Source organism: Cydia amplana, chromosome 11 (assembly GCF_948474715.1).
Source record: "Cydia amplana chromosome 11, ilCydAmpl1.1, whole genome shotgun sequence".
Classification (NCBI taxonomy): domain Eukaryota; kingdom Metazoa; phylum Arthropoda; class Insecta; order Lepidoptera; family Tortricidae; genus Cydia; species Cydia amplana.
The window spans coordinates 9,683,562-9,755,650 of record NC_086079.1 but is presented as its reverse complement, the minus strand read 5'-3'; the positions used below and the strand labels follow the sequence as shown (position 1 = coordinate 9,755,650).

Sequence of the window (72,089 nt, the reverse complement as noted above, 5' to 3'; positions counted from 1 at the left end):
TTATTAATCTAAATAGCGAAAATTTTATAGTGGGTTATATATTAAATGAAACCACAAGTGGTAAAATATGGAAATGTGTGCTTCAAGTTGTAATTGTTACATTATTCATTGGAATCATGTATGAAATACGCGACTGAAGGGGATTTTAGTATTCAAGATATTTCTTTCTAGTTTCTGAGTTTTGTAATGACAATTTAAGGTTAATATTATGCAATAAGCATACGACCAGTCACAGACCGAAAGAACTGGTCACACTACAATCTAAATAGTAGTAAAGATGCGGCTAAACGTAGGCCGCCTTATTGAAGAACGTATCGCAATGACAATCCGGCTAATCGTCGAACCGCCGCATTTCAAATGCCCATGTTTTGGAAAACGGCTAGCCGTAATGTTATACGGCGGATTATACGATCTGAATACGACATACATACCTAGATATAAATTATAAACAAAATAGTCGTCAGAACAATTAATTTCTTTTAGTAATACCAATTACTAAAAGAAATTAAAACATTATATTTATTTTTAAATGCATTATTGCATAATGTATAGGACTTATTATCTAGATACTGCAATTTTTTACTCAATTACCTAAATGTTAGCCAGAAGAAGTTTAAAGGATAAGTTTCCCTCCTCAACTCGATTGCTCTATTGTTTTGTATGCTGCTTCCTACAATAAAATGTCTAAGTACTACTACTGTCTAGAGGAGTACTACTTCGTTCGGCATCATTACGACGAACAATAATAATAACGAAGATTACGTTGCTTAAATAATATTTATAACAACTTAACGGTGATGTTATGGTAATTTTTTGTAAATTTTAACTACTCTATTTTTGACAAATATATTTAAAAAGTGTTACAGACACATTTAATAAGGTAGGTAACATTACGTATGAAATTGTAGATTTCGTAGTTTTAATAAAACTATTTCTTGGTTCACTATGGCACGAAACTACCCAAGATGTGTATCTTTAATTCGGAGCACCACCGATGCGCAAGCAGCCCCTCGTACTCGTACTGTCTCGAAATCTCATTCAGTGTGTAATCAGGTATTTAAACCAGCCACATTCTACCCCAGACATCATTCACTCTTCAGTCTCTTCACTCACCAAATCCAAAACACAAATCAATCAACATGTTCAAGCTGGTAAATACAAAACATAAACGATACACCTTTATAATAATATATTACTGAAAAGTAATGCCGATACATACAATATACATACATAATACATATTATGCCGATCACGTTTTATAAACGAACTTTGAGAAATATTAGAGTGATTTTACGTTGATGACGTCTTCGGATTGCTTGTTAGAGCAGAGCAAATGTTTAACGTTTCTTACGTCATTACTGTCACGTGTTGAACTTCTATTAGTATTAAAATTACAGTCAAGGTCTAAGCGACCAATTTGTCAAAAATATGTACACACCATTTTAACTTACCTATTCTAAATTCTGCTGTATTGTTTCTAATAGAAAAGCCTTCTTTTTTTGTTCCGGGCAACCAGTCTGGTCCAGTCGGTAGTGACCCTGCTTAACCCTAACCCTGCTGCTTCCTGGGTTTGAATCCCGTTAAGGACATTTATTTATATGATGAGCACAGATATTTGTTCGTGAGTCATGGGTGTTTTCTATGTAGTTAACATTGGTATATTATATAATATCGTTGTCTGAGTGCCCACAACACAAGCGTTCTAGAGATTACTGTATTTATTTATTTTTATTAAAGCGCGTACTCGTATGTTTACAGGTGGCCTTCGTAGCTCTTCTCTCCGTTGCCGCGGCTAAGCCAGGCATCCACTCCGTGGCGTACCCCGCGGTCCCTGCAGTGGCACCAGTCGCTGCGTACACCGCTGCGTACACTGCCCCCATTGCCGCCGCTTACACTGCTCCCGTAGCAGCCGCTTATACTGCTCCCGTTGCCGCCGCTTACACTGCTGCTGCGTATACTGCCCCTTTCCCAGCTGCGTACACTGCGTACTCCCCGTACCCAGCAGCGTACACGGCTCCAGCGTACGCTTACCTCCGAAAATGAAGAAACTTAGATGACTGAAAAATGATGAAATATATACTCTTTAAGCAAAATAGTTGTTATGATTTAATTTTCCTATACTTTTTCGTATTGTCACATTTTAATGAAACATCTCATAAGTCAAAAATAGTTGAGGAACACCAAAAGAAAGTGATTACTGATTAAGTATGTATGTCCATTTTTTAATTTTTTTGAAAAAAAAAAACTTAAATTAAATGACTGTTTAATGTAGGTAATATTGTAAGTTGTAACATATAATTTTGATTCGCCATACAGAAAGTTCATCCACCGTCAAATTAAAATGCATATTTTCACATAATTATGTCATCCGCAACACGCATCGTCAAATTATAAAGGAAATTGGTCATTACAAAATACATAATAATAAGATTAATAAGCCACAAACCTATATCCTAATCCGAAGTACCCGGCACAAATATCCCCAAGATACCAGCGGCGTTCCCGCGCTGAATAGCCAACGATATACCTACGCTGGACCAGGTACGAACCAGACCTAGGATCGCAACCCCTATCCCGCAAGCGTTTTCCCAGGTCCCTCACAAAAACCTTCGCCTCGGAACACCAAGGACCAGCCGACTCAACAGCGAGAGGGACAAAACCGTAATCGTAGAGTTTTTTTATTGATTTTTGATTTCTGTTATCTAAAAACACTTCCAGCCACAATATAACATAAGATAAAAAAAGAAATATTTATTAGCACGAAAAAAAACATACATTTAAACGAACAGAGAATTGCGCTAAAAGGTCCTCACTCAGATTGATGTCCCAAAGTGAATCCTAGGACACAGACACACTACGTGACGCTTACGTATAGATCCTAGTTAATATGTTTAAAAGCTTTAAACAGTATTACACTTACAGAGGTACTTACAAAGGTGCAAGTTGCATGTCAGACAGCCCGGACTTTAAAAAACCACACTTGAATCTCGATTAATAAAATCCTCAAATCAAAACCACTGAGGACCACAAATAGAGATACAAGTAGAAATAGTGCCTAAAGAAAACGGAATGAGTCGTATGCATTTCAGATTGATTTTATAGTACCTACTTGCGTAAAAATGTAAGCTAAATGCTTTACGGTACCTACTAAAACATTCATCCTTGTATCTATTTGTTACTTTTTTTTAAATCATTTAATATAATCTTATAACTGTTGTACCTTAAGTATTTCAAACTAACTCTACTAAAGCCTATATTTATGTAGAAATGTGAAGCGTTCAATCTTGTCAAATGTATTTTAACACTGGTACGGTACCTAATCAATGTAATCATAATTGGTACCTATGTGTAACTTAAGCAAAGCCTAAATGTTACCCAGCGCCTATATGAGAAATCACTATCTTGTATAGCTACTTTAAGATATACAGAAAGAGCTTCTGATCATTTAAGCATTTAAGTAGTAAAATTATAATAATTTATAATATGTAACTCTGAGGCTGATATTTAAATTAAATTATATGATTAACTTGAAGTTGTTTTTTTTTTAACTTATCTGTAATCTGTTTGAAAACTTGTAATTTTAGAATAATTTCAAAACATGATTTTACACAAAATCATCATCATCTTCCTCGCGTTGTCCCGGCATTTTGCCGCGGCTCATGGAAGCCTGGGGTCCGCCTGGCAACTAATCCCAGTCATTGGCGTGGGCACTAGTTTTTTTAGTTTTTTACACAAAATAATAATAGTATTTTATGCAACCGTTGTTTAAGAGAGGTCAAGTCAGAGGCGACTCAGTTAAACAACGTTGCATACAATAGGTACTTTTTCTACGACCAAGCACTATTACTTACTTTGAAATAAAATTGTAAATTTAACAAATATTTTTCATGACATCTAGTGACCTACGGTATCTATCTACAAGAATGAAATTAAAAAAAAAACCTTGTTTATGGTTTACTTATTTGTCAGAGATGACATTTAAAATAAGGTTGGCAACAATGTATTTCATACAATATTTTTTAAGTGGTCATTACACGAAGTATCGAAAAAGATACTGCGTGTATGCTTTTTTGGGGAATAGACTAAAGACTTGTCTTGACAACTATAAGGTAGGGTTTTAAAGATGTGTGCATGGCCCTTTAAATGACAAATAAAAATACGGGAGTAGAAAAAGTATATTATTATTATCTAACTCGCTCACATAAATTCACAACAAAAGGTTGACAAATGCGACCCGTAGAAGAGAAAGCGTATTTACCCAAGCCGAAACGAAGACTCTTTGCTCGCGTTTCACGCTCGCTCGGTCGACTAAATAATATATACAGTTACGATAAGTGAAGTTACGGCTATATCTCCCACCAACAACAAAACGTTTTTTAACTATTTGTACCAAGAAAAATACGAGTTAAGCAATGGCGTACCTACTTTTATGAATTAGTAATGATGGATTGGATATTATGTTTTGTATATAAAATTAATTTTGACGTGTAAAAGCGCCCGTTTGACCTATTATCTAAATAAAATTTTGAGTTTTGAATCCAGAAATAACCAAATATAAAATATCATCATCATCTTCCTAGCGTTATCCCGGCATTTTGCCACGGCTCATGGGAGCTTGTGGGGTCCGCTTGGCAACTAATCCCAGTAATTGGCGTGGGCACTAGTTTTTACGAAAGCGACTGCCATCTGACCTTCCAACCCAGAGGGTAAACTAGGCCCGTATTGGGATTAGTCTGGTTTCCTCACGATGTTTCCCTTCACCGAAAAGCGACTGGTAAATATCAAATGATATTTCGTACATAAGTTCCGAAAAACTTATTGATACGAGCCGGGGTTCGAACCCGCGACCTCCGGATTGCAAGTCGTACGCTCTTACCGCTAGGCCACCAGCGCTTCACTCCAAATACGAAATATAATTTCCATAAATTGTTTTAATAATTCTTCTCAGGTTGGTAGGTACAAGTTAAAGCGGGGTTATTTTAACTACTTGCAAATACGCAGGTACTTTATACGGACAACGATAATAACATTATAAGTTCAAGGTCACTGTTAATGGTAACCTTGATCGTCCCTATCTACGAAGTCAGAGCTGTGAAGGAGTTGTCATTGCGTACTAACTGGTCAATATTTAGCTCTATTACAATGAGATAAGGTTCACTAATAGTCAATGTTGTCAGTTTTACTGCTTAATATTCCGTCATAGAAAAAGGATGTGAGTAATTAAAGTTACGGTCACATACGATGGTAGAATGTTCTACACTCTGGACTGTCCATGCGACCTTGAGGGAACGGCGAATTGTGACTTGTGACTCTGCCAATGAATGAGCCTACAGGGTGTTTTATATTATTAAATTGACTTATAATTTATTGAGCACTTGATGTTGATGCTTTAGTCCAAGAAAAAGTTTCTAAATTTATATAAGTAGGTACTTGAATTAAATGTCAGACGTGCGACGAAATTCAGTCGTGATAATAGACAGCAAAACGTCACGCGTCATGGTGCGGACACTGCAGTACTGGGATGAGATCTAGTGAGTATTATATTCTTTGGAAGAGATAGTAAAATGCACTGGCAATGGATTTATTTATTTGTTTAAACTTTATTGTACAAAATACAAAAAAAAATTACAAATGGCGGACTTAATGCCTAAGGGCATTTTCAATATTTTTGACAGAATAAATTGACATCCGAATTGAAAGTTGTACACCATTCCATTAGATATAGGATAATTAAATTGAATTAAATTAATAGAATAGTACGTATTGAGAGTTCATTTATACCTTCATTACTTAATAGTAATATCGATATTATAAATTATAACCTACTGATACATTAAGTAGGTACTTACTGTATTATTTCAAAAAGTAATTAAAAAACAAACAGGGGAATCACCGCAAAAATCGAAGTTTGCAAATTGCGGCCATCTTTCTCGGTCAATCTAATTACGCCTTCATTGGAGTAAGAAAGAAAGATCCCCGCAATTTGCGAATCTCGGTTTTCGCGGTAGGTCCCCAGGGTTACAGTTATTTAATACTTATTTACAGTTCAATTACTGCGACATAAAAAAACGTAACACCTCATAGAATTTGAGACTAAACGTTTTAATCATCCTGTAGGTAAATCACAAATCTATAGTGCAATCAAAGTTATTCAAGTCGCGTAGCGTAGAGGTCCCGATCGCGAAGCGCGGGCGCCGGCTCGCTGCCAACAGAATGCTACCAAACTACTCGATAACGTCGTATGTGTGTATTCAACTCTACCGTACATGTGTCTTTTTGTAGTGGAACGAGAAAAGAATGGGGGGTCAACATTAAATCGTATAAAATAGCCAGGACGGGACATAAGCATCAGTGTTAGATACGCATTGTCTTAACAAACAATCAACATGTTCAAGATTGTAAGTTTCAGATTGGTTTAAAAAAGTTTTACTTAAAGCAATGAGCACAGTTAACAATAATCATTGTGATTCAGTTCAAATTCGATATTAGATTGATTTAGCTACTCATGTTTACTCACGAGTCATGTTTGACATACAAATTACCTTTATCTTTATCTGATTATTGATGTGTTTATTGTATAGGTAGAAAACGTTCGAAATCAATAATATCAAGTTTTGCAATTTTTTTTTAATCGGTACTAATTTGTTAGGCTATTTAAAAATTTTAAGTGTAGTGTTTTATATATATTTTCGCTTTAGAGTTAGGTACTTACTATAGCCTAAATTACTCATTACTTATAAATTTAACTGAATTGGTTTAAAAAAATTCAATCTGTGTCACCAAACAATGATTTATTCATCGACACAGAAAGACTGTCCGAATTGTCCTTAGTCCTCATTTTATACAATTTAGCTTGTTTATTCACTGGTACACACTACTCAATTATTATAATCACTTGAATTTCTACAGCTGATCTTCGCCTGCCTTCTGGCCTTCGCCGCTGCCAAGCCGCTGGTGGTGAGCTACGCGACGCCGGTGGCGGCGGCGTACACGGCGCCCGTGGCGGCAGCGTACACCGCCCCCGTCGCCTACTCAGCCTACTCCGCCTACTCGCCACTCGCCTACTCTGCGTACAGCTACGCTCCTTACTCTGCCTACTACGTCTAAGGAATCAAAGCAATGATTGGTCTCGAATTTATTAAGTTATTTATTTATTCAATTTTGAGACCAAATTATTGTTTAACACGGGACCTACGCTACACTAACTATAACGATTATGCCGAATAAATACGGATATTAAGTTATTAATCTGTTTTTTTTTTTAAGTAGGGCCGTAGAAATACGAGTAGGTAAATCATTTTTAGCTACCCGCCCATCCCATAATACCTGAGTGAGAGAGATTATTGCAATTGTATATGTCCAAATCACCAGTGATATAAAGCCCTAAACAAAAGGGATATGTACAGTTTAATGACGTATATATGATTACTTTATTAGTGTCTGTAGCAAATGTATAAGTATCTAAACTCGTACTGAGCACTAATCGAAACATAAACAGACCAAGATGTACTTAAATACATAAGTACATACCTACTTGAATGCAGCATTTCCATAACTTGTTACAATTTTAAAATTTAAAATATAGCAATTGAACCCGGAAACTTGCCTAACCTCAAAGTAATATCTGAGACAGATGACACAACATAAAATAATACGCTTTTGAATTTTATGTTAATTACATTAGACATGATCGTTATATTAGGATAATTATTAACTTTGCTTACACATTTGTGTATTGGTGCTAGCATCATTCATCTCAGTCGGCATTGATTTCGTTGTCAACACCTTAGAAGTTTAATTACGTTACATCCTTTCCTATGCCATTTGAAGATTTTTGAAGTAAAAACTTCTTTAGCGGCGCTGTGAACTTTTTGTGATGGGGAAAAAATGTAAAACTCGTAACAGGTGTCACGTGACCGTAAGACGTAAGACGGACACGTGACCTGATCGAAAAACTGTTACTTCAATGTCATTGAGATGTTTATTGATTTAAATACCATCTAGTGAGTTTCGCTCTAACTGGTATTAATATAACTCGAGTACTAACAGTGATGTGCTTATGGGACAGGGGTTTCAAGTAATGCGACTAAATAACGCTAGATGGCGTTAACTTCAATTATACATAGTGCTGCAGACATTTTGCAATAGTGATTGAGTTTTCACTTCTGCCGGCACTCCCTGAGTGCAACCCGTTTTTTTTTTTCAAGGTCTTACTTTCAACTGTTTTGATTGTACGCTGTCTGTCAGTACTTACATAAAATATAAACATAATTTAAAGTAACGGAACTGTTTTATCTACAGAATAATAACCATAAAACTGAAATATTGTTGAAATTTGATAAGTTCCGGGTTATCGTTAGTGTCATTAAATTGTAATAATTAACGGAACCACTTTCGGTATTTGAAAGGGAAGATTGAGCTCGGCGGTCCGCTATATTTTGAAATTATTAAATTCACTGGTAAACTAAACAGGTATTTTATGTAATAAACGTAAATGACAATGTAATTAGTCCATGATTACCTAGAAAATAAAGAAATTTTTTTAACACCTGTGTTCAGTTACAATGTTTTATTTTAGAATAGTTTGTATTTAGTTTAATTGTAATTTTAACTTGTTTTTGTCATGTTTTTGTAACTTATATCTTTAATTATACATACAGCGCGGCAACGCTGCAAGTGTGATGGGGACTTTTGGATCGGGCATGACACAGAACGGGTTTTAGGTTAGGTTTAGGTAGTTTTAAGTAATATATGTAGGATTTTTGTTAGTTTTGATTGTGACATGTGATTTTATGTATGAATTTTGTGTCTTCATTAAATTAAAAATAATGTTCTTCATTCATTTAAAATATCATTATCATATGTGATTATACATATATTAAAACATGTATGTTGAAGGTAAGTAAGTGACAACGTATATTATGTATCAAACAGAATGTAAAAGACAAGGACCATGCTAGGCCTCCACGCGCAGCATCACTTCCTCAATACATCTTTTTTTGCGGCAATTCGCAAGCATCGGCGACGAGTACATAATTGATACAGTTTTGCCGAAACGACCTTGGATTTATTTTATGTCATACATTTGTATGACGTATGTAAAATAAATCACCTTTATCATTAACTAATTCAAATTCGATCTTTGAGATGTAGCAAAAGGTTTATTTTACGATTTATTTTGAAACGGATACGGGTTTTGGTATCGCGTATAAAACAGTCGTTGAAGCTGATAGTGGCATCATTCGTTTTTGTCATTTTCGAGTGAATTCACAATCTCTACCTGTAATCCAACATGTTCAAGCTGGTAAGTTATCTTTAAATTTAATATTTTCGTCCTTTTAAAGTCTGATACAAATTTCATAACTTACGAATTAGTTTTAGGTCCCATCTGTTGTTGTTATGTCATTAATTGTTAGGTATTACCTTAAAGTTTTGGCAAACAATAATCTACTCGTCCATTACAATTTAGTAACTAAATATATAATGACTTCTTTAACTAGATAGATATTTTTATAGCTAGATATTCTTAGTTTCGACATGTCCGTCCGTCTGTCTGGCCCCGGACACTCCGGACAGGGCTTTGTCCTATATATTATACTACTCTTTGCTTTGTGCTAATTTCAACATTTAATAAAGAGGTTGCAATGTCATCTCTTTTGCGACTTAATTATCTGTCATTCACCTATTATTGTGTAATTCGTTTGCGGGTGTGGGTATACCGTATCCTTTATTTTTACATTTACGAAGTACCAACTGGATTATTTTGAAAAAAATGTATGTTACAGGCCTTTATATAAGCAATCACTTAACAAGGCCATTGTGTATGAGCAAGCCAAGAGTTGTGTATGAGCAATTAAGCACCCCAAGGGTGACAAACGGATCCTTATCCTCTGCTGTAGTTCTGACTGACAGCGCTGCAGACGGTCCAAATAATAATAATAACCTCTTAATAGGTACATAAATACGAAACGTATAAATACGAAACGTAAAAATACAAACCTTAAACTAAGTAAAATCTGTATAACAATACGACGACATACGGTCTAGGTTAAATAATTTTCACCACACCAGCTCGGAAAGGCTTACTTTGCACTTCAAAAACCGATAGCAAAGTTGCATTTTATTCACATGTGAGGCAAAGTAATCAAATGCAAATTTTGAGTTGTTTTCTTAGGTTGGCTGGTAGAATTGACTTTTAAATTATGATTTTGGATGATAAATATTTAATAACATTCATTTGGATTTGATTAGGTTTGATTTTGTTTGATATTTTACATTTAATATTTGCTTCGGGTTGGTGTGGTGAAAATTTTTGTGTTTCACTCGGGGGCAAATTTTTTTTAACCCTCATGCTTTGAAACCCTCGCAACGCTCAAGATTCCATTATTCGAACTCGCTACGCTCGTGGTTCAATTCTGGAATCTTTCGCTTGCTCGGGTATCAATATTAGCACGAGCGGTTAAACAACAACTTTGCCCCCTTGTAAAACAAATACCTATCTATTGTCATTTTTCTTCGCGTTATTTCCGCCACTTAGATAAACATGAAAACAAGTCGTGCGTCCTACCACGTCGTAGGATTTATTGTTTGTCGTCCTTAAATGTAGGTACATCAAGAGACACCCAAATTATTCTCCCACATACTTATTTGAGTAATTAAATAAAATGTTTCTGGGTCAAATAGTAGATAGGTACATAGGAAGATATTATAGGTATGGTGTTCACGTTATATGCTAACATAAAAATGTTACATAAATGCTAGTAGATCATAAAAAATGCGTGGTTTCAGTTAAGACTATCTTTTACAGAAATATTTAGATGTTAATTTTTTTTATATTGACATATACCTAACTTAGACTTTAAATATTTTCTGATTTTACTTATGTTACGTACAGTGACTTATTTAAGAATATATTAAAAATGTAGGTGTATAAGTAATATAGGAACCTTTGTAAACGTTTTCATGTCTTCCTAAATGTCACCTTTTCAATGTATGTACCAATGATTAGACTAATATGAATTAAGGTGCCTAGTTTTTACTCCCGGAATGCACTGGGACATACGTACCTGCTTTTTATCCAATTATATTTTATTGGAAACGTGGGTGAAAGCTAATTTTACATAAGAAAGGATATCGCTCATGTTATATATATATAGCACCCAATGGTGATAATACCGACTTAATACAAAATGTGTTTAATTTCCAGTTGTTAACCATCCTCGCCGCCCTCGTGGCGTTCGCCGCCGCCAAGCCCTGGGGAGTGTCGTACGGGGCTCCCCTGGCGTACGCCTACGGCTCACCTCTGGCGTACTCTGCACCCGTGGCGTACGGCGCCTATAGCTACGGTTCGCCCGTTGTCTCTGCCTATAGTGGCTACACTCCGTACGCCGCTGCTCCTGTCACCTACGCCGCTAGCCCTTATTCTTATTACCTAAAACGCTAAATAGGACCCGACACTTTTCTTCATTATGGATGACTAACTGAGTCAACGATTTACAATAAAGTTATGTTTTAAAACAACGGCGTTTAATTTTGTCACTAAATATTAAGACGTGGCAGACTCGCATTATTTTTAATGGTTTTGAATTATGTTACGTTTAAATTTTGCCGCTATGGCTCAAGGTGAGGATATACATGAAGTTTTGACCACACAGTTAGTTCGTTAATCTGTGCTGTGATTATACATTCTTTTGTTTTCAGCCGAACCATTCTGTGAGGCCTTGGTTCTAGTTTTGTTTTCAATGGATCGATTCTTTTCAAGTAATAACTACTCGTTCCTCCTCTACAACCGTACCTAAACATGTATATAAGTAAGCACATCTTCATGGCTTTTACTGTATTTGAAATACGGCTGTTGTACAGCTGCCTGTGCTACTCATTGTCAGAGGCGTCATTTGGAAATACAAATATGGCGAGAATTCTAATTGTAAGTTTTTGGTATTTTTATCATGTTTATATACCTATAAGAAATATAATTATGTAGGTACCATATAAATATTACAACATATGATGTATCACAATACTAACTAAAATGATTATTAACAAACAAACTTAACTTCTTTAACAAAAGATTTAAAATACATAGATTTTATAATTTACTTAAAGCTATTTCAATGAATATAAAAAAACGTACTAATATGTTTTTCTTTACTGCCACTGGTGGTTAATATCAAATTTCCATAGTGACTATAATTTATAAGTGATCATTTTACAGCTTTTAGCAGTACTAGCGGCGGCAGTAGCCAATCCACTCGTCTTCACTTCGCCATACCTGGCCTCTCCATTTGTAACACCATACGCGCAATACGCGGCGCCGTACACTTCAGCAGCACTGGTGGCACCAGAAGTAGCTGTACCAGCCGGAGTGCCAGCGGGAGTATCACCTGCCATGCCAGGAGCTGTCCCTCTTTCATCAGTGTCTGCTTATTCCTACGGGTCTGCATACAGCATTCAAGATTACGCACCTCTAGTCAACACGGCTGCTGCGCCTCTTTACAGCTCAGCCTATAGTGTGCCATATTCTTACGCTGACTGGTTCTACCGTAGATAAAAATAAGAGAATAGTGAAAAATATCCTTTTATCAGGTAACACTGTGTCAAAATGTATTGTGAACTTGAAAAAACTCCCATATATTAAATCACTCTTAACCGAAGAATAATTATTATTATTTTATCGCGACGTGTTTACTTTGCTTTGACAGAGCGAGTGCTCAAGGCGAATATTTAAAAATCCAGTGGGCGTTTTGATGTTATCTTTTGGCATCATAGTCTTATCATGATCAAAAAGGCATTTAAATTCTTAACGGCTTAACGCAGTTTAAAAGATGACTCACGTTAGACCGGGCCGCGTCCGGGCCGGAGCTTCTGGAACTTCGTTTTCTATGGAAAGCATCAAAGTGATCATCTGTCATCTGTCATAGAAAAGCGCCGGAAGCTACGGCCCGGACACGGCCTGGTATAACGTGAGTCATAGGGTAACATTCCATTTCTGACCCCAGCTGCACTACTGGTACTGAACGCGTCGCTGTTACTGTCAATTTCCATAGTAAAATGAACAGTAATGCAGCTGCCGTTAGAAATGGACTGTCACCTATTGCTTAACATGGTGTACGATGTTGACATTTAAATAATATTGACAGTGTGTTATGACTTTATTATAGTTACTATTTAATAAACTGGCTACAACAGAATCATTACTGGCATATTTTTTCCTGTATATACATTATGCTCACATGCAATAACATCTTACGTGATGAGGTGGACAAAGTGTGTCTAACTTGAACAAAAATAACCAAATGTACAATCTACTTAACGATGTTTTTAACCCTCCACCAACCCCCCGAAATTTTAAAAATAGACGCTTTTTCAGATCCCTAAAGAAGAAAATATTATTGTACTTATATATAACCTTTATTTCGCTCGAGTAACTACACATTTAGCATCACCGACTCCCTTACTATTATACTGACCTTTTAGTTAGAATCTTAAAATACTGCACACTACCATAATTTATATATAAGTATAGTAGGTATATCAGCTCATATAGATAGGTAAGAGTGGGCATATTTTAACGAGTAGGTACCATTAAAGCATTTGTCTACGGAACTATAAGTAGTCGACCCGCTATTCCGTCATTAAACCACTCCTTTTTACTTTCCCATTGAAATGGCTTTAACCTTTCATTGAGAACTTTATTTTCAGCTTCAATAAGTCTTTTCTTTTTCAAGAAAATAAAAAAATTATGATTAGGCAGAGGCGTCCTTTTTGTAAACCTTTTCGAACGAGCGAGCGAAGCGAAGCGAAGTTCTTCGAACGAGCGAGCGAAGCGAAGCGAAGTTCTTACATTCGACTTTGAACACACGGCTGGCTAGGGGCACGTCCCGGCATTTCAATGTTTTTAAGCTGAACTTTCAGAGGATAGTTTGATACTCAATAACTTAAGTAAATTTGTTCTAATTTAAATGAAATTGGGTGAACGTATAGTCGAGGGCATTATATTTTAGTCATTAAATTTTGAGCTGGCTTGAACAAGAGGTTATTGAGCTAGAAGAGCTTAAAATGCTAAAAAGCCATTTGTGAGGGGTCTTGCTATTCTGGTCATTTTAATTGCAAGAAAGTATGGTCGAGTTTGGTATCAAATGAAAGTGCTCGGTTTACACATTTATAATATTGTTTTTTTTAAGATTTTTTTTGAAAATTATGACAATTTTGGAATCCAAGATGGCGGCCATGCACTGTCATTAAATCGTAATGGATATCATTTTATAGGTTTTAGGGGGCGCAGATTTCGAAAATGATGATTATTTTGGATTCCAAAATGGCGGCCATGCACTCCATGCAGTATGTCATAAAAGTCGTCATGGATAACGTTTTATAGGTATTAGGGGGCGCAGATTCCGAAAATTATGACCATTTTGGATTCCAAAATGGCGGCCATGCAGTATGTCATTAAAGTCGTCATGGATGTCGTTTTATAGGTTTTGAGGGGCGCAGATTTCGAAAATGATGACCATTTTGGATTCCAAAATGGCGGCCATGCTCTATGTCATAAAAGTCGTCATGGATATCGTTTTATATGTTTTAGGGGGCACAGATTTAGAAAATGATGACCATATTAGATTCCAAGATGGCGGCCATGCACTATGTCATAAAAGTCGTCATGGATGTCGTTTTATAGGTTTTAGGGGGCGCAGATTTCGATAATGATGACCATTTTAGATTCCAAGATGGCGGCCATGCAATATGTCATAAAAGTCGTCATGGATGTCGTTTTATAGGTTATAGGGTGCTCAGATTTCGAAAATGATGACTATTTTGGAATCCAAGATGGCGGCCATGCACTATGTCATAAAAGTCGTCATGGATATCGTTTTATAGGTTTTAGGAGGCGCAGATTTCGAAAATGATGACCATTTTGGATTCCAAGATGGCGGCCATCCAGTATGCCATAATAGTCGTCATGGATGTCGTTTTATAGGTATTAGGGGGCGCAGATTCCGAAAATGATGACCATTTTGGATTCCAAAATGGCGGCCATGCAGTATGTCATTAAAGTCGTCATGGATGTCGTTTTATAGGTTTTGAGGGGCGCAGATTTCGAAAATGATGACCATTTTGGATTCCAAAATGGCGGCCATGCACTATGTCATGAAAGTCGTCATGGATGTCGTTTTATATGTTTTAGGGGGCACAGATTTAGAAAATGATGACCATTTTAGATTCCAAGATGGCGGCCATGCACTATGTCATAAAAGTCGTCATGGATGTCGTTTTATAGGTTTTAGGGGGCGCAGATTTCAAAAATGATTACCATTTTAGATTCCAAGATGGCGGCCATGCAGTATGTCATAAAAGTCGTCATGGATGTCGTTTTATAGGTTTTAGGGGGCGCAGGTTTCGAAAATGATGACTATTTTAGAATCCAAAATGGCGGCCATGCAGTATGTCATAAAAGTCGTCATGGATGTCGTTTTATAGGTTTTAGGGAGCCCCGATTTCGAAAATGATGACCATTTTGGATTCCAAAATGGCGGACTTGCACTATGACATAAAAGTCGTCATGGATGTCGTTTTATAGGTTTTAGGGGGCCCCGATTTGGAAAATGATGACCATTTTGGAATCCAAAATGACGGCCATGCTACTATGTCATAAAAGTCGTCACGGATGTCGTTTTATAGATTATAGGGGGCGCAGATTTCGAAAATGATGACCTTTTTAGATTCCAAGATGGCGGCCATGCACTATGTCATAAAAGTCGTCATGGATGTCGTTTTATAGGTTTTAGGGGGCGCAGATTTCGAAAATGATGACCATTTTAGATTCCAAGATGGCGGCCATGCAGTATGTCATAAAAGTCGTCATGGATGTCGTTTTATAGGTTTTAGGGGGCGCAGGTTTCGAAAATGATGACTATTTTAGAATCCAAAATGGCGGCCATGCAGTATGTCATAAAAGTCGTCATGGATGTCGTTTTATAGGTTTTAGGGGGCCCCGATTTCGAAAATGATGACCATTTTGGATTCCAAAATGGCGGACTTGCACTATGACATAAAAGTCGTCATGGATGTCGTTTTATAGGTTTTAGGGGGCCCCGATTTGGAAAATGATGACCATTTTGGAATCCAAAATGACGGCCATGCTACTATGTCATAAAAGTCGTCATGGATGTCGTTTTATAGATTATAGGGGGCGCAGATTTCGAAAATGATGACTATTTTGGAATCCAAGATGGCGGCCATGCACTGTGTCATAAAAGTCGTCATGAATGTCGTTTTATAGATTTTCGGAGGCGCAGATTTCGAATATTATGATCATTTTGGATTCCAAAATATCGGCCATGCACTATGTCATAAAAGTCGTCATGGATGTCGTTTTATAGGTTTTAGGGGGCGCAGATTTCGAAAATGATGACCATTTTGAATTCCAAGATGGCTGCCATGCAGTATGTCATAACAGTCGTCATGGATGTCGTTTTATAGGTTATAGGGGGCTCAGATTTCGAAAATGATGACTATTTTGGAATCCAAGATGGCGGCCATGCACTATGTCATAAACAGTGCTCGGAATAGGTAGTGCCTATTTACCTAAACTTCAGAGGAGGACCTAACTAAGAGTGGTTACAACCACCAAAAAATATTATTTATTATTATTGTTCGCGGGATTTCCCGGGATTCATAAGAGTACCTAATCGACATATACTCAGACTCGGGGTCAAATTATTAACTAAATGCAATTGTTTAATGCCGATAGTTTGAATGGTTACGTTGATTTGTTTATTTAGTACAAATTTGTATACATTAAATGTTTGAAACATATGATAACCAGTTTTTATTTCAATTACCTCGTTACACACATACACATTACATTTTTGATCGATTTTCTACACAGTACGTTATATGTCACGACACGCATTTTTCTGAATTAAACTATTGAATTTTACTAATAATTTGACGCCGAGTCTGATTATATGTCGATTAGGTACTCTTATGAATTCCGGGAAATCCCGCGAACAATATTAATAAATAATATTTTTTGGTGGTTGTAACCACTCTTAGTTAGGTCCTCATCTGAAGTTTAGGTAAATAGGCACTACCTATTCCGAGCACTGGTCATAAAAGTCGTCATGGATGTCGTTTAATAGGTTTTAGGGGGCGCAGTTTTCGAAAATGATGACTATTTTGGAATCCAAGATGGCGGCCATGCACTATGTCATACAGGTCGTCATGTATGTCGTTTTATAGGTTTTAGGGGGCGCAAATTTCGAAAATGATGACTATTTTGGATTCCAAGATGGCGGCCATGCAGTATGTCATAAAAATCGTCATGGGTGTCGTTTTATAGGTCATGGTCATCATTTTCGAAATCTGCGCACCTGTTTCAAATAAGATATAGATGCATCCTAGTAAGTCAACAACATCTATATCTACTATCAAAATGTACTTTTGATAGTAGTACGAAATGTAATCTGAAAGGAATCAAGTAATGCATTCCTGTAATGAGGAATCGACATTGATTCCAATTACTAGTAATTGTAATACTCGAGAAATTGATTCCTGATTCCTCAAATGGAATTGTACGTAGTAATTCGGTATTGTTACACTAGTAGTTCGCCCCGAACTGAGAACTCGCGGTTCGTCAAAAAGATCAATTGAATGCAGTGCTACTTAGTCCGAGATGGGCATTTCGTAATTGAATCCTGATTCCACGATTACTTGAAATTACTTTTTAATCTGATTACCGATTCCCAGATTAGGTACTTTGTAATGTAACAATACTGAATTACTAAGTACAATTCCATTTGAGGAATCAGGAATCAATTTCTCGAATATTACAATTACTAGTAATTGGAATCAATCTCGATTCCTCATTACAGGAATGCATTACTTGATTCCTTTCAGATTACATTTCGTACTACTACTATCAAAAGTACATTTCGATAGTAGATATAGATGTTGTTGACTTACTAGGATGCATCTATATCTTATTTGAAACAGGTGCGCAGATTTCGAAAATGATGACCATGACCTATAAAACGACACCCATGACGACTTTTATGACATACTGCATGGCCGCCATCTTGGAATCCAAAATAGTCATCATTTTCGAAATTTGCGCCCCCTAAAACCTATAAAACGACATCCATGACGACTTTTATGACATAGTGCATGGCCGCCATCTTGGATTCCAAAATAGTCATCATTTTCGAAAACTGCGCCCCCTAAAACCTATAAAACGACATCCATGACGACTTTTATGACATAGTGCATGGCCGCCATCTTGGATTCCAAAATAGTCATCATTTTCGAAATCTGAGCCCCCTATAACCTATAAAACGACATCCATGACGACTGTTATGACATACACATGGCAGCCATCTTGGAATTCAAAATGGTCATCGTTTTCGAAATCTGCGCCCCCTAAAACCTATACAACGACATCCATGACGACTTTTATGACATAGTGCATGGCCGCCATCTTGGATTCCAAAATAGTCATCATTTTCGAAATCTGCGCCCCCTATAATCTATAAAACGACATCCATGACGACTTTTATAAAATACTGCATGGCCGCCATCTTGGAATCCAAAATGGTCATCATTTTCGAAATCTGCGCCCCCTAAAACCTATAAAACGACATCCATGACGACTTTTATGACATACTGCATGGCCGTCATTTTGGATTCCAAAATGGTCATCATTTTCGAAACCGGGGCCCCCTAAAACCTATAAAACGACATCCATGACGACTTTTATGTCATAGTGCAAGTCCGCCATTTTGGAATCCAAAATGGTCATCATTTTCGAAATCTGCGCCCCCTATAATCTATAAAACGACATCCATGACGACTTTTATGAAATACTGCATGGCCGCCATCTTGGAATCCAAAATCGTCATCATTTTCGAAATCTGCGCCCCCTAAAACCTATAAAACGACATCCATGACGACTTTTATGACATACTGCATGGCCGTCATTTTGGATTCCAAAATGGTCATCATTTTCGAAATCGGGGCCCCCTAAAACCTATAAAACGACATCCATGACGACTTTTATGACATACTGCATGGCCGCCATTTTGGATTCCAAAATGGTCATCATTTTCGAAACCTGCGCCCCCTAAAACCTATAAAACGACATCCATGACGACTTTTATGACATACTGCATGGCTGCCATTTTGGATTCCAAAATGGTCATCATTTTCGAAATCTGCGCTTCCTAAAACCTATAAAACGACATCCATGACGACTTTTATGACATAGTGCATGGCCGCCATCTTGGATTCCAAAATAGTCATCATTTTCGAAATCTGCGCCCCCTATAATCTATAAAACGACATCCATGACGACTTTTATGACTACTGCATGGCCGCCATCTTGGAATCTAAAATGGTCATCATTTTCGAAATCTGCGCCCCCTAAAACCTATAAAACGACATCCATGACGACTTTTATGACATAGTGCATGGCCGCCATCTTGGAATCTAAAATGGTCATCATTTTCGAAATCTGTGCCCCCTAAAACATATAAAACGACATCCATGACGACTTTTATGACATAGTGCATGGCCGCCATTTTGGAATCCAAAATGGTCATCATTTTCGAAATCTGCGCCCCCCAAAACCTATAAAACGACATCCATGACGACTTTAATGACATACTGCATGGCCGCCATTTTGGAATCCAAAATGGTCATCATTTTCGGAATCTGCGCCCCCTAATATGTACCTATAAAACGACGTCCATGACGACTTTTATGACATACTGGTCAATACTGGATGGCCGCCATCTTGGAATCCAAAATGGTCATCATTTTCGAAATCTGCGCCTCCTAAAACCTATAAAACGATATCCATGACGACTTTTATGACATACTGCATGGAGTGCATGGCCGCCATTTTGGAATCCAAAATGATCATCATTTTCGAAATCTGCGCCCCCTAAAACCTATAAAATGATATCCATTACGATTTAATGACAGTGCATGGCCGCCATCTTGGATTCCAAAATTGTCATAATTTTCAAAAAAAATCTAAAAAAAAACAATATTATAAATGTGTAAACCGAGCACTTTCATTTGATACCAAACTCGACCATACTTTCTTGCAATTAAAATTACCAGAATAGCAAGACCCCTCACAAATGGCTTTTTAGCATTTTAAGCTCTTCTAGCTCAATAACCTCTTGTTCAAGCCAGCTCAAAATTTAATGACTAAAATATAATGCCCTCGACTATACGTTCACCCAATTTCATTTAAATTAGAACAAATTTACTTAAGTTATTGAGTATCAAACTATCCTCTGAAAGTTCAGCTTAAAAACATTGAAATGCCGGGACGTGCCCCTAGCCAGCCGTGTGTTCAAAGTCGAATGTAAGAACTTCGCTTCGCTTCGCTCGCTCGTTCGATTACAAAGTACCTAATCTGGGAATCGGTAATCAGATTAAAAAGTAATTTCAAGTAATCGTGGAATCAGGATTCAATTACGAAATGCCCATCTCGGACTAAGTAGCACTGCATTCAATTGATCTTTTTGACGAACCGCGAGTTCTCAGTTCGGGGCGAACTACTAGTTATGTATCAGTAACTTACCTACTTTGGTCGTAAAATTAGGTACGTAGACGTATTCTTTTGGACTTCAGTTTATTTTTAAACATAGAATCAAAAATGATTTTATGAAGTAAGTAAGCCAAGCCGAGGACAGACCGGCAGACAGACGGACGGATATGGTGAAACGGTTCCTAGTTGACTATGGAACCCTAAATACGTAACAAGAAAATATCTTAAATTCTTTTAAAATTGTATGACATACTCCATGTTAATATACCATTATAATTGTGTACATGAGTTAAATAGTTTACATAATTCATAACATATTACAAAACTACGTTACGACAGATATTGTATGAATATATACATACATATATACAATCTACTTAATTCAAGCTTTCTTTAAATGCCCCTTGCTACAATGTAAAGCAATTATTTGTACTGGTTTTCATTGCTATGTCTATAGTTCGTGTTATATCGCCTTGCGCACACGACGTTGGCAAGATAATAAAACCGGCCAAGTGCGAGTCCGACTCGCGCACGGAGGGTTCCGCACCATCAACAAAAAATAGAGCAAAACAAGCAAAAAAAAAACAAGCAAAAAAACGGTCACCCATCCAAGTACTAACCCCGCCCGACATTGCTTAACTTCGGTCAAAAATCACGTTTGTTGTATGGGAGCCCCACTTAAATCTTTATTTTATTCTGTTTTTAGTATTTGTTGTTATAGCGGCAACAGAAATACATCATCTGTGAAAATTTCAACTGTTTAGCTATCACGGTTCGTGAGATACAGCCTGGTGATAGACGGACGGACGGACGGACAGCGGAGTCTTAGTAATAGGGTCCCGTTTTGACCCTTTGGTACGGAACCCTAAAAACAAATGGGATGACACAACAAGCTAAACGATAGTCAATTATTTAAGACGAAAGGGGCCTTGACCCGCGCTCCGGGTTTTTCCTGGTGCAAAGGCTGTCCATCGCAATTCAACGCGGTAACGCAGCGAGTGTGATGGGCACCTTTGCGCCGGGGGTAGCGCGGGGAGGCCTCTTTCAGTAGTTTTTATATTCCTTGTTTTATTTTAGATATATTTAGGATCGTTAGTTTTAATTTAGTATTATTCATAGTTGTATTTAGTTCATAAGTTATTTATTTGTCTTTTTATTGTATTTTTCAATGAAATAAACAATTTACCTTTAAGACGATATTTAAACGGTGGTTATCATAGGCCCTAAGAAGTATATTGAGATACATTTTGACTAATCAAAACAATTTTGGAGTTTCATATTCAGAAAAAACTTCTAGGGAATGAATAATTTTGTTCTGGGAATAGAGAGGAAGATTTACTTAAAAACTGTACCGCAAATTACAATTACATACTTAGGTTGGATGATTCATACAGAAACATATAGATATATTTTTTCAGTTCATAAAAATATATTTAGGCGATCGAATAGAACATAGAATACAATTTTGTGCCAGTGGATGTAAGATGTAAGTGGACGTCCACACGGGACAATTTTTTGCACATTGTGATTAAAATGTCAATTTACTCGTGTGATGTGGACGTATAAATGGAATTGGCTCGCCGATCACAATAATTCGATTGTTAGGTCAAATCTGGAGATGTGGACGCAAAAATGCCAAACATTATAGCATGACAAACTCATCAAAAGCTTTCGATGAAATAATTTCCTTATTTGAATAGCAGCAAAAGAGTTCTAAATTAAAATGGCCACTTTCACATTTGTAGACCGGTAAGGCGAACTGTTTACTATCAACATACCTACACACTAGCCACTTGCCTGTATGTGATGTAAACAATTCGCCTACGTACGAGTAGTTACTATCAAATTAATACCCACCATTTGAAGTCATATAGATAAACCCTAATGAAATTGACCCCTCATTGACCTAGTTTTTAACGGGTCTTTAATACCATTGAAATGACGCGTAGGCTCTATAATAATTAATAATATTTGCCCATTTCCGTAAACAACCGAGAACATTAGGTAGATACTTATTTTGTAGGTACAAAATAAGTATCTACCCACTAAAATTATTTACTGTAGATACAATACAACCAATTCATTTCACGCTTGGTCCTTACCTTATGTAAAAAAAATATAATAAATCAAATATATAATTTAAAGTAAGTTTTACTTGAAGTGTCTCAATTTAATTTCCACCCACTTTCCTAATCCATACAGCTCATTATATTTCAATAGCTTAAAGTGGTCCTATTCTTACAAATGACGATATCATAGTGATAGATAAGTGCAAGTGAACCTAGGGGACTAGGGGGATTGGATATCGCTCTGCCGTAAAAATTGTCGTTCCCCTCAAAGCAAGCACATTTATTTTATTTGTAAAATAAGAATATAATGCTCTTCTTTGTAGGTAAAAACAGCAAACTGTAGAAACTGCATTCGGAAACAACAAATTTAATTGAAATGTAATCGGACTATGTCGCGTTCTCACGAACCAAGCAAACACTAAAAACCGCCGCAAGCGCCTGCTTGCAACATGTTTACAATCCAATTTAAATACACAAAACTACATTCGGACATCCTCGAAACGTAAAAACCTCAAGAGATAAACAAGAAGAAACCCGTTTATTACTAACTGCCAGTAACCTTTAGGAACATAATAAAATGTACTTTTTTTAGTCCCGGTTTCACCTGGATCCAGTTTGTAAAACCGACTGCAAAGGTCATTGCTACTACTATTTGCATTCTTGCATAGTACTCGCGTGTGCTATATAAACCCCGTCAGATCTACGAAGGGCATCATATATCCCTGGATATTCGAACTACTGGCAACATGCACAAGCTGGTAAGGCTAACCTGTTTATTATATTCACATTTAGGGATACCAATTATTCTCTTTATTTATTTGAACTCTTAGGCTAGGTTATTTTATAATATGGATATAAAAATAAAATATAAAAACACTTACAAAAACAATACATATAAACATATTATAAAAAACCTAACCCAGATATTTATTATCAAATATAATGTAAATGTTTATAATGCACATGATATTTGAAATTTAATAGTTTGTAGATGGTCATATGTAGGTCCTTAGTTCTTCCTGTTTTTATACCTCGTTATTTAGAATTAGACAAATGGTAAACAATGTAGGCATGTATTATTATTGAAAAACGCTTTTATAAAATAGCAACTATTATAGCTGGTCAAGCAAATCTTGTCAGTAAAAAAAGGCGCGAAATTCAAATTTTGTATGGGACGATATCCCTTCGTGCCTACATTTTTCAAATTTTCCGCCTTTTTCTACTGACAAGATCTGCTTGACCAGCTTTACTTACGAAACTAAAAGAATGTAAATGAACATAATATATGCCATATAATTGTTACATATTTGCTTTGACTTATTTTTAAAACGTGTTATTCAGGGGGTTTTAATTTTTTTTTATTTCATAGTTACTGACACTTAAAATAAGTAGGTGTCATTTTGAATTTAAAAAATATATCTAAATTAAACTTTTGCTTTTCTAAACGTGGTATGTATGTATAGTATACCCATATAATGTAGAAGTTGAAGAACCCAAGAACCCAAACCCTATCATAGTAGGCAATATATTTTACGCATGATGTCCTTTTCTTAAATTTTACTTAGGTACGTGGTAAATATTTACCTAAGCTATGTATTTAATTTTTAAATAAAAAAAGAATTAGTGGGTTATATGTCCTTTCCCGGGACTCAAACTATCTGTACTTATAACAAATTTCATCTATAAATCGATTCTGAAGTTAAAGCTGGAAGAGGTAACAGTCAGACAGTCACTTTCGCATGTTTAATATTAGTAGAGTTTCTCAATATGTGTACTATATCAAATCAAAGAAAAAATTTACAAACGATAAATAGAAGACATGTACTTCTGTGCGTTTAAATATTCTATTTATAGTACCTACCTAACAGCCAACGTGTCTCACAATGATTTAAGACTTAAGTAATGTACTTTACATTAAAGTGTTATGTGCTCAGCTCTGTGTCTTATGCTTATGCAGCTTCTCTTTACTTGAAGCCGAGAGTATTATTTATAGCCTGATTTTCAGGTAATTTTTAGCTATCAAACTAACCTATTGTTGGCATCCTTTTTTTTGATGACCCAGGGTGAATTCCTTATGGATCCCACTGGCCCGGAAGAAATCTGGTGGGTATGTCCGACTTCCACGGACTAAACCCTCGTGTGATCGCCGATACCCCGTCGAATTGTTGGCATCCCTAAACTAACCTATTGTTTAATATAAGACAGTAGTTATGAGACTCATCTCATACAGATTTTGACCTGCTATTGTGTACTTTCTAAAAACAGTTTCTTATTCCAGCTGATCTTTTTCGCCCTGCTGGCTATGGCGTTCGCGGCGCCCGCGCCCGCGCCGCCGCTAGTGTACACGTCCCCTCTGGGCTACCAGTCGCCGTACCTGGCTGGAGCGCCCGTGGTCTACAACTCCCCCTACCCCGCCTACCCCGCCTACTCACCCGGCCTGTACCCAGCCGGTGCCCCCATCACCTACACCAAGTACTTCTGAGGACTTCGACGGCATCACTTTTAAATCAGGATAATTCGGACAGTTTGAGAAATTCGTAATAAATTACCGTTCCGCCTATTTTGTGTGTTTTGTATTTTAGTTTTTTATCCAGTCGCCTCAATCAGAGTGGGTACCTTAATGAAACACAGGGTCAAAAACGTTCCGAAAAACGGGCAATATTCCTGTGAACAGATAACAGATAACAATTTTGGTACCTATATTTTATTTCATCATATCTACAGCTTTTAATAAGTAACATGTATATAATGGTTCAGCAACAAAATTAGGCTTCAAAGTCCATTTATTTTATATGCCTAGGAAAGACGCATAAAACTAGCTCATACTAAAAATGTTATAGACCTAAAAGTATTTAACTACAACATTTATATTTATATTTTATAGTCTACGAAGTTATAAAAGGCCTAACCTTAATCATTTTACCTTCCTGTACTACTAGGCCTCTGATCTCTAGCAAAATGATATTGAGTTGCCCTACTATGTTAATCTTGCCCGGAAGACCCGATTAGTCTGAAGATCAGGGTCACTGTTTGTTTGGAGATGAAGCAGCTACCAGCGTTGGGCGTAGCATAGGTATATAAGTTGTCGTTGTGTTAGAACAGTTATCACTTGTAACCGGTACAAGCTCGACATCAACCATGTTCTCCAAAATTGTAAGTAAAGGTTCCATTTGACTTGTTCTGTCCTGTACCGTAACAAAGCATCTTTCATAGGGATTGGAACAACTACCAGTATGGTCAAGATCTTTTGAAAATCAAAAAATTGAAATTGCGTTAGTTAACTAGGTAGACCTCACTTTGTTCTGACGATTATTTTGTTTATAATTTGTATCTAGGTATGTACATAATTATAAATAGTTTTGGCGAATTCGGTTTGTCCCTTATTTGTTGTATAAAACGTAACAGGTTTACAGTTACAGTGATATTTAAACATTTTCACTAAAAGCTAGGATCATAAACAGGTGAGGTGACTCCAAAATGGTATTATATTTTTTCATTCTGTGTTTTCCAATTTGTTTTCATACTAGCGATAAAGACAGAATAAAATTACTCGTAAAGGAACTCATTAAAATTTGCAACAAGATTCGGAATACTATATATTACTTAGGTTTGGTCAAGATTATAATATATTTGGGTCGTCATTGTCCGAACCGTCCGAACACACAATATTCGACGTTATGTAACTAAGCACATCCTTGCATTATTTTTCTTATCGATTACATCGAAATTAGGTACAAAAAGGATTCATTTTCAGTTTGCCTTCCTCGCCCTCGTGGCCGTGGCCTTCGCCAGCCCCAAGCCCGAGCCCAAGCCCGAGCCGCAGGTGTTGTCGTACTCCGCTCCAGCCGTGGTGCCCGCGGTGGGCTACTCCGCTTACTCCGCGTACTCCCCGGTCGCCTACTCTGCCCCGCTCGCCGCCGCCCCTGCCTACCCCTACGCTTACTCCGGATACTACCTCCGTTAAGAATTTGATCTTATCACAGCTGAATATGGACTTTGAACAAATTCAAGACTCTCAAATTTCAATAAAGTTTTTTTAACTCTGTGTTTTCTGGTATCCTTTCTTAAATCGATTTCATCATGTCCTACGTGTAATAATAAGATAAGCTGCGATTTAAGTTTGTTTGACAAATTTGGGTGAAAATTTTACCAGCCCCAATGTTTCTAATACTCGTTCACTAGGTCTACACCCTCCAATCGAACTAGTTTAGTGGACCGGCTAGCGAAAGAAAAGTCTTCTAGAAATCGATTTTCGCTGTGTCGTCTGTGGTCGACGTCGAAGTCGACTGTGGATTGTGAAATGTTATGTTAATGTATGTTATAGTATGTTATATATTTGTGATCTACTCACAAAGCACTTTCATTTGGTACTCCACATGGTATGTTTAAACGAAAATAAAAAAAAGTTTGTACTGCCGACTTTATGACGTCACAGCAACTACCCCAACCACTTTCGCGCTTGTCATCTCATATATTTAGATTCAGGGCATTACACGGAATGCATCGATACCATATTCACCCATATCCGAGACGACATGAACGAAAACTAACCTACAGCCTGAAAAAACGGCCTACTAGTTGCTTGGCACTTGAAATCTATTTCGATCCGTTTGGTTTCATAGATAGATAAAAAGATAGATATACTCTTTATTGGCACACCTCAGTAAAAAGATACAAAAGAAAAGAACAATTGATTAAATGTAGAGGCAGACAACAGGCGGTCTTATCGCTAAAGAGCGATCTCTTCCAGACAACCTTTGGGTAGCGGAAACAGAGAAATAATCGAAGGTACTTGTTGCAAAAGCATTATGGAACCTACGTTTACACACACAATCACATTGAATAAACATACACATATACGAAATACAAATAGACAGACATAAACATACATATATATATAATAGACCAGAATATAGCTAAAATATGACAGTAGCATGTCAGCCACAGAGTAACAATAACTATGCTATACAAACTGCACTAAGGGAGAGATAAATAATGTTCTTTAAGTATTTTTTTGAAAGCAGCAAGATATTGAGCGCGTCTAATGCCTACTGGCTCATACTACATGAGCTAAAGTTAAAGTTTAATAAATGTTATATCATGTATTATTGGTATTATAAATATCATAGTATGTAGGTATATTATTATAATAGGTACTTACCTATGTCTACCGATCTAGAATGTTTATGGCCAAGAACTTTTTGTTCAAAATGTTTACTGGCCTATACTTATTTAAATTAAACTGTAATAATAGAAATAAAATATGTAAATGCTTTCGCTAAATATAACTTTTCAAATAATGTCTAATTTTATGCTACAACCAGGAACACCGGAACGTGAGCTTAGAGAAAACGTCCGCTCTTGAACCTATAAGTAAGGCATTCAACTTATTTATTTATTTAGGGTTTTTTTCGCCTCTTACTACGAGCGAATGCACGGATTGCACGGCATAAAGATAACAAACATATCAAATTGACATTGATTTGCAAGTTTGAATCGGCCTTCGGTATAACGCTGAGTCGAACTCGTTTTTAAATAACGTCGTAAGTCGTAACGTAATATAACTGCACGTCACAACAAAACGTGCCGCATCACGAGGAGGCATTGAGATATATTGAGGTGCTTTCCAACGAGCAATACTCCCTACATTTGCTGTTGATTCAATTTCAGCCTTATATCAGAATATTCAGAATCTATATTTGTATTTACTTTAAAGTAATTCGTTGCCCCGACAGGGTCCAAATTTTGATTAGGTACCCATTCATACTGCATGCTTTATTGTTAATAAGCTAATTTAGTACATGATTTAATATCTAATTTTATGTAACAACAAAAAACAGCTGAACGTAAGCTTCAGAAAGTCCGCTCATAACGTATTTAAATTATTTTTTTATTAACTATTCGTTTCGCCTCTTGCTAGTTATACTTATAGTTATCATTCTAGCTTTTGCCCGCGACTTCGTGTGCGTGGAATCAGGAATTAGGCTAGCTTATTTTTTATTAAATACTAAAGTTACTCAAATTCTCACCTACATATACAGTGTGGAAAGATAAGTCGGGCCCTGGATAAATCCTTGCTGGCTCATTTTACTTAATGGAGACATTCCTTTATTAAAAAAAAAAAACAAAACTGCATTCAAAGTATTTTTCTTTTTTTCTTCAATTTGGCTTGTCTAAAAAAATCTTGAGTACTAAATATTACATTTTATGGATTTTTTGTACGACAGACGAGTTTAAGACCTAATGTTTCTTGGAGAAATGTTATCATTAACATTAACTGTATCGACTAGTAGAATAAAATTGCGAGTTTTTATTTTTTGGAATTTTTAGTCGGTTCGAGTCCCGGGCGAGGCAAGCGAGTTTTAGAAAATATTTGAATGCAGTTGTTTCTTTTTAAAAATAAAGGAATGTCTCCTTTAAGTAAAATGAGCCAGCTTAAGGATTTAAGGTAGTTTCCCTCCAGGGCCCGACTTATTTTTCCACACTGTGTAAAACTGCAGTAAACCTGAACTAATATTGAGTTTTATTTCTAACAAGAAATTAATACATTCCCCGTAGTACCTAACTTTTTTTTTCACTCTCTAAAGGGATGTCTTAATAAAATTGGTCAAAATGCATCAAACGCACTTTATTTTTGACTAAAAATGAAATGGTAAAAGTCTTTTAGTCCTTTTTTTAGGCTTCCGTACCTGAATGTACAAAACGGCGTATTAATATTTTTGAAATACGAGCATTAAAAATTGGGAATCTAGAGTATTGACCACTCATTTTTACTTCTATTAGTACAATTTACTCATTGTAATTTCATATTATGAAATAAATAAATCGAATTCGAAATCTATACCAAATTTAAACTAAATCGGTTCAGCATTTAGGCGTGAAGTGTAGGTAACAGACACACTTTCGCATTTATAATATAAGTACCTAGGTATGGATATGGATAATATGGATTTACATCGATTTGCAAGTTCGAATTGGCCTCCTGGTAGGTATATTACGAAGAAAACGTTTGAGTCGAACACGTTTTTAAACGTCGTAATATTACTGCACGTCACAACAAAACGTGCCGCATTACGAGTAGGCATTGAGCCATATTGTGATGCTTTCCAACGAGCAATACTGCCGACTTTTACTATTAATTTGTACCTATTTACCCTTACATCATTTTATTATTAGGTAATCATCTCACTCGCATGAATACAATTTTAGTAACAGGAATATATATCACACAAGAGGAATGCCCCACGAGTCAAACCGGGGATTCGGCAGATCTCGTCGGCGATGGCGGGATAACTTGGACTCCTTTTTGAGTGACTGGCCAGATGTAGCTCAAAACCGGGATAAATGGAAGAAGAGGGGGGAGGCCTTTGCCCAGCAGTGGGACACAATAGGCTCACAATAAAATTGATGTGTAAAATACACATTAAAGAATAAGGCGTTGGAAATAAAGTGGGCGGTTGGCATTATACATAAGTATTATAAAGCTTCATTGATTTGTTACTATGCGGAAGGAGTAACTGGTCATGCGTGTACATTGTGTACTGTTTACGCGTTTGATCTAGAGCAATGTGGATTGTTTTAATATCAAGGACAAATCACTGATGCATTGAATTTATGCATTCGCAATTAAGCTTATCGACTTGTAAGTACTTACTTGAGAACACTGCGTGTTGGTCATACTAAGTAATTGACGACATTTTATTCGTGACATTTATTTGTTAGGAACTGTTTTTTTTTATCAGACCGGTTTAAAGTTGATTCGGTTTTTATTTTATTTTACGGAGTACTTATAATATCTTAACATGGAAACACGTAAAAGTTTCTAGTAATTTAATCTTAAGGTATGTACATAGTTGGTCAAAATTGATTACTATTTTTGCTTAATAAGTAATTACGAATTAGGTAGGTACTTACCTACTTGACGTAAATGTATGAGAAAAGGAAAAATAATATATGACTGAAAGTTTCAATAATTACGTGAGACAAGACATACGAGTAAGTACCCAACTAATTTCTAATTTCTAGTTAGCACTTTCCCAGGACTATTAATTAATTCATAATATCAATGTAATGAACAAGTGTGCGAGTCGCTTTTCGGTGAAGCAAAACATCGTAACTAATTCCAATAGTTTAAGCCTACTTAGTTTACCCTCTGAGTTGAAAGGTCAGATGGCAGTCGCTTTCGTAAAAACGAGTGCCCACGCCAATTCCTGGGATCAGCTCAGGAAGATGAGAATGTAATGAACAAGTGAAGAACAATAAAATTAACGTTTGTTATGTGTTATTTGTTCGTTGCTTCGAACATTTTCCGCTGTCCTGTTCTGTATTTGTCCTTTTGTTCGTATGTTTGCATCTAAATCTTATGATAAACAACACCAAATAGTTTGTTTAAAAAGTTCATTTAATAATCGTAAAGCATTTCAGAGTCCATACGCTGGCGGTCGTATTAACAGTTTTTAACGAAGGTAGTATCCTGAGTAGGCGTAGGGGTAGCCTGAGGCGGCGGCGAGCGGGGCAGAGTAGGTGTACGGGGAGTACGCCGAGTAGCCGGAGTAGCCCACCGCGGGCACCACGGCGGGAGCGGAGTACGCCACCACCTGCGGCTCGGGCTTTGGCTCGGGCTTGGCGAAGGCAACAGCCACGAGGGCGAGGAAGGTAAACTGAAAAAAAAAAATGCATTTTTTTCATTTAATATAACTTTTTTGGAGTTACGTACGTGTACGTGCCTATTCAACTAGGTATTTATATGTGGATAAAAAACTATCTTATACCCTTTCTCCGGCCTCAAACTATCTCCAAAGAAAATTATATTTAAATTGGTTCAGTTCAGGTTAGTTTAAGCGTGAAGAGGTAACAGTCAGACAGACGGAGTTACTTACGGATTTATGTGTTTAGGGGTACAATGCAATGGTACAAGTTGCTTACAAAATTAATTCTAACTAGCTTCTGCCCGTGACTTCGTCTGCGTTGTATTAGTATTTACGTACCACTACCATATTACACCTCTTTTTACCCCCTTAAGGAATAAATTTCGGGATAAAAAAAACTATCCTGGGCCCGTCCCCACAGGACTCAAACAATTTAAATAGCAAATTTCACATAAATCGGTTCAGTGGTTAAAGCGTACTCATCGTGCTGGATTCACATTACAGAAAAGCAAGCCGATATAATATTGATACAAATATTTCGAAAATCTAATTTATACTCACCACTTTGAAGAACATGATTGCTGTCGAGCTTGTACTGGTAACAAGTGATAATAGTGTCACTACCAACGCCACCTTATATACCACTGGCAGGTAAACAAACATACGTCGTATCGAGATAAAAAAAATGTCCTTGATCTTCATAGGTAGGTACTAGCGGGTGTTCTCTGGACAGACTTCCGAGCGATCGTTATCCATGATTCATTCTTTCAGGCCCAAGTAGGTTCGTGTTCTTCTCTCATTCTCACTGAGCGTAAGCGTGAGCGAGATGGATGTGCGTGGTCGTGGTGAATTGTTTGTGTGTTTTTTAATAATCTTTCTCTTTCATTAAAAAATCTCATCTAAACCAGAGCTCCCAGAAGCCATCTCAATAAAAAATCACCATGGTGTATTCATTTTAAAAATCCAAATATTTGTTGTGGCATCTATCACCTTAATAATCATAAAAAGTTCACTGATACCTAACTGTATCACTGAACTGTGTCACTCAATCCGTTTCAACGCGAAAAAAACTCAAACAAACAAACAATCAAACAATTTCTCACCTAAAAACTTTCAGATACATATCATCATAAAAATGATAATGGATTCTGATCCTACGGCCTGATAGATCAGTGTGCCCAACAAATATTTAGCTAATGATTTTGAAGATCAAGGATATTTTTTTTTTCTAGAACTGAAAAACTGCTACTGCAGATGTCGAATAGTAACAAGCCTTGGTATATAAGCTGGCGTTGGTGTTAGAAATATTATCACTTGTTACTAGTACAAGCACCAGACATGTTCTCAAAAATCGTGAGTAAAACTTCATTTATTTTTGACCAAAACACTACACTGACAATTTTTTTCGGACACTTGGATTTTCTTTTTTTAATCGATACGTCTCCTCATTCTGAGAAATTTTACTGAAAATGGCCACCCACTTACAGATATAGCAAAACAAACTTTACGATACATGTCTTTTTTGCAGATTGTTTTCTTCGCCCTCGTGGCCGTGGCCTTCGCCAGCCCCAAGCCGGCGCCCCAGGTGGTCTACTCCACTCCAGACTTGGTGCCCGCAGCAGGCTACTCCGGCTACTCGGCATACTCCCCTTACGTATACTCTGCCCCGCTCGCCGCCGCCCCTTCCTACCCCTATGATTACTCTGGATACTACCTTCGCCGTTGAGAAATATAATTAATGGCGAGGCCGAGGGAATGGACTCTGAACTGCCTTGAGATTTTTAATAAAGTTTTTTTTGCAAATACATGTGTTTACATAATTTTGTGCCTCAATATTATGCGTTTTCACTTACATTTCACATTAGCCGACTGAGAAAACGCCGGAATAGGAGTGTTGATGCATGACGATGACGCTGCGAAATGTTCGGTCCAGTTGTTGATGCAAAATGGCATAGATTATGATAATAATATGTTAAAACGGACAAACAAATTTTTTCTATGAGTAGGCCTCATGGGCATTTTTATGTAAAATAGCTCTGAATGTTTATTTACTCATGTAAACTAACTAACTTAACTACACATCTATCCCTATCTATTATTGCTGCTATCCCGCACAATGCATAACAGCGAAGCGGCGAATAAAATTACAACAGCCAATACCTGGGTAACTGTTTACTCTCTTACCTCTTCACACCGCTCACAATTTTTAAATAAAAGGATAATGTTCCAATCGAATATTTGATTGGTCTAAGACTCAACAGAAATATTTGCCTTTTTATAATCCAAATAGGAATTAAAATTCTTGGCAGTTAATAGAAATTAATTGACTCGTTCCAGAAAAGGATAAAAGCGAATTTATTTGAGTTTTTGAGTTTACAGTTTTCGTATAAGTATATAGAGTAGTTGTAGTTCACAGATATGTAAAAGTAGGTTACAATTGACTACCCAATTTCAAAAAGTCGTATGTTTTTTGAAACTTGTATGACGTTGAGAAATGATATCTTCTCAAAACACGGTTTGATGGATCTAATGTACCTATGGGATAAATAAAAAGAGATTGATACTTGACTCCACACAGGCAAACTAAATAACTAGTGGCTCTGTGAGCTGTAGACCTCGCGAGCATAGCTTATTGGGAGTATTGGGACCGTGCACGATGACAGCGCCACACAGCGGTTTGATCAATCAACAATACAAAGATTTTAATTTATTAAAAAAAAATACGAAGTTTAAGTGAAAAAAAAAATACAAAAAGTTATGCCTTACTGGGGATCGAACCCAGACTTTCTGTGTGCAAACAAAAAAAGCGATTGTTTACAAAATGCGCCATGATAGTTCTTAGCTAAGCTGACGAAATACGGCTAGTCATTCTCGAGTACAAACTAAATATCTAAATACCGCCTAAACCAGCAATACAATTTTTCTGCATTTTTTGCCATTTACTATGTAAATATGTCTCAAAAAGATAATACTCTTATGATATCGATACGACTATTTGTTTAAGCGCGAGGTATCACAACTCCTCCATTTTTGAAAATTTCCAAAAACGGGATCGACAAAAAATTTTTATTTACTCATAGAATCTGGTCACAAAATTTCACAAGAATCGGTTGAGAATTGTGACCTGTAGAGGAGAACATCCGGACATACAAAAGCAAAATGCCCGAGTCAAAACGTAGACCTTCGCTACGCTTCGGTCAATTATAGTCTTGTGGAGCTGTGTTAAATTGTAATTATAACATGTAATTATAATTTTTTTTAAAAGCCAAGTGCAAGTCGGAGTCGGACTCGCGTTCCAAGGGTTCCGTACATTAAGTCCGACTCACGCTTGACTGCACATTTCTAATAGGTTTTCCTGTCATCTATAGGTAAAGAACTATTTTGTGTATTTTTTTCAAAATTTTAGACCCAGTAGTTTCGGAGATAAAGGGGGGGGGGAGTCGGACAAACGCACGAGTGATCCTATAAGGGTTCCGTTTTTTCCTTTTGAAGTACGGAACCCTAAAAAAACCAACACATATAACCTCAAATTCATAAATATTTCAGTAAACAATTTTATTTTGTAGTACCTTTAATTAACATCATTATTAAAATCAAACTCGTTAATTAGTGCCTAGTAACAGTTGCCTACCTCTTAAACTATGTATTACAAATAGATCCTTTGAAATGAGATCCTGTCCAATAACATCACCTTGACAGCGAACTATTCGTAAGTTAGTTAGGTTAGTTATTAAATAACTTATGTTGTACCTAGTTAAGAATTAGCTTTAAGTTTTTGGTTGGGGACTGAAAATCAGCGGTCTCGCTGCCTCATCCGTTTTACTACACAAATATTTTAGTCAATTGTACCTGATTTTAGATTGTACACGCAATTCATTGTTTTTTTTTGTTGGTCAATAATTTATTTATTTATTTATATTTATTTACTTAATAAACTCTTATTATTTAATAAATATAAATAAATAAAAAGACATTATCTTTTTTATTTATTTTTCTTAGGGTTTTATATAATGTATTCTTTATATTTGAATGGATAGGTATAAAAGTGAAGTACCTTAATAGAATATATCCTGTTTATGCCTACTATTTAGTTTTGTTAAGATTTTTACCGGGCCATGCACTCGCAATCTGAATATCACCTTAATACGAGTTCAAGTATCAATAAGGTGACCCAAAATTATTTTGTATTTTTCTTGTGGCAATAATATGAAATTGCTGGCTGGCCTTAATGCGACAAAGAAAACAGAAAATGGGTAATTTAATATTACTAAAGTTAAGATTATTATTTATTATAATCTTCTTTACTTACAAACTTATAGTACATTTGACAAACAGATATTAAGATAGTCTGTCCGGAAAGAGAAGAGTCGTGGAATGTATTGGATCCCATACATTTCACGACTCTTCTCTGTCCGCACATACACTATAGTCGGTTTTCAAAATGCTTTTCTTTTTGATGTCAAATACTAGCAGTATACTTTTTTTACACAGAGGGTTTTGTTGTAACGATGAAAAAATACATGTGTATAACTTGCAAAAAAATCTTTATTGAAAATCGTGAAGCAGTTCAGAGTCCATATTCATAAGTCCATAGTCGAAATAGTTTTCTTAACGGACATAGTATCCGGAGTAGGCGTAGGGGTAAGTAGGAGCGGCGGCGAGCGGGGCAGAGTAGGCGTACGGGGAGTACGCCGAGTAGCCGGAGTAGCCCACAGCGGGCACCACGGCGGGAGCGGAGTACGCCACCACCTGCGGCTCGGGCTTGGGCTCGGGCTTGGGGCTGGCGAAGGCCACAGCCACGAGGGCGAGGAAGGCAAACTGAAAGAATGATGCTTGTGTTAGGTATAATACAACTCTCTTAATCCTATGGAAATAAAACTCCTAAAGCGGCTATATACATCAAGGACTTTAGGGTGTTCCATTTTTTCCGAATTTTCGATTTTCATCTGACTTTGCTCGAATTCTGGTTCTTCCTGATTAAAAAATATTATATACCAAAAAAAAATTAAAATCAGTGAATATTTAGAGGTTGCACAACATCAACAAATTTTTCTCAAATAACCAACGACTCTACATCGGAGGGTAGAAAATGGTTAAAGCGGCTACCATCAAAGCGGTGAGTAGTGTGATACTGAACCTTCTACATATAAATCAATTTTAAAATTAGTAGTTAGCATGGATTTTGGTGACTTGATAAATGTTCTAATTAAGATTTTTCAGTTTTTCCACCTGTTTCCAAAGGAAAAGTGGTTTTATCGTGTTTTAGACGCAAAATTCAGTTTTTTCATTAGAATTTAGTATCAGATCATTATATTTTGTTATTTAAAAAAAATTGTTAATTTTCACGCAATGTATGGGGTTCTCCCTCTACATTTTCAATTTGTGCAACCTTTAAACGTTAATCGATTATTATGAAAACTGAAATAGATAGTTTTTAGAGTGGGGAGACTCGATTGGTGAGCAAAGTCAGGAAAAATATCACAACTTTTTTTTCTCCATACAAAAGTGAAACACCCTAAAGGACTTGAATGAATAAACCAAAATACATATAATTACATATAATTATAGTTATTATACATGACTATAAAAATACTCTTAATATTTAGAACATTAATACCTATTAGAATGATGTTTGTCAGAACTCTGTGGTTTGGCAGAAGAATATACCTATGTAATTAGTTGTAAGCAAGATCTCTGAATAAACGTTTTTTTTTTTGTTTTTTTTTTTTATATTTATTTAAATGAATTTAATGACACAAAACATTCACATAAAACTGTTATAACCGTTATGAATAAATTATGTAGGTACATGTAATGTTAATTATGATATTAATTAACTTTCGAGGTATTCATTCTCAACTTTTTAAACGAACTAGGCACGAGCTACGGCATTAGAAGTAACAAGAGTTCGATCAAGATAAGTCTGCGACGATTTTGATAGAACACGAAGTGCAAGTATTATTTTCAGCATTAAACTTAAGTGAAAGTGTGACGTATAAATAACACTTGCACTGCGTGAGCTATCAAAATCGTTGCAGACTTATCTTGGTCTAACGTAAGTATAAAAACTAATTATTCTGCATTTTTTCTGATTCTAATTAAGTATATTTGTTTATACGAGAAACAATCATAATAAATACGGTTAACAACGAATAATGTTTTTGTTATTATTATTTGTATATATTCATTTCAATATTTCTTAACCGAGGAAGTTAATCTCAATCTGTAATCTTATTCACATCTACAAATTCTATTGTTACAAAATGTTTGTATGAAATCAAAGGAATACTATTATGCTGTTGAAAATTCTAGACTTACTTTTTGAATAATACCTATGCCTATTTAATGAAAACAAAATTTAGGGTAATATTGAAACTCACTTCACAAATTTAATTATGTTTATGTAGACATACTTATTGCTTATTTACCTATTAAATAGAATAGGATCCTTATATCAGAGCCGCGTATGTTGCCCTAGTGAGCTTCACTATTCAGGAGATAACCAGAATTGTTACGTAAATGAAGTCCGATAATAAGCGCGCTACAAGTGGATTATCCCTGCCATTGTTGCCAATGGTTGGCTAATGCCCTGAAGCCCAGGCTATAATTAACATTGCTTACGGAGTGTCGGCTGATTTGCCCGAAGCGGTATTGTCGGGAAATAAGAGCCTATCGGCCATATTCGAACTTTAAGATATACTAATAATACTACTACTATATACTACATACTATATACTAGAGAATGAAACGATATGCAATGGATATGTCAGTGTCAAACAAGTGTCAAAAGTGACGTTTCTTCAAACAAACGCGTCACTTTTGACACTTGTTTGACACTGACATATCCAATCCATATCGTTTCAATCTCTACTATTTGACGTATCTTAAAGTTGGAATATGGCTGTGTTCTTAATTGTGAAGACATTGATTTCTCGTTGATTAGATAAAAGTTTCAGTGCATCTATTTAACTAGTACCCTACCCCCTACCCTTACCACCTACCCTTAGTACCCTTGAGGAAATTAAAATTAACATAAAATCAAGATCATATTCTTAAAACATGTACTCGCCTCTTGACCAGGTACAAAGTGAAGTGAAAATAAGTTATGTTCGTTGGGATAAAAAAAATACACACGAGTAAACCATCAATTATGGGTCCTTAAAAAGATAGTTTTAGTTAGACCGTAATTAAAAAAAATATTACTTTGTATTTTGTTTAGACTTGGAGTGATCCACGTTTGAAGACTCAACTAATTAAAAATAAAATTCAATACTCACGATTCTGGAGAACATGATGTGATTGGAGCTTGTACTAGTAACAAGTGATAATGGTCCTAACACCAACAGCAGTTTATATACCAGTAGAACAACCACGCCCGACTCTCGCGGGTACTTCGTCTCTTGATAAAAAGTGCCCTTGATCTTCAACTGATCGAGTATTCGGTGGACAAACTTATCTATCAGGCCGGACAATCAATATCCGTGATTCATCCTTTAGATCACTCCTGCATTTTTTTTAGTGATTAATAGTCTAAAATTACAATGGTTAGCAGTTTGTGGTTTGTTCTGTTATTACATGTAATAGAATACTATCTGTAATTATAGAGTTCCGTCATGATTCATCATCCATATGAGTTTTGCTGGTTAAGATCAAATTTGCCATATATCTATGAAGGTTTTTACTTAGGAGATGATTAAGAAAAAAAAACTAATTGATGATTCGTAAACTAAAATTAAATAAGATAAAGAAACTAGAGCTGTATAAGAAAAGCTACGTACCCATGACTGTGTCTGTAATTTTGATAAGCATACTACTTAACTTCGAGACTGTTAATTAATTTCATAGTACGTACAAGTAGCACATGACAGTACAGAAAGTATACACAATTCTAAAAAAACGTAATATAAAGCCGATAATATATAATAAATAAAAATATTTTAATTTAATAGGTATTCAACTATTCATATTATGTGCGTCGCTTTCCCGCCCGTACGGTAGGTTGCGCGTACGGTAGTGTAGATACAGCGTACAAAATAAGATACTTTGATCGACTTCCATAAGTTCATTATGGGATATAATTTTCCACGTGTATAAATTTTGATCTGGGGGCACGGCAGTGCCCCCGCCAAGAGGTGCAAAGCGAAGCGCAAGGGCACTACCTACTTTTTCTCGAAGCGCTTCGTCGTTTTTTTAACCCTCATAACTTGGGTTTGGATTATACCAGATAAACAAAATTCTCGAGATATGATGTCAATAGTGGACTTATTAAACATAAAAAAATTCAGTTGCCTCTTATACTTAAGATTTTATTCATATCTAAAAAAACCCGATTTCGTCACTGACTCACTCACTCACTCACTCACTGTTGATCATCAAAACCTCTAGGGTACTTCCTGAAGTCCTAGGAAGCTGAAATTTGGTAAGTAAGATAGTATTAGTACACAAACAACAAAAAAAATTATTCAAAAACTTGAAATGTTTTGCCCCTAAGGGGGGGAAAAGGGGGTGGAATTTTGTATGGGAAATCAATAACCGCTGAACCGATTTCGTTGAAATTTGGTACTTATGTAGATAGTTTTTGTAATGGGGAATGGCATAGAATAGTTTTCAACCCCAAAATCACCCCGTAAGAGCGTAAGCATTAGCGTTAGGAGAAAAAGAGGGTTGAAGTTAGTATGGGGAATCAATAAAAAGCAGATTGTATAAAAGATGCCCCCAGGTACGTATTTCAGGATTTTTAATAGTAGGTCCTTAAATCACACGCGCAACCCTTTAAATTAGGGGATGGAAGCAACTTACAAAAAGAAGTGAAATCCCATCAAAAACATTTTCATGTAAAATGTTGCCAAGACGAAACCATACCTCTACACCTTAGTCAAAATATGTGGCTTGGCCGTTTCGTTACTCCAAGAACTATTGTATTATGAAAAATAATGAATAGTGAATACATTTTTCACCTTACGTCCATGTGACAGTAGCGAAACGGTCAAGCCACATATTTTGACTAAGGTGTAGAGTTTGTGAAGTTAGGGCTTGTAGAGTTAGAAGCTTGGCTCTACAAGATCTGATAACTTTTTGTCAGTGCGAGCCTTATGGTTTCGTCTTGGCAACATTTTACATGAAAATGTTTTTGGTGGGATTATCAATTTCCAAATTAAAATCAAAACGACGAAACATGACGAAGCCTACGCTGTGGATCTGAAAGTACATATGCTGTTATTATTATGTTGGTTTAATAAATAATTTATAAATAAAAGTCATTAAATCAAAACTAGTTAATTCTTCTGTATGATAATAATATTACTTACTAGCGACCCACCCCGTCTTCGCACGGGTTAACAAATTATACATAAACCTTCCTCTATTTTTTTTAACAAGCAGATACGTCTGTGAGCTATATTCCAAATATTCCTGCCGGAAGCGTAACTTTTTCCATTTTTTCCTTTTATATAAAATTCATAAACCTTCCTCTTGAATCACTCTATCTATTAAAAAAAAACCTCATCAAAATCCGTTGCGTAGTTTTAAAGATCTAAGCATACAGACATACAGACAGCGGGAAGCGACTTTGTTTTATACTATGTACTTAGTGATTCTGTGGCACTGCCTTACAATGTCTTATATCTGTCAACCAAATAATTGACGCTATTATAGCTCGCCTTGGGACTTTTTATATCTATTCTAATATTGCCAATTAACTGACAAAAACTTGCCTACTCACCAGGAATCGAATTTTTTAGTAGCCTATTAATCCTCTGGCAACAGCTGATCACTTTACTAAAATAGTAGCTACTTAAGTCAATTATTAAAGCTTATTATTTTTAAGGTATTAAAGAGACTGGTCACTTAGCACCATTGGTGCAATACAATTTCGAGACATATCTTATTAAATAGTGCATGGCGACTTTATCAATTCATTCAAATTTCTCCATGCAATTTCGCAGATAATATATTTCCAGATTTGTCATAATATATTTCCATCTAGGACAATGTCTGGCAATTCCAGACATTGCACGAGGCATGTACGGAGCCGAATCTAACACATTTATGCCTATTCTGACCATACGTTAGTGTGCTGGTTATTACAAACAAGTACCCTAATAAAGTAATTTTTAAATAAATTCGATTTTCGATTCTATACGGGGCAAACCTGTAGGGCTATGATGGTCGACTGTATAAATGATATAGTTGTATAAATGATGATAAAACTGACATTTTATCCAGTTCTTATTGATTTGTCGTCTTTTCCACTTTTGACAGCGATAGTCGTTAAACGATTAACTGCATAACATGCTCGTTGGATAATATGTCACTTGTCTACTTTTCCAACTTAAACTTAGTTGATAAGTGGATAAGTTAAATGATATAAAAGTCACTTGTCTAGATTTATACATTTTTATAACATTCATACCGTTTTGTCCACTTTGACAGCGATAGATGGTAAATGGCTACGTTTGTTGGATAGTTAGACATATAGTCGATTTTTGACGGCTAGCCTTTGATTAATTTATCGTGGTGCTCACTGGGCACGATAAGGACGATAAGGTGCTCTCATGGTATAGAAGTGGTGAAAAATACAATTTTTAGGGCTCACTCGTGCGTCTGTCTGTCCGTCTGTCACAGCCTATTTTCACGGAAACGACTAGACCAATTAAGTTGAAATTTAGTACACATATGTAAATTAGTGACCCCTCACCCAAAGACGGACATGGCTTCCTCGCGTTGTCCCGGAATTTTGCCACAGCTCATGGGAGCCTGGGCAGCTTGGCAGCTAATCCCAGGAACTGGCGTGGGCACTAGTTTTTACGAGAGCGACTGCCACCTGACCTTCCAACCCAGAGGGTAAACTAGGCCCGTATTGTGGGATTAGTCCGGTTTCCTCACGATGTTTTCCTTCTCCGAAAAGGGACTGGTAAATATCAAATGATATTTCGTACATAAGTTCCGAAAAACTCATTGGTACGAGCCGGGGTTTGAACCCGCGACCTCTGGATTACAAGTCGCACGCTCTTACCGCTAGGCTACCAGCGATTTTTTTAAGTACAATAAATAGGTTAGAAGTTATTTAAGAAAATAGCCAATAAATTACCCCCTCCCCCCCACCTTTATCTCCGAAATTACTGGGTCTAAAATTTTGGACTCGCACTTGGCCGGTATAGTTTTTTTTTTCAAATATAATATATACTATTTGAACTCCATTTGTAATTCATATAAGAATATCATTACATTATTTGTAGGGATGGCAAAGATATCATTTCTTCTTGGCAGCTGCTGCCATGTAAGAAAAGCATCAACAAAGAAAAATTCAACGACGTGCCATAAGGGATACATGGAACCCTTTTGATATGCCCAACGAGGAGTTTCGGCACATATATAGAGTGCTCAAAGACTTGCCGGCACATCTTAAACTACTTAATTAAAGATATAATGTAGCACTGAGGACGTCACTTTCTGAGAACGCCACTTTCTGAGGACGTCACAGTTGGAGTTCGTCACTTTTTTAGCATAGGTACGATTTAACAGTATAAAATACCAGCACGAAAGATGTATGTAATGCCAGCAACCAGATTACCTGTTCGACATACGGTCGCTTTTATATCCTACATACATACCAACACCAATCTCTGTTTGCCTTATGCCTGACTGGTAGAGAATTCCATTTGGCAAAACGTCCTATGTTTCGTGCAATAAAGTGAAAATAGAGAGATTAATAATAATAAAAAAACAATCTAATTATGTTTAAATCAGAGTATTTAATTCAGAATACTTAAAAACTACAAGCACCAAAACATTTAGCCACAGATTGGAGTTAGGCCGGAAACAGCTTCGATTCCATACACATAAGGGCGCGTGTACACGGTGCTGCCTCCGCGCCGCCGCCGCTCCTTCGCGCTATGTACACGAGACGCGTAAAACCCGCGGCGGCGGCGCGGCAGCGGACTATACTTGTCTCGTGTACATAGCGCGAAGGTGCAGCGGCGGCGCAGCGGCGGCGCGGCGGCGGGCTTTACGCGTCTCGTGTACATAGCGCGAAGGTGCGGCGGCGGTGCGGCGGCGGCGCGGAGGCGGCACCGTGTACACGCGCCCTAAATGTTTCGCACAGTAGGAACCATGATTTTATCATACACCGCTGTGATTAGCTCGTGAAGGTATCACGGCAAGCTCGCTGACACCAGTTGAAGGTCATTCCAACATATTTACATTTAATTAAACAGACTGTCACCCCTTTTGTGACAACATATTCTTCAGCATACCGCGTCTTCTGTCATGTCTCCATAAACTCTAACGTCTTTTTTATCTGCGTATAAAATCAGCTCTTGCAGTTTTTTTTTCAGACAATATTTCCTCTCGTGTCACCTGTGGAGAATAGGCGTCCAAGGATTTTTTCTTCATAGCGTTGCCGAATTTCAGAATATATGTTCAGCCATCAATCACTTCTGCGTATGGAGTGATCCATACTCTCATAGTTCTCATGTTCTGCATATATTTAATGCAATTTATTTGTTTGTTTTCTTCCTATAGGTATAGGTTACGCAATGAATTTTTAAATTAATATTACATTGTACTTTTAGCCTGACTGACAATGAAAATCTATCATGTCGCCGATTTGACATCGCTGATTTTTTTTCTATAGATGGTCAACCAAACCTTGTCAGTAGAAAAAGGCGCGAAATTTTCTATGGGACGATATCCCTTCGCGCCTACATTTTTCAAATTTGCCGCCTTTTTCCTCTGACAAGATCTGGTTGACCAAGTATATTTAAAATGCGAAACTACAAATAGGTTATATCGTTTGTCAAAGCACTGTCTCATTTCAAACATAGACAGAGAGAGTCATACGTCATACTATCTTTGTCTTACACTAGTACTAGCACCCAAAAGAAAAGGATGAGTATAGTTTGTATTGTTCTTATTTAATGACAAATTGGTTTGACCAACTATACTTACAAGAATGCACTTCGTTTTTCTGGTAAAATCCGACGTAATCGCGTAATAGAAAATGACAGCGTCGTACTAATTTAGTTGCAATCCAACCACAGACTTGTCATTCTCGCGCTCGCGCTTGACAGACAGCTGAAGTGTGCGAAAGGGAAGCCATCACGTATATGAACATCGCATGAGTGCGAAAGAGTCAGACTACAAATGAGAAAACGTGACCATTTTTAGGGTTCCGTAGCCAAATGGCAAAAAACGGAACCCTTATAGAGTTGATTATAAGTTTTTCTTCCTTTGTGTGCTAATATTTTATCATATTACTCAATAATTTAAAATATTTTGTGTAAGAACATAATAAACTGTTACTTTACGCTAGGGCTTGACAAAATGTTCAGATGACAGTATCGATAACTTGTCGGTATATTAATAACTATGTAATCATTTCTTCACAAGACATAATTAAGATATTAACCTTTATAACCGACTTCAAATAATAACGATTGTTATACCCTTTTTGAAGGTGCAGATGATTAGCAGTAAATCTAAACTTCACTTTCTAACACAGTAAGAGTTAGACTAAGATAAGGCTGTAACGATTTTGATAGCACACGCAGTGCAGGTGTTATTTTATACATCATAATGTCGTAGAATTTTAACGTTTAAAATAACACATTTGAAAAAGTAGTCGATAAAGCAATCAAACACCGACAGATTATGAATATGTTGTAACATGACATCACTATTTTTGATCTCACATAGACAATTTACGCACACACTTGCATTTCATTTTTGGTCGCACTTTTGAAGATTGACAGTTGTTCTTGTCTATTCTAATTCTATGAATCCAACACTCAAATTATACAGGATGGTCTATACCACAACGTTCAAATTTTTTTTTTTAGTTTCCTCATATCGTGGGCTATTAGGCGATTCTCAGAGATGACTGACGTTCGGTGCCTGAATTCGGTGCCGAATTTTATTTTTTACGTCTTTCATACACAACTTTATTTCCTAAAATCTAGCCATAATATAAAAAAATATTGGTAGTAGCCCACGTAGTGATAAAATAAAAAAAAATCTTGGACATCGAGGTTTGTACCCTGTATAGAGTAGTTAATAGAGTCAGACCGAGAAAAGTCTGCAGCGATTTTGATAGCCCACGCAGTGCAAGCGTCATTTTAAACGTCAAACTTCTATGAATTTATGACGGGTAAATATAGCTGGTCAACCAAATCTTGTCAGTAAAAAAAGGCGCGAAATTCAAATTTTCTTTGGAACGATATCCCTTCACGCCTACATTTTTCAAATTTGCCGCCTTTTTCTACTGTCAAGATCTGGTTGACCAAGTATAACACTTGCACTGCGTGGGCTATCAATATCGCTGCATACTTTACGAGTAGCAAGGACCTAGGACCGCCTTAGATTGCGATGGACAGTCTTTGCATCAGGAAAAATCCGGAGCGGGGGTCAAGGCCCCTTTCAAACAGGCGAGGTCCCAGCTCCCGGAGCATCCCGAAGTCTCGACACCGAGGGAGACGAATAAATACCCGCTCAGCGCCGAGTATTTATCTTTTTAGAGTTTCAGGAAAAACGGGACCCTATTACTAAGACTCCGCTGTCCGTTGGTCTGTCTGTCTATTTAGATGATATATTTCTGTTGCCAACAACAAATAATAAGTACTAACAACAAAATAAAATAAATATTTAAGTGGAGCTCCCATACAACAAACGTGATTTTGTTGCCGTTTTTTGCGTACCTAATGGTACGGAACCCTTCGTGCGCGAGTCCGACTCGCACTTGGCCGGTTTTTAAGAGACGCCGCATGCTCAGCAGCCGCTCCTGCCGACCGCATTGTACGACTAAGATGCGGGGCGGCAAAAGTACTGACGCACGTGGCGTCCCACAGGAAGCACTTACTTCTTTCCCACGGCACCAGGATCTAGCCGTCAGGCCTTATGCCGTCCGATCGGCTAAAGCCTGGCGGCTGAAGCATACATGGGATATTAGGTAACTCTGACAATAAGGCTCTCCTAACGATGTCATTAAGAACATGGTGCCGTGGGAACCTCCCAGCGCAACGGCAGCAGCTCAAGACATGGTGGCCGTTGCTCCCCACAGTGGAACCGTAGATGCATTGGTGGGGTTGGCATACTATTAGGCGGAGAGCAACGGCCACACGCATCGAGCAGTTGTCTTAGTAAGGTGGCTAAGTTTGGGGAGGGCCTACAATTTAGTTGATTTTGACAGATGGTTTGACGTATAAAATTCACCGTATTTGAGGTTAATAAGGTCTACTGTCCTTAAAATTTTGTATGAATTTACAAGCAAATATGAGCCTTCGTTAATTAAGTATTGCAGCCGGTTCTACCTTAATTCGATAAGGTAGCTTATTTCAAAGACTATAAACTCTAAGTACTTAGAAATAAAGCTTCAAAAGCTTTAACCGTGGATAACTTTTAACTATCAACGTCACATGTGGATAAGTGGTGATAGGATGTCATTCATTAAAATACGCTTTAAGTAAACTTGTTTAGAATTGATTTTTCAAAAGCTCAAACCACGGATGATTTTTATCAGTCAATGGCAAAAGTAGATAAGTGGTGGAATGTTATTAAGTAATCTATTCTTTAAAATAGGCCTTAAGTCATCGAGATTAAAATTGATTTTTCAAAAGCTCAAATCATGTCACGCTATCATTAGTCACTTGTACTTTATCCTCGCGTCTTTTTACCCAATTTAATCACTTATCAGGTATTTCACATATCACGCAATAAATGATTAATGATTTGGTGACAAAGCATCATAGCCCTCCTGATCGCCCAAACCAAAAAGGACGGAGGGGTGAGACCCATTGCGGTGGGGTCTACTTTACGACGTCTGGCTTCAAAAATTGCGGTTAGACACGTTAGATCAAAATTGCAGTCCCTTTTTGAACCAATACAGCTAGGTTTCGGCACGAAAGGTGGGTGCGAGGCAGCCGTCCATGCCCTAAGGACCTACCTTTCTTTCGATGATTGCGAAATTGTTGTCAAAATTGACGTTAAAAATGCTTTTAATTCGGTTAGTAGAGACATTTTGCTGACAGAAGTTAAGGACAAAATTCCGGAACTATACAATTACCTTTTCTTTTGCTATTCAGACTCATCTAAATTAATGTACAAGTCACATGAATTATCTTCTGAGGTTGGCTGTCAGCAGGGTGACCCTCTCGGGCCAGCAATTTTTAGCTTGGCAATAAATCCAATCATTAAAAATTTAAAATCAAAATTCAATGTCTGGTACTTAGATGACGGAACCCTAGGAGGCGACGTGAATACTGTGCTCTCTGATTTGTCTTTTATTAAGAGTAGTTTCGAAAATATTGGTTTAGAACTGAATTTCAGCAAATGCGAACTCTTTATTCAAAAATCTTCTTGTACTTTGACAGACTTACAAACCAAATTTGACGATCTGACTCCCAATATCAAATCAGTAGACAAGTATTCTCTTTGCCTCCTAGGTTCTCCTATATTCGAGGAATCGATTATATTTCTAACGCTATAACTAAATTCAAAAGTCACACGAATCGCTTACTCGAAATTAGCCCTCATTATGCTCTTGTGATTCTCAAATTCTGCCTTTTTGTCCCTAAATTTACATATGTGCTCCGCTGTTGTCCTTTTTGGAAACATCAAAATTTATTGTCGCCTATAGATGATTTGATCAAAATTAGTTTAGACACGATTCTAAACATTCAGCTAAGTGAGCCTTCCGTCTCAAGCGTCTGGTTGACGTAACTGGTGACCGAAGAGCTGACGGCTACCTCGCACAACGTATCAGCATTGCGATACAGCGAGGAAATGTCGCCAGCATCCTTGGTACAATGCCTCAAGGGCCTATTAATTTATTTATTATTTAAGCTAGTTTTTAATTTCTTTTAGTAATACACTGTATATATCTTGTTTGTAAATAAATGATTAAAAAAATAAAATAATAATAATATTTAATTCACCAATAGCGATTTAATGTTATACTATTATATGTCCAGATGATCTCCTCTACAAATCGCATTTCTCAACTAACACTATTTTTGTGAGCAGGTTTGACAGTTACGTAGATTTTTTTTGTCGATAAATGTTTTTGAAAATCTTCAAATGTTAAAAATTGGTTCAACGGACTTAAGCGCCATTAAAGTATGTGGCGTTTAAGACAATTGTTGTTGTTGTTGTTTAAGACCGACTGGGATATTGAAGCAACGAAGAAAATTAATCTTTTTTTACCTTATCGCAAGATCTACAGCTCCCAGAGCCACTATTTATTACATACATATAACGTTTCTATCCGAAGCCAAAGTATCTGTAAATGTAAACAATTGATTCACAGCTATTGTTAGAGTTATTAATAAACCTAATAATGCGATTAATCTTTTTTGTTACATCGCATCGACACCCATGATAACATACTTGTCATCATCTTACGTACCTGAATATAAAAAGTACATCCTGTTACAATGTTACAACTAAGTATGTATATTATATACCTATATATTTATATATGACACCGTAAGATTGTGAACCCGTTAGTTTATAATCTAACGTAGGTTAGGTTATGTTAGATTATAATGTCCCTACCGTCAGTTTATAATGTAACTAGCGAGATTATAATATGACGAGTGTTTACAATTTTACGGTGACATATATAAAGGTGTCAGGAATACAAACTATGAAGTATTTGATAAACATATATAGCATTCAAATTTTATTTTTGTTTGTTAACTTTAAGCCGAAGCTTATTTCGCACGTCAAAAGATTAACCTATTTAGCCACCACATATACATACAAAAACCCGGTCAAGTGGGAGTCGGACTCGCGTCCCAAGCATAAATTTAACTAATCCTGTTCTTTTTTCTTGATGCTTGAACTTCTTATATGTTTACCGACTTTACCGGTGTTTTGTTTCTTAAACTTAGATCTAGAAATTTATAAAAAAAACCCTAGGATTCCGTAGTTCGCACAATTTTTTACAATGTTTTTTTCCTAAGTCCGACCGACTCATGCTTGACTGTAGACTTCTTATAAGTGATATACATATATATAGGTAAAAGACTATATTATTATGTCTTTTTCCAAAATTTTAGATGCAATAGTTTCACATACATTTATTTCGGTCACAGACTCATATGTGTACCAAATTTCGACTTGAGGTATATTTTTTGAGAACAATAGGGAAGTCTCTCTAGTGTCACGTACCTATGTCATAAACAGTTGAATTGGAAAATTTTGGGCCTTATAATATAACATTACGAGCTATAATAGAAACGGATATTGCTACAATAATGCATAATTATGAGCATAACTATAGGTAATTGTACTGTTTGTTACAGCTTCCTCATAGTGACAAATCGAACAATAAGGTTTGTGTGTTATGTCTTATGTCATGGTTATATCCACCGCCCACTAGGATCAAACAATTATTACACGTCTTTTATGTTACGTTTAAATATAACTTCGGTCGTTTTCTTAGTCAATGTGCTGTAGTTTGATTTATTCATCATCTTCCTCGCGTTGTCTCGGCATTTTGCCACGGCTCATGGGAGCCTGGGGTCCGCTTGGCAACTAATCCCAGTAATTGGCGTGGGCAATAGTTTTTACGAAAGCGACTGCCATCTAACCTTCCAACCCAGAGGGTAAACTAGGCCCGTATTGGGATTAGTCCGGTTTCCTCACGATGTTTTCCTTCACCGAAAAGCGACTGGTAAATATCAAATGATATTTCGTACATAAGTTCCGAAAAACTCATTGGTACGAGCCGGGGTTCGAACCCGCGACGTCCGGATTGCAAGTCGCACGCTCTTACCGCTGGGCCACTAGCGCTCTCGCGCGCTGTAGTTTGATTTATTCACTTTTAATAAAAAATTCAGACGGGACTCCATGTTTCGCGTGACCTGAGTCTCATTTGTAGGTCCTCTCTGCCCCGATAGCTATTCAAATATTGGAAACGAATAACGTTTTCTAGGTTGTCGGGGACGCTTATTGTCGAAAATTATTACCATTTTAGAATCCAAAATGGCGGACATATACCTTTTGTAAAAGGCGTCGAGTCGACAAGTCGACATTCGAGTTACGACTTCAGCAGCATTACTTCTGCAGAATTTCTGGTGCAGTGTTGGCAGTGGTGTGTGCAAGAAATTGCCGTTGTCACTGTCAACGTCCTTGGTAAATTGCGTGAACATCTTTGCTACATTTTTGTTACCGCTATAATAGTAGCGCGGCAGTGGTCGAAAAATAAAAATTCTAAAATAAATAGTGAGTATAGTACGGCCCTTCTGAGGTGAACTTTTCGCTTCAAACCTTAATCTTCCAAACAAAGGCCATTGTCTCTATTATCGCAAAGCCACTAGCTCCAGACTTAGCACGCGCCAGTACAACATTCATATTGAAAAACAACCGGTATCGTCATAGTATTAAGGTTCAAATTTAATGTCACTGATATTCTAGATATTACGTTTTGGTAGTGTAGGACGATAGACCGCCCCGAAGCGATACGGCACTCATATTATTTTGATACTTAGTGTAGTGTTAAAAATGAAACACGGTTATTTATGATAAACATACCCCGGCCGGCGAGAGCAAAAATGCGTCTGCTCCTAGTGCTTAATTAAATATCGACTATTCTATCGACATATGGATGTCGATAGAATAGTCGACTTTTAATTAAGCACAATTTTTTTTATTTTTTTAAACTGAGCCATTAGTATTTGTTATTTATTTCAACTTGATACCTCCACGCGTTTCTAAGAATAACCCTAAAACAATTTTCTATCAACATAAAATTATTATTTACACACACACATTTCACATTATTATTTTTAAGCTTATATACTATTTCAATCAACTGATTACAATTATAATCAATTTATCATACTCAACACTTGGTTTTAATTTTGTTTACAACAAAAATTAATACTTCTGCATATCATAACGGTGGTCCAGTACATCGTGTTGTTTTTATCGACATCGACCAAAGTGTCTGTCCTCGCACTATTAAGCTGTCAACGCATTTTTGCTCTCGCCGGCCGGGGTATGATGATAAAGCGTTGTATATTTGTTATATAACAAAATCTAAGGTAATAATGTAAATTTAACATTAATAAGTTTCAACAATCAAAAATAATATATTACAAGTGAAAATGATTTTTGTTGCAAATAAAGTTGGGATAGCAAGAAAAAGACAGCTAAATTAGTCGTTATTCAACTCTCTCTGTCGCACAAAAATCCAAACAGTATGCAATCATAATCCAGGGTCACGTAAGCAGGTCGTCAAGTTTTTAACAATATCGGGCAGAGTACTTATATAAATAACACGAAGCACACGGTTACGATATTAGAAACCGACTAAAGCCTGATTTAGGGTCGCTAAATGATAAAATAATGTGCCCCACTTCTCATGCACACGGATCTTGGACACCGCTCTTCTCATAAACCTATTGTATTTAGGTATGGAAAACAATAGTGGTCAGGTCGCAAATCCTTATCAGTGTTTTTATTGTCACATGCGTCGGCATCACATCAGAGGTGTTAATTTCACAGTATTTTTAAGATAAGAAAAAATAACAATGCTTGCAGCTGCATCTTTGTAAATTATTACATTTACCACCGCAAGCTAATAATTTAAATAAAACAATATAATAAATAACCACGTTTCATTTTTAACACCACACTAAGTATCAAAATAATATGAGTGCCGTATCGCTTCGGGGCGGTCTATCGTCCTACACTACCAAAACGTAATATCTAGAATATCAGTGACATTAAATTTGAACCTTAATACTATGACGATACCGGTTGTTTTTCAAAATGAATGTTGTACTGGCACGTGCTAAGTCTGGAGCTAGCGGTTTTGCGATAATAGAGACAATGGCCTTTGTTTGAAAGATTAAGGTTTGAAGCGAAAAGTTCACCTCAGAAGGGCCGTACTATACACGTATGTACACAAATATTCTCCTTTTTAGGGTTCCGTAGCCAAATGGCAAAAAACGGAACCCTTATAGATTCGTCATGTCTGTCTGTCCGTCTGTCTGTCCGTCCGTATGTCACAGCCACTTTTCTCCGAAACTATAAGAACTATACTGTTGAAACTTGGTAAGTAGATGTATTCTGTAAACCGCATTAAGATTTTCATACAAAAATAGAAAAAAAAACAATAAATTTTTGGGGTTCCCCATACTTCGAACTGAAACTCAAATTTTTTTTTTTTCATCAAACCCATACGTGTGGGGTATCTATGGATAGGTCTTCAAAAATGATATTGAGGTTTCTAATATCATTTTTTTCTAAACTGAATAGTTTGCGCGAGAGACACTTCCAAAGTGGTAAAATGTGTGTCCCCCCCCCCTGTAACTTCTAAAATAAGAGAATGATAAAACTAAAAAAAATATATGATGTACATTACCATGTAAACTTCCACCGAAAATTGGTTTGAACGAGATCTAGTAAGTAGTTTTTTTTTATACGTCATAAATCGCCTAAATACGGAACCCTTCATGGGCGAGTCCGACTCGCACTTGGCCACTTTTAATGTCAAACATCAGCTATTTGACCCTACCCTAATAAATTTCATTATAATAGGTACAATCTAATTTTTTTCAATGATGAAGAATACACGTACATAATTTGCAAAAATAAACTTTATTGAAAATCATGATGCAGTTTAGAGTCCATGTTCATAAGTCCATAGTAATAATTTGTTTCTAACGGACATAGTATCCGGCAGAATAGGCGTAGGGGTAGGCAGGGGCGGCGGCGAGCGGGGCGGAGTAGGCGACCGGGGAGTACGCGGAGTAAGCGGAGTAGCCCACCGCGGGCACCACGGCGGGAGCGGAGTACGACAACACCTGCGGCTCGGGCTTGGGGCTGGCGAAGGCCACGGCCACGAGGGCGAGGAAGGCAAACTGGAAGAAAGATGCGCATTTTATAATAAGTTCAGCTTTTTTTATCCCATAGAAATAAAATGGCGAGTCATCACCAAAATTATAGCTGGTCAAGCAGATCTCGTCAGTAGAAAAAGGCAAATTTTAAAAATGTAGGTGCGAAGGAATATTGTCCCATAGAAAATTTAGATTTCGCGCCTTTTTTTACTGACAAGATTTGCTTGACCAGCTATAACTAGCAATGTTCAAAATCCCTTACACTACTACAATTTTATCTAAAGTGCAAAATAAAACCTAACCTGTAACCTGACCGACTGCCCGTGCCACAAAACAATAAGCTCCCCGGGCCAGTTACATAATGTCAAATATTGTGTCGATGACGTTCCACCCATATAACGAACATTCACATCTATATTTAGGTACTGCATATTAGGACCGTCTGGACGGACTCCCTCGCTAAATGTCAGCCAATGAGGTGGATTGGCCAAGCTTCAGCGAGGTGAGAATTAGTGCGAACCCTCTCTCGACGTCACAGTGCTTCGCTATTTTTACTCGCCAATCGTGTGACGTAGCTGTTACAGAATGACTGAAAATGACCTTTATTTGGGCTCTTGATGATGTAAACACGAATTTAAAGAAACAGTTTAAGTACGCATGTTATAGAACCTAGCAAGCCATAGGTATGCGGCTAATTATAAAACCAAACATTTATACTTACGTTCCTTCTTAAGATATTTTTTTTTTATAAACTTGGCTACTGGGAATTTAGCTAAAAGCATTTAGATAGCCCTTTTGCGGGTACAATACCTCGATCTGGTTGAAAAGGACATAAGAAAATATGAAACTAGATTTAATTTTTTCTTATATTGTATTATCTTATTTTCTCAGTATTTTAACTTATTTGTAAAGGACCACGTTTTAAGGGTTCACTATTTATTATATAATTTAAGAAAAAAAAAACAAATACATATATACTTACGATTCTAGAGAACATGATTGATGTGATTGGAGCTTGTACTAGCAACAAGTGATAATGGTTCCAACACCAACACCAGCTTATATACCACTAAAACAACCACGCCCAGCTAACGCAAGTACTTTGTCTATTGACAAAAAATGTCCTTAATCTTCAAACCAATTTAACCAATCGAGTATTCGATGGACAAACTTATCTATCAGTCCAGACAATCCACATCCGTGCAATGATATTATTCTGTGATCCATCCTTGAGATCACTCTTGAATATTTTTATTAAAACAAAGCAAGTGAATTTGTCATAATACGCCGCATTTTATAACAAATCTTTTTGACATTTCTTAAAGAGGACCTAACTGATTTTACTCATTAGAAAATATCTATGTCTTGAGGTTACGTTCTGATTGCGGCTGTAGCTGTGTTGCTGCAGAAGTGTTGTCACAACGGGAAACGTTCGATCTTCTTAATAAAATGTGAGTTAGGTGAACTTCCCAATGACGACAGCAATTCAGCAACGACAGCAACGTAATTTATCAAGTAAATTGCTTACTTATTAGGAAATTACAACGCTGCAGTCTTAAATCAAATGCAACCTTTAGGGAAACCATATTGGCCTACAAGTATACATTGATACCATGGTAATTAATAACGACGCAACATCACTAAAATTACTATACCCTACAACAGAAGGTGAGAAGATAAACAAAAGAATACATAAACTGACATACTTATATTAATATGTATATATACAAAAGGTAGACAATAATTCAATAATGAACTTAGTAGTAGCTATATCCATAGTTGTAGCCGGATCCTGGGTAGGCGCCGTAGCCGCTGCTGTAGGAGAGTGGGGAGTAGCCGGAGTACCCGTAGTAACCGGGGTACCCCGACGAGTACCCGCTATACCCGTAGCCAGAGCCAGGGTAGTAGTACTGGGGAGCGGCCAAGGTGACGGCCAACAAAGCAAAGACGAATACCTAGAACAAAACATAAACCGGTGAATACAGTTGAAAATAATAATATATTAATTAATACCTTTTGTTACATTTTAATTATGAGTTTCTGTATAATTTCTTTGTTATTTACATTGAACTGTTCGGTGCAACAAAGAATATTTACTTACTTACTGGCAAACTGAGTATTATTTAAATAACAAAATATTTAGTTATTTACATAAGATTTCATTTTGCAATGGTACCTAATGCCTGTAGAAAACTTTATTTGCCAAAGCTTTAAAAAAAATTAATACATTCCATAATCGCTCCTCTACACGATGGGCCAACGCCGGCCACTCCAAGGGACGCATTTATGCGTTAGAGGGAGCAAGTGATATTGCTATCTCATTCCACCGCATGGCTGCGTCCCTTGGAGTGGCGAGCCATAAGATTACAGTGTGTTTGTGACAATCAGCGCCACTTCTCCCTCCACCGACTTCGCATTTTCTATCACTACACTTTGTAAAACAAATTCCCCCGCCGCGTCTGTCTGTGAAGGTATTTATGTTCGCGATAAACTCAAAAACTACTGAACAGGTTTTCATGCGGTTTTCACCTATTAAAAGAAGAAAAATAATGACAAACACATTAATAAAGTTATATGGAGCAATTTATTGTTATTAAATAGCTCGTTTATATTTTAAACCAAAGTACCTATCTCTAAACGTAAACAATTGATTCATAGATACTGTCAGTTATTAATAAGCCTTCACATTACGATTAATCTTTTTTGTTACATGAAGCATGAAGATCCATGAGACCATAATTGTCATCATAGGTACCTAAGTATAAAAAAACGACATCCTGGTCAATATATTAAATATCCCGTTGCAAGCCCTTTTTGTGTCGTGTTCAAACACATCTATACTCGTATGGTACACAATATGTACCTATTATATTTGTTGTAATGATGTTTGTTTATTATTTAGTTATATGACAATACGAATATATCTACATAATAAAAAAAAACGTTGCCGGCCTTTAATAAAAGCAACTTTCTATTCCTTTATACTTTTTCACGGCTACACTACAAAATTTGTAGGTTCGGTGAAGGAAAACATCGTGAGGAAACCGGACTAATCCCAATACGGGCCTAGTTTACCCTCTGGGTTGGAAGGTCAGATGGCAGTCGCTTTCGTAAAAACTAGTGCCTACGCCAATTACTGGGATTAATTGCCAAGCGGACCCCAGGCTTCCATGAGCCGTGGCAAAATGCCGGGACAACGCGAGGAAAAAGAAGAAGACACTACGAAATTTTTGGGGACTAGGAATGGTATACCTAGACTGCTTTATTTTTGAAATTTTAACCGCCTGTAGGTCTAGAACAGGTGTGGTGCGATAGTGACTCGCCCGCGAGATAGACTACCCGACTTTTTGTAACTGTATTAATTAAAGAGGGACGGGTACCTACCTAATCTATCCTGCAGTCGAGATACTGTCGCCCTGCTCCTGTGCTAGTGCTGCAGGGAGAGTGAAGGGAAAATGGACAGACTGAATCCTACGCAGATAGAGCCATTTGGACAGCTACCAGTAGGTATTATGCAATAAGAATGAGAAACAAAACATTTCAAAACAATGAAATTTTCAGGATTTATAGTCTATTCAAAAACATAAATACTCGTAGGTATACCTATTATACATATAGCATACCTACGTGTGTAACAGATTTGTTAGAACAAACAACACATCAAATTATGAGTCCAGAATAATACTACCACATTAAGTGTATTTGTACTCACCAGCTTAGCAAGCATGTTTATTTTAATAATAGGTACTCGAGTTACTTTTAGAAACCAACAAGAACGGTCCTTTGGGATCACTAGTGTGCCTTCGAATCGAAACTGTTTATTTTTATTATTCCGACTACATTTATATAGGCAGTTTCCGTCCTTGGGACTGCTGGAACAATAACAGAAATACGTGTAACGTCTCAGTGGACATTTAATGTAAATTATAATGAATTCATACAAACGCAATGAAGACGGGTCTGGCATGAGCAAATAGGTCGCCTTTGTTAATTCTCCAAAACCTTAAGCTCGCAAATCGTTGCTCTGTTTTATTTAATGGTAGTCGCATTCCAAAACGACGAATAAGTACCTAAATGTACTCTGAACAAGGATAATGTAAAATACAAAACAGTTTTAAGCATTGCCAAATCTAGTAAACACTTAAAGTTGACCAAGTACGTACCCTATTACGCCTAATTTTATGCTCTTGAAAAACAGTATGACAACTACACATGTTGTTTGATGGTGCTCAAAAACAAGATACGTTTTAGGCGAGTCAGGATGTATTAGTGAGCTTCTATTGTAATCGAGTACGATGAACTTGTAAGACGCCCTTGCTTTGTCATTTTGTCATCCGACGTCAGAATATAGATCATATACATAGGTACCTACTGTAAAGATCAAGGTTGACAGTCAGATATTTAAGCCTTAGGTTTCTGGACAAGGTAGGATTGAGTTTGTGCTCTGACTCGCATTCAACATGTTTGCTAAGATTTAAAACCATAAAGAGAGTTAAACCATAAACCATAAACCATAGAAGTTTTAAAACCATGAAATCTGTGCTCCAGAGAAATTTTCAAAGTATCATTTATTAAAAAGTGGCAATTGTAAACTACACCTTAACTTTTAGTGCAGACTCAATTTCTAATTTAATAATTACTTAGCCTAAGTTCTTAAAAATAAAAAACTTACCATAGGTACTTATTTACAAAAATATCCCCTTGATTGTAATCCAATCGTTTTGATATAGTCGGCGATAGTTTAAAACTAAGGACAGTGTCATATTAATATAGCACAGTTATAATTACAGATTTTACAGACGAGTAAATGATATTATGTATTTTTACAGTTCACTCTTTTTGCCCTGCTGGCTGTGGCTTTCGTCGCCCCTAACCCTAACCCCCAAGTGGTGGCATACTCTTCCGGACTCGACTACGTGTACCCTGGAGCGGTGCCTTCTTACGTATCGCCCGTAACCTACACGGCCCCCGTCGCTTCCGTGGCTTATTCCGGCCTACCCACAAACGCCGTCTACTTCCGCTAACTTCAAATAGTCGAGCCTTAGTCATGTAACGTTATAAAACAATGTTTAATTAGGATAGCATTATGTAAGACTATGATGTGAACGATTATCCTTGTTAAACAGCGTTTTGTAACTGCTACCACCTGCTACTAATATGGGAGCAAGGTGAAGGTGCCTTCACTGGGAAAAATTAGGTAAAGAAGAAATTGTTCTCTTAGACAGTGTGCACAACCGACATTTTTTTTTAAGTTTTAGAGCCTCTTTTTGGTGAAGAAAAAAAAAACACTGATTTTCTAAAGCCAGCCAGTGTTTGGCGTAGTAGGTAACAACAGTGCCACAATGGGTGAACGGGATTATTATTAACTAGCGACCCGCCCCGGCTTCGCACGGGTTAACAAATTATACATAAACCTTCCCCAAGAGGAAAAATTATTAAAATAAATTATTAATTATTAAAATTATTATAGTAGTGGAGAAATTATTAAAGGGAGAACACGAAATCGAGCGAACGAAATTCTAAAATCGCTGGTGAATTTTCTCATCACGTTCATAAATCATTCGTTGCAAGAGGGGGCGTAAAGCCAGGAAATAGCAACATCAAAACAATCTCTATTTGACGGCTCATTTTCAAGACAGATACCTACCTATTACCTATCTAGATTTTTATGGAGAGTATATATACCTGCACGTATTTATAAATCATCAAGGTATCTGTAAAATTTCATTGAAATACTTTAAATTCAGTGGGAAATGCCACAGTGGGAAATCGAACCACTAAGTCTACTTATATGTATGTAAGTATACGTATTGACAGCAAGCATCCTCGGAACCTTGCAGAATGATATTCTTGATTATTGATTAATACCTATTCAATTTAACTTTAAATTTACTTAAGTTATTTTTTTTTGGTTTGTTCCTGGTTCGTCGTATTCCTGTTTCGTCGGATTCCTGATTCGTCGAAATGTCAATATGAAATGAAACTATGCACCGTGACTTCACCTTTGTTTTTAATATCAATTGAAAACATATTTACAAACGAAAAATTCAAACAAAACTTAACAGCAAATTAACTTAACGAAACAAGAATACGACGAATCAGGAATCCGACGAAACAGGAATACGACGAACCAGGAACAAACCTTTTTTTTATTAGTTATATTTATAATTTTTTACTAAGTTATGTAGGTACCTGTTTACTATTTTACCTACCTCTTTTTACCTTAATCTCAAGCCGCCCAGACGTCAAAACTTTCCAAGACAAATGCAATTTTGATTTGTCAAAACAAAGATTCAAATTAGAATGGAACAGGAGACCTTTTTATAGGGCTCTGGGCGGCTCGAGGACTTTCTATATATTGTTATAAAATAACATTACCTACCTATTATGAAAGGTAAAGGTCAAAAGGGTTAAGAATATGGCCCTTGTTTACAAAAAATGTGAAAGGTTCAACAACACGTGAACGTGATCTCGTATAATGATGTACTCCGTGATTATAATACAGCGGTATGGGTCATTCAAATCAATGGCCCTATAAATTGTATTAATATAATAAGTGAATATCCATTAATAGCCTGTTTAAAGTGCCTGATAATAATTGAATGGAGTTTTAGACGTATGCGTCTTTGCTCTAGTTAAATAAAAAGGCGTTTTATTTTATATAGTACGGTGAATACGGTGAATAGTTCGGAAGTCAATTTTAACCATGTGAGCACGTGAGACCGGAATAAAGACAATGTGTCCTATTACCAAGATAAGTTTGAGATGGCCGTGGCTGATGGAATAAACAAAAAGGTTTCAAAGTAATTAGGTGTTAATGTAGTAATAATTAAAGTATTTAGTGGGTTTTAATTAGAGCAATATTCGAGGTTGAATGTTATATTTGCACTAAGGGTAGGTATTCATTTGTGACAAATATGTTTTTTTTTAAGTTTGCTTTTGAAGTAAAAAAATTGTATTCTATAGGCAGTAGGCACTGACTTTAAAAAAAAGGTCAAACGGGAGATAATATATTATGTTGGCTAAAGGCACATAGGTCGAAGTTGCACTTTATCCACAAGAGTTGCAAAGTAATTTCATACAATATTTGAGTTGTTTCGTCATGTTGGCGTGGATTGGACTTGATTTCTAATGTTTTACAGTTAGTATTTGCTGCGTTGAGGTATGGTGAAAATTTTTGTGTTTCACTCGATAGCAAATTTTGTTTAGAACGCTGAAATTTCATCTACTGTATATATCACTTCCGCGGTAACAGACAGGTCGAGTTACTTTTAGCAGGGATTATTCTTTTAGCCAAGTTAACATAATGCTGAGATATTTCACACCTTCTTTTTATTAGGGTTCCCGTTCCCAAAGGGTAAAAACGGGACCCTATTACTCCGCTGTCCGTCCGTCCGTCCGTCCGTCTGTCACCAGGCTGTATCTCACGAACCGTGATAGCTAGACAGTTGAAATTTTCACAGATGATGTATTTCTGTTTCCGCTATAACAACAAATACTAAAAACAGAATAAAATAAAGATTTAAGTGGGGCTCCCATACAACAAACGTGATTTTTGACCGAAGTTAAGCAACATCGGGCGGGGTCAGTACTTGGATGGGTGACCGTTTTTTTGCTTGTTTTTTTGCTTGTTTTGCTCTATTTTTGTTGATGGTGCGGAACCCTCCGTGCGCGAGTCCGACTCGCACTTGGCCGGTTTTTTTATAAATAGAGGTCTCGTGGCATGGTAGAAAAGTACGTCACGGAGTAGTGTGTCGCGACGGCGGCGCCGAGTTTGTTGCACAACAAAGAACGTGCACGTGCACCATGCCACTTCAATAAAATGGCTTGTAATGAAGCCCTTTGCTGTTCTAAATTGAAAACGTGTTAGGCAAACAATAAATAAAACATTTTTATAGCCTCCGTTAGAGGCCCTTCCCTTAAATCAGCGGTCGGCAACCCGCGGCCCGCGGGCCGCATGCGGCCCGTGAACCTGTCACTTGCGGCCCGCAAGCCTCCCTGGCTATTTTGTATGTAATATTGACAAACGATAATGTCTAGTCTAGTCATAAATACATATTAACAAAGTGCGGCCCGCGTCAACTTCGTTACCTAGGTACTATGTGGCCCTTGGCTGCTAAAAGGTTGCCGACCGCTGCCTTAAATGATCCAATCATTTTTGGATTTATTACCAAATAGCGACCAAAATGTGTATGTTTAGGGTTGAAATGGGTTATATTATCGTGATACATTATTGTATTGTAAACTAGCGACTCGCCCCGGCTTCGCACGGGTTAACAAATTATACATAAACCTTCCTCTTGAATCACCCTATTTATTAAAAAAAACGCATGAAAATCCGTTGCGTAGTTTTAAAGATCTAAGCATACAGACAGACAGACGGACAGACAGCGGGAAGCGACTTTGTTTTATACTATGTAGTGATGATTAACAGAATTCATATGGTAATCATCCTTTTTTATCGCCATGTTATGGTACCTATACAATATACATATCATAACGTTGTGTTGTCACCAAAATTTTTACAAAAAAATAGTCCAATCAAACTCCAAGAAACCGATATGTATATTATATTTCCCAATGCAGAGCATAGGCCTCGTCATGGTTTGGTTCTCACACATCATAGATTTTCTTCGCAGATCTAAGTATATATGCAGATATTACTTCACCGGAGGTGCAAGAACTAGTAAATATCAAATGATAAATTGTTGAATAACCGTGGCTTTATTAATGAAAACAGAAAAGAAATACATGATTATTGAGTCTTAAAGTAAACCTTTAAACGTGGGAATGCCGCCTGCTTCCTGCGTGGGAAATGCCGCCTGCGTGATGGTCACCTTGCCAAGGGGGCAGAATTTAGGAAGTCCTTGTACGTAGGTAGGTAAGGAAGTATTTATTTTCACATTCGTTTTATTTTTAGGATTCTCATTTAATCCGTTTCAATATTATCATTAAAAGTTTGTACTATCTTTAAGCTTTTATTTTCTTACCAGTAATTTATTTGTGTAAATAAATGTTTTTAGTAAATTAATTTAAAATACTAAAATAAATCTAAAAATGGCCTTTGTGCCCGACGATGCTACACGACCCCGAATGGGATAAAATTATACTCAGAGCAGAATGACAATGTGCAGGCATTATTAAATTCCGAGAATCTATTGGTATTGGTACGACCTGGGGATCGAACCAACACCTCCGTTTTTAAAGCCGCACACCTTATCGCTAGACTATTATGCAAATTGTAAACAATGCAATATTTAATTAATGCTGTTGCATGTATGTCAATTTACTAATTTTAACAATGAATTTATAACAGAAAAGAATATTATGATATGATATATGTTTATGAATAATGTAGTACCTATACCATTTAGTAACCCCAAGTCTACAAAGCGATACAAACGTTAATTCGCCATAAGTACCTACCTAGCGGCGAAATATTTGGACTACTTATAATATAATTTTATGTGATATTCAGGGTTAGGTAAAACACTTATACCCGAAGTGTTTTAAAGTTGATGATGGATTTGATACTAACGAAACACACAGTTTATACCTACCGATATATCGGTTTATATGCATAAAATATTTCCTAGCACTCAAAAGATCATTGACTATAGGTATGTTGTTCTAGTTTTATTTCCTTGAAAAGTTTCAATTGTACCACTGTCCTTCGGGTCCTGCCTACCAGCATAGAAGGCTCGTAGCGGACGTGTGCATCTGCAGGCTTCTGCGACCTCTCCACTGCGCATGATCGGGGAAAAGCTTATAAGCCGCTCTCTCACCTCTCGCCAATCAGTTCGCAAACACATCTCGTCAAGCGATCTATGCTCTGCAAAACTCGCCCACATCGGAAAAGTTTCGTATCATAACAACATTCACCTAACATAAAAATATTGTTTCAACGTCGAAAGTAGTGAACTGTCGAACTTATGAAAATACTAGAAGTTAATATTGTGAAGAGTGAGAAGTTCGTCGGCGATTTGCCGGTGAAACTAGTGGACCAGCGCTCGAAGAACCCTCGACGCGAATCAGTGACTCCGAAGATAATAGTGTGTCCACCGATGGAAGAAATGGCGGAACCTGCTCCGGCGCCTCGCGGTGGAAGGCTGCTGCGGGCGCTGAGCAGGAGGCTGACGCGGCGTTCCGCAGACGCCGACTCGCTCGCCAGCTCCAGCAGCAACGACAGCGTCAGCTGTGACCCCAACAGGAATGCTGGCGACGACCATTCATCGTGCGCCACCAGTGAATCCGGCAGCGATGGCTCAGACCACCACCGCCGTCATCGCTCTACAGTCTCGCTACGCCGTGTCTTCCAAAGCCTAAATCTAACATCGCGATCACAGTCAAGTTCACCGACCGATCGTCAGCGCCAACCCAAAAAGCAGACCCAACCGAAGCGCATTCTACGCCCACCTGTCACTTACACTTACGTACGCGGTCTCTCCGGTCTGCCAACACAGCGAGTGCCCCGACATGCCGTATACAGCCCTTCAGCGGGACTCCACCGATAAACCCTAACAAGTGCTAATCGACTGTGTACCATAATATGGAGTGAACACGGACGGAGATCAAGACTGGTTAACATTTAGTAGGTAGTCTAAATACCACTAGAGAGATATGTCTCACCATATCAGTAGTTGAGTACTGAAACCTGAAGGAGGTAGCTGACGACGTTATTGTCTTCACCAAGGACCAAGAAAGAGGCGACGATGGGTGCCTCTGGGTCCCGCTCGCTAGGTGTAGTTTTGTGCTGTGACACGTCTCACTAAGTATATAAGGAAAAATAAGACTGTGTCATACCGATTTGAATTTTGTGGGTCCGTAACTTAAACATAATTATATAATGTTTCAATTGCTACTCTCTGGTATTTATGATTACAGATTTGCACTGTAGAACACCATGTGAATTACCTCTAGGCTAAAAAATTCCCACTCAGATTATTTAAATCACTGCAAAGATAAATTTTGTCACCAGTTCTCCAAATATTATATACTTTTAAATCGAATAGTCAAAGTACCTACTTGAAATATTTGTATGTTTCCTATTATTCAAGCATAGTGCCTTTCACGTTTATAAATTACTGAGAAAACCTGTAGACTATAACTATACCGCTGTATTATGTACCTTACTAGAACCATCACGAAGTATTGTACCTGGTGTTGTGTACTTATGTACAAACACTAATGTCTGCACTTACATAATTGTAAATCCCTAATGCTGTGAAGAGGATCGAATTTGTACATAAGTAGACTTTGTCTATAAAGTATACTCAGTACCTACATTTAACAATTGTTATCGACATAGGGAATCATAAGTAGTCGAAATATTGCATCTCGTAAATTTTAAGTCATTTTTATTGTAGTTATAAGTTAGGTTTTCGTATTTAATAAAAATAAAAGAATAACAAAAATATTTATGTCTTATCAATTTAATAAAACCCTCACCAGTTGAAATTCACCGACTCGCCGATTAACACTAAAATTGACATATCATGATCACGTCACGACCTAATAGACGAGTCAAATAGGTTCATTCATATTTATTTTTTATTATTAACTGTGTTGTCTCTTTAACGTAGTCGTACCTCTTTACTTAAAAATGAGAAAAAAAAACATATTATTTACATGTAGGAACATGATGAGCTATGAGCATAACAGATAAAGTTCCTATAACTTGGTCAATCAGATCTTGACAGTAGAAAAAGACGGCAAATTTGAAAAATGTAGGCGCGAAGGGATATCGTCCCATAGAAAATTTGAATTTCGCGCCTTTTATTACTGACAAGATTTGGTTGACCATCTATACCTACTCGTACTAAAAGAATTAATTTACAGTAATTACGCATTTACAGTACGCATAACACCCTCAACTGCTATTAGAAAACCATTTTGAATCTAGAATTTATTGCGTGAGCATACAGTACGAGTTTTCCCATGGTTGTTACGGCCCTATGTACAATTGGATTAATAAGTAGTATACATATGTATACATATTTCTAAATTACTTCGGCATAAACACATAGGTTTTTGTAAACGTAAGTATCATCATGTTTACAAAAACGTCTAAAGCAGATTTATCCCAAATAGGTATTCCATTCAATAAGAGGAATGATCAATTCTTATGTTAATTACTTTAACACGCCCTACAGGTCCAAAATGCTTGACGAATTTTAAAATAGGTAAGAGGTTTTTAAATATCGTTAATTGTTTCAAACGAGTGATTTAAGCGAACCGTAAGAATTAGTGGTTCTCATATGATATAAGAATAAGAAATAATAAGAATAATATTTATTTAAAAGAAAAAAACCTTATTAACAATACATAATATTTTAATTCATCGCCACTTGTTTCGAATTTCCTTTTTTCCGCACTTATTTCGTAAATAACTATTGTAGGCAATGACGACGATATACTCCCATTATACCGATACCTTGTCTTAACTACCCTCATGGGTTTAATAGACGGAATTATAAAGTGTATTTCAGCAAGTGCAAGGTTAAATTTACTGACTTCTGACTAAAATATTACTTAATATTTCAGTTCTAGAAGTAAACTTAGTGCCCATAAAGCGAAATGATGGAAATACAAAACTCAATTGAATGAGGTCTCTTGGTTCTGGTGGTTTCTGGACCATCTTGACACATGGTTCAAATATAATATGTATTTATTTATTTTAGTTTTGTCCATAGCACGTCGACAATTTTAATGTAGGAGAGAAGTCGCATGAGGGATCCAGGTTTTGAAAGAGCCACTTGCATTATTTCGGTAGCTTATAGCAAATCTTAAGCGCATTCGAAGCGATACCAGTAGGCTAGCACATGATTGGTGCGAATGTATATCGCGGCGAGATAGACTACCCATCTTTTTCTAAGTATGCTAATTAAATACTCCGTAGCGTAGCGTAATTACCTCTCTCTATCACTCTTCCATATTAGTGCGACAGAGAGACCGTTTCGTTCGCTACGAAGCGTAAACGAATGGCATCTTGTCTAGGCAACCAGTTTAATGACAAACTAGAATAGCAAAACCCACCGACAAGACATCCTCTAGACTGAGCATAGTAACGCTACCCCCTCTACCACTATAGTTCGTTTTTTTTAGCATTAGAAAGAAGGTAAGCGATCTTGACATGTCTTTTAATTGATAAACGCTTTTTAAAAGTCAGAAACTATTATTACGAAAGCAGAAGAATATAAATGATCGTATTAGATCCATAATTGTTACATATTTGCCGTGACTTATTTTTAAAACGTGTTTTTCAATTAAAAGACACATCAAGATTGTTTACCTTTTTTCTAATGCTAAAAAAACGAAGTATATATACGGTAGTTTTACTCCATATCTTCGAGTCAAAGTGTCAGAATCCCGTGCCGTGATTGGTCCGTGTCTTTGAACGGACCAATCACGGCACGGGATTCGCTCACCTCGTCCCCCCGCACCCCCGTATTTTTGGCAGCATCGGTTTCATGAAATAATTGCTCTAAACTCCGTCTAGAGGATTCCTAGTCTATGGCAAAACCTAAACTTAGACGAGTGAATCTAGATAACCGCTGCGATAGATTTTGAATCCCGCAATATATAAGGGAATCGGTCGTGGAATGTTTTGTCCTTCCACACGTCATCATTATCGACACCGACTAGCCTGCCAGTCACCTGCACGGGGGGACACGCCCACGACGTCGCCAAACGTGATCCAAAACGTTTTTACTCACGCATTGTGATGCTTTATTACCGCGGAGCAGATTTATACTTTGGTTAATCCTTGTTGAAAATCAAATTATAGCAGCAATCTGTACACGGCCCTAATATCAAGGCGATAGAGTACCTAATATGTTATTATGTACGACGTTGGGGTTGGGCTAAACTAGTTGGAGATTCTGTCTATTAAAAGCGGCCAAGTGCGAGTCGGACTCGCACATGAAGGGTTCCGTATTTAGGCGATTTATGACGTATAAAAAAAAACTACTTACTAGATCTCGTTCAAACCAATTTTCGGTGGAAGCATGGTAATGTACATCATATATTTTTTTAGTTTTATCATTCTCTTATTTTAGAAGTTACAGGGGGGGGGACACATTTTACCACTTTGGAAGTGTCTCTCGCGCAAACTATTCAGTTTAGAAAAAAATGATATTAGAAACCTCTCATTTTTGAAGACCTATCCATAGATACCCCACACGTATGAGTTTGATGAAAAAAAATTTTTCGAGTTTCAGTTCGAAGTATGGGGAACCCCAAAAATTTATTGTTTTTTTTCTATTTTTGTGTGAAAATCTTAATGCGGTTCACAGAATACATCTACTTACCAAGTTTGAAGAGTATAGTTCTTATAGTTTCGGAGAAAAGTGGCTGTGACATACGGACGGACAGACAGACGGACAGACGGACAGACGGACAGACGGACAGACAGACAGACATGACGAATCTATAAGGGTTCCGTTTTTTGCCATTTGGCTACGGAACCCTAATAAAAACCGGAAACGAGAGGCGCCATAAAAAACGTTCAGAACTCTATTTAATGTTCAATATCTGGGTGACCGAGCTTCGCTCGGAAAACATAAAAAAACTTGAAAATGCGCGTTTTCCCAGAGATAAGACCTAGCTAGATCGATTTTTCGCCCCCAAAAACCGTTTCCGAGATCCCCGAAATATATATATAAACAAGAATTGCTCGTTTAAAGGTATTAGATAGATTTGTTATCATCTTACTACCTTAGGCAGTAGATACATAACACAATGAACTGTGCTAACCAACGGCAGTGTCTACCTGAAGATATTGTGACATTTGTGACATCAAAATCATATCTAAATCTCGATTAACGAATCGAGATCAAATTCATAACCTGTTATTGCAATTTGAATACGCCTCCTGGCCGTTCAAGGGACTAAAATTAATAAAATGAAAATGGCTAACACTTTTAAGAGCAATGCCCGAGTTTCTATAAAAATAAAGTTTTGCATCGAGCACAAAAATACTGAAATTAGTATTAAGATACCTAAGGGCTGTGCCTATAATATTTAGAGAGTTCCCGATTCTCCAGAATTTCATCGTCAGATTCTGAACCGACGATAATGGATCACCAACAAATGGGATAAAAAAAATTCAAGGTGAAATAAATCCTCTCGAAGAAGTAAACTAATTAGCCCGTTTACTACTTAACCCACCATGCATAACAGTCATTGTAAAACTCATTAAATGATTGACAGTACTTTCCCGTAGGTACTAAATACCTCCGATAAGACAGTATTCCATTCCGAATCTGCATTTGTCAAAACTTTTACAGTGCGTTAAAACTTATAATTGACCGAAGCGTAGCGAAGGTCTACGTTTTGACTCAGGCATTTTGCTTTTGTATGTCCGGATGTTCTCCTCTACAGGTCGCAATTCTTAACCGATTTTCGTGAAATTTTGTGACCCAATTCTATGACTAAATAATTTTTTTTTGTCGATCCGGTTTTTGGAAATTTTTCAAAATGGCGGAGTTGTGATAGCTCCCGCCTAAACAAATAGTCGTATCGGTATCATAAGAGTTTTTTCTTTTTGAGATATGTTTATAGATTAAATGGCCAAAAATTCAGAAAATTTGTATAGCTGGTTTTAGCGGTATTTAGATATTTAGTTTTTACTTGAGAATGAGTAGCTAAATTTCATCATCTTTAGTAAGAACTATAATGGCGTATTTTGCAAACGTTCGCTTTTTAGGGTTCCGTAGCCAAATGGCAAAAAACGGAACCCTTATAGATTCGTCATGTCTGTCTGTCTGTCTGTCCGTCTGTCCGTCTGTCCGTCTGTCCGTCTGTCCGTCTGTCCGTCTGTCTGTCCGTCCGTATGTCACAGCCACTTTTCTCCGAAACTATAAGAACTATACTGTTGAAACTTGGTAAGTAGATGTATTCTGTGAACCACATTAATATTTTCACACAAAAATAGAAAAAAAACAATAAATTTTTGGGGTTCCCCATACTTCGAACTGAAACTCAAAATTTTTTTTTCATCAAACCCATACGTGTGGGGTATCTATGGATAGGTCTTCAAAAATGATATTGAGGTTTCTAATATCATTTTTTTCTAAACTGAATAGTTTGCGCGAGAGACACTTCCAAAGTGGTAAAATGTGTGTCGTCGTCCCCCCCTGTAACTTCTAAAATAAGAGAATGATAAAACTAAAAAAAATATATGATGTACATTACCATGTAAACTTCCACCGAAAATTGGTTTGAACGAGATCTAGTAAGTAGTTTTTTTTTTATACGTCATAAATCGCCTAAATACGGAACCCTTCATGGGCGAGTCCGACTCGCACTTGGCCGCTTTTTTTGTTTGCATCGGCAGGTCCCTGGTTCCATCCCCAGTAATTGTATACTGCTACATAACTTTTAGTATTTTTTTTATACTTAAATTTCGTATAGTTGTTTATTTTATTTTTTTATTTTGAAAAAATGAAAAATTTCGTATTATTTATTTATCAAGCGCGGGTTAAGTGTATTCGTTTAATTTTTGTTTGTAGCTTTATGTAGTTTTTAATTTTTTGTTTATATTACATGTACTATACCTATATTTTAATAAATATTTTTGCCATACATTTATTCAGTTTTAAGCTCTGCTCGCGAGGTCTACAGCTCACAGAGCCACTAGTTAATATAAATGTATAATTATTGGTGCAATAATAGTACCTAGTTTATGTGACTGCTACATAATAAGAGGCATTAAAATACGAGTGTGGGTTTAAGAAACGAACTTTAGTGAGTTTCTTAATAGGATCACACGAGTACTTACTTACGTACTTGTATAGGTACAATTGTTTCTCATAATGAGCGGAGTATAGTACCTAAAGTAAGTAAGTAATTTATTGTGCAATAGATTTAAGCTATGTCAATAGGTATAGGTAGGTATATTCAATTATTGAGTTATTTCGAATCCATACGATCCATAATTGTTAGTACAACATACAAATCTTAAAATTAATTTAGGTTAGTGATATTTAAAAATACAAAATAATAATAATAAATCCAATAATAAATCTACAAGTAAGTACTAACAATAAATATAAGTATATAACTAGAGGCAACCTAAATGCACCACTTCTCAGCATCTGTGGCTGCCACATGCAGTCCATTCCAGTGCATGAGCAGTGGTGCATCTACCTTACCTGCCAACGTTTTCAGGATGCTATTGGTACTGACACACGGTCTCTGCATAAGTGACGCCGATCTGTTGCGTATGTATGATTGCAAAAAAGTCATCCGTGTGCGCCACCGCGAACATTCCAGACGCACTACAGTGACGTAACAGCCCCATCAGCATCCTGAAAACGTTGTTATATTGTATTCGTAGAGCGTTGTACGCTCGCTGAGTATAGCTGGCCCACAGGCTGCAGGTGTAAAACATAGAATTAGAATAGACAAGAACAACTGTCAATCTTCAAAAGTGCGACCAAAAATGAAATGCAAGTGTGTGCGTAAATTGTCTATGTGAGTTCAAAAATAGTGATGTCATGTTACAACATATTAATAATCTGTCGGTGTTTGATTGCTTTATCGACAACTTTTTCAAATGTGTTATTTTAAACGTATTATCCAGCGTATTTCGCTAGCAGTGCAAAGAGGAAACGCCAGCAGCGTACTAGGTACATTTAGCCGGGTACCTATGGCCTAATAGCATATAATTATATACCTACCCTTAATTTTTATATTTACCTAGTTATAAGTTTGTTTTGTTTGTTTGTTTGTAAATTACCGTTTTTAGGGTCCCGTACCTCAAAAGTAAAAAACGGAACCATAATAGGATCACTCGTGCGTCTGTCTATCTGTCTGTCCGTCCGTCTATCACAGCCTATTTTCTCCGAAACTACTGGACCAATTAAGTTGAAATTTGCACACATATGTAAGTTTATGACCCAAAGATGGACGTGTAACGTAAACAAATGAATTTTAAATATGGAGGCCATTTTTGGGATACAAATGAGAAAATTAAAAAATGAAGTTTTTTCAAACTATATCGTGTTACATATCAGATGAAAGAGCTCATTGTAAGAATCTCAAATATATATTTGTCGGCGAAGGATGGTCCTAATGGCGGTGGGCGCGTGGGGGTAGTACCTAGATGTATTACTTCACAGCCAAAATAGTAGGTATGCTACCAGTGCATGAAATAAACATTCGGATTCGTTAACCATACTAGTGCCTACTATATTTCAGTACTAAATAATCAAAATAACTAATCGAATCGATTACGATGGAATCGGATTCAATAAAAATAAAAAGATCAAATGAAATCGTTCAAATCTTTATTTAAGTCAAACTACACCGTCTCCAACCCTACACCTCTGACCCGAGAAGATTTAACCCGGCAACAAACTCGGCGGGACACATATTTTCAAAACAACACGTAGTTTCTTTATTTTTACAAAAGTAAGCTTCTAATGGCACATAAGAAATCAAAATAACACTTGGAATAAAACACTTTCAGAATAATCCTTCAGGAACGTAGCGAATTAGGCACGAGCTTGGCTAACGTCCGATCTCTAGCGCGGTCCGATCAAGAAGAAGGAAGAAAGTCCCCGCGGCGGAGCCAACTGCTCCCGCCTCCAAATCAAGTTGGCAAACCTGCCTGACCAGTCTACCAACATAACGACAAAAATGCTAGTTCGTGCCTACGTTCACTCAAGATACCCCTCTTGACGTTCCAAAGCCTTCTACCTGTCATCTTAGTTCATCAATACGCCAATAGATGGTGGCGTTACTCTCTACGCAACTTTATGATTCCGTTACAAGCAAATAATATGTAGCCAAACATTGCTAATCGATTTTATACAGGCGTTTAAAGCTATGAACTGTAACACTGCAATACGTCTTTCTGGTGTCTCGCTCCGACATATTTTTTATAATTTTAGGATTAATAGTTTCGCAGTTATTCAAGAAAATAGGCAAATAATGACCATTCCCCCCCCCCATCTTCGAAACTACTGGG

The 72,089-nt window shown here is 36.9% G+C and overlaps 2 protein-coding genes and 5 long non-coding RNA genes across 7 annotated transcripts; 5 read left to right on the top strand and 2 right to left on the bottom strand.

Moving 5' to 3' along the window:
• The first annotated feature begins 1,014 nt into the window (after positions 1–1,014).
• LOC134652044 (vitelline membrane protein Vm26Ab-like) lies at positions 1,015–7,249 on the top strand. The gene is made up of 3 exons (XM_063507196.1): positions 1,015–1,151; positions 1,759–1,902; positions 6,949–7,249. Exons 1-3 carry the CDS (start codon positions 1,140–1,142, stop codon positions 7,105–7,107), a joined length of 315 nt encoding a protein of 104 aa, XP_063363266.1. The 5' UTR covers positions 1,015–1,139; the 3' UTR covers positions 7,108–7,249.
• A 1,880-nt stretch (positions 7,250–9,129) lies between these two features.
• LOC134652051 (uncharacterized) lies at positions 9,130–12,301 on the top strand. Its single transcript, XR_010097153.1, has 3 exons — positions 9,130–9,304; positions 11,207–11,926; positions 12,215–12,301. It is a non-coding gene; the product is annotated as an uncharacterized LOC134652051 (long non-coding RNA).
• A 10,826-nt stretch (positions 12,302–23,127) lies between these two features.
• On the top strand, positions 23,128–25,186 carry LOC134652206 (uncharacterized). Its single transcript, XR_010097172.1, has 2 exons — positions 23,128–23,384; positions 24,905–25,186. It is a non-coding gene; the product is annotated as an uncharacterized LOC134652206 (long non-coding RNA).
• Positions 25,187–31,009: 5,823 nt separating this feature from the next.
• Positions 31,010–31,918, bottom strand: LOC134652205 (uncharacterized). Its single transcript, XR_010097171.1, has 2 exons — positions 31,836–31,918; positions 31,010–31,286 (listed from the first exon to the last, which is right to left on the bottom strand). It is a non-coding gene; the product is annotated as an uncharacterized LOC134652205 (long non-coding RNA).
• Positions 31,919–35,801: 3,883 nt separating this feature from the next.
• On the top strand, positions 35,802–53,146 carry LOC134652460 (uncharacterized). The gene is made up of 2 exons (XR_010097182.1): positions 35,802–35,919; positions 52,980–53,146. It is a non-coding gene; the product is annotated as an uncharacterized LOC134652460 (long non-coding RNA).
• Positions 53,147–54,888: 1,742 nt separating this feature from the next.
• LOC134652045 (uncharacterized) lies at positions 54,889–57,135 on the bottom strand. Its single transcript, XR_010097147.1, has 2 exons — positions 56,829–57,135; positions 54,889–55,071 (listed from the first exon to the last, which is right to left on the bottom strand). It is a non-coding gene; the product is annotated as an uncharacterized LOC134652045 (long non-coding RNA).
• Positions 57,136–62,782: 5,647 nt separating this feature from the next.
• Positions 62,783–64,532, top strand: LOC134652459 (uncharacterized). Its single transcript, XM_063507651.1, has one exon. It carries the CDS (start codon positions 63,049–63,051, stop codon positions 63,628–63,630), a length of 582 nt encoding a protein of 193 aa, XP_063363721.1. The 5' UTR covers positions 62,783–63,048; the 3' UTR covers positions 63,631–64,532.
• The last annotated feature ends 7,557 nt before the right edge of the window (positions 64,533–72,089 follow it).

Excerpts from the sequence above, each read along its gene's own strand:
- LOC134652044 (XM_063507196.1), top strand. Across the intron at positions 1,903-6,948 it reads CCGCCGCTTACACTGCTCCC|CCGCTGGTGGTGAGCTACGC; the intron begins GTAGCAGCCGCT and ends GCCGCTGCCAAG.
- LOC134652459 (XM_063507651.1), top strand. The coding sequence starts at position 63,049 with ATGAAAATACTAGAAGTTAATATTGTGAAGAGTGAGAAGTTCGTCGGC.